Source organism: Zingiber officinale, chromosome 8B (assembly GCF_018446385.1).
Source record: "Zingiber officinale cultivar Zhangliang chromosome 8B, Zo_v1.1, whole genome shotgun sequence".
In the NCBI taxonomy this organism is placed as follows: domain Eukaryota; kingdom Viridiplantae; phylum Streptophyta; class Magnoliopsida; order Zingiberales; family Zingiberaceae; genus Zingiber; species Zingiber officinale.
The window spans coordinates 25,554,459-25,626,547 of record NC_056001.1 but is presented as its reverse complement, the minus strand read 5'-3'; the positions used below and the strand labels follow the sequence as shown (position 1 = coordinate 25,626,547).

At 37.2% G+C, this 72,089-nt stretch overlaps 2 protein-coding genes across 6 annotated transcripts; both read right to left on the bottom strand.

Annotated features, from left to right (window-relative positions):
- Nucleotides 1–14,309: 14,309 nt before the first annotated feature.
- Nucleotides 14,310–19,635, bottom strand: LOC122015389 (heat stress transcription factor A-2e-like). Its single transcript, XM_042572257.1, has 2 exons — nt 19,203–19,635; nt 14,310–15,564 (listed from the first exon to the last, which is right to left on the bottom strand). The coding sequence occupies exons 1-2, from the start codon at nt 19,560–19,562 to the stop codon at nt 14,476–14,478; spliced, it is 1,449 nt and encodes a 482-aa protein (XP_042428191.1). The 5' UTR covers nt 19,563–19,635; the 3' UTR covers nt 14,310–14,475.
- A 727-nt stretch (nt 19,636–20,362) lies between these two features.
- On the bottom strand, nt 20,363–42,848 carry LOC122017532 (1,4-alpha-glucan-branching enzyme 1, chloroplastic/amyloplastic). Of its 5 annotated transcripts, none has more exons than XM_042575176.1 (23): nt 42,612–42,848; nt 42,324–42,526; nt 40,792–40,868; nt 40,011–40,228; nt 39,603–39,701; nt 37,417–37,459; nt 34,682–34,741; nt 34,080–34,160; nt 31,038–31,154; nt 30,747–30,830; nt 29,304–29,425; nt 27,096–27,215; nt 26,277–26,406; nt 26,088–26,198; nt 25,632–25,760; nt 25,282–25,385; nt 24,763–24,907; nt 23,887–24,034; nt 23,666–23,766; nt 21,885–21,962; nt 21,046–21,201; nt 20,865–20,939; nt 20,363–20,787 (listed from the first exon to the last, which is right to left on the bottom strand). In XM_042575176.1, exons 2-23 carry the CDS (start codon nt 42,469–42,471, stop codon nt 20,704–20,706), a joined length of 2,430 nt encoding a protein of 809 aa, XP_042431110.1. In that variant the 5' UTR covers nt 42,472–42,526; nt 42,612–42,848; the 3' UTR covers nt 20,363–20,703. The 5 variants fall into 5 exon arrangements, with proteins under 5 accessions (XP_042431110.1, XP_042431111.1, XP_042431108.1 ...); XM_042575177.1 differs by having other exon boundaries at nt 40,792–40,862; XM_042575174.1 differs by having other exon boundaries at nt 40,792–40,928; nt 42,612–42,847.
- Nucleotides 42,849–72,089: the final 29,241 nt, after the last annotated feature.

Below are 72,089 nucleotides of genomic sequence, written 5' to 3'. Positions count from 1 at the left end.
AAGGGAACCCCATTTTTTATGTGATCAAAGGGGGAGAAGAATGTTAAGTATGTTAAGTCTAGGGGGAGGTACATTTTAAAAATCTTTAGACTTATTTGCAAATTAATTGTAAATTAAATGTTTTTATTGCATTTGTTTACCCTATCTTAACTTGGGTTGCTCACATCAAAAAGGGGGAGATTGTTGGAATCCCAAGGTGTTTTGATGTGATCAAACAAGTTAAGTTAGGTCCTGTTTTGTCTAGCCCTTGTGTCTAAGTGTGCAGGAGCTTAGGAACACAGGAAGTCGAGCGGAAGACGCGACTAGCGAGAAGGATGACACGGGGAGAGAGCCGACGGGCTCGGTGCGTCCGAGGGACGAGGTGACCGCGGAAGAGTACACCGGTGGACGAGAAGAATGTGTGTGGCGTTCAAGGGATGAGAAATCGGGAAGGAAGGCTGCTCGAGGAGAAGGCCGGAACCTGAATTCGGGTGAGCCCTATTCCGGATGGCCGAGATCATCCAAGCTAGCGGAGCCGGAACAGAAGACCCGGACCGAGATGAGCTAAATCAGAGCAGTGGAACCGGACCACAAAAAGTCAACAAGGTTAACTTAAGTGGTTCGGGCACCCGGAATGAAGTCGTCCGGGCGCCCGGAATCATTCCGGGCGCCCTGGGCAGCTTTTGAGGGTCCGGGCGCCCGGAACCCAAAATTCATCCACGATGATGTGGACGTTGACTGAACGTTGGGAGATAAAATTTTATCTCCCCCAGGGCGCTCGGAACCCTTCGGGGCGCCCCGAACCCTTCGGGGCGCCCCGAACAGTGCTATAAATATAGCATTGATCTGCTTAGATTATTTTAACCAACTTGTAATTCATTTTCTCTGTGCTTTCTATTCTTTTGTACTGTCAACGCTGTAAGAGGCTACTCCGCCCAAAGGAGAATCAGATAGTGCGCCATCTTTGTCTTGGATTAGCAATCCTCTGATTGCAAACCAAGTAAACCCTCTGTATCTGAATTTATTTCTAATTAGTCTCTTTCATTTATTATTACAAGTTCTTTTAAATTAGTTGAATATCCGAGAAAGGTTTGTGGCTAATTTTTTGTAGGGCAATTCGCCCCTCCCCTCTTGCCGGCCTCCAAAGGGACCATCACCAAGAGTTATCTCTGGGTCCGTCTTAGCCTTGCCCGACTGAGTGTTCAAAGAGAACCTTATGTCCGTTCAGCTTTTATCTGGCCGAATGCATACCAAGAGCTATATATAAGATTAAGTATCTCTGGATCTGTTATGGCCTTTCCTGGCTGGGTGTTTATAGAGAACTTTATATCCGTTCAGCCTTTACCAGGCTGAATGCATACCAAGGGCTATATATAAGATTAAGTATCTCTGGATCCGTCCTGGCCTTTCCTGGCCGGGTGTTTGCAGAGAACCTTATATCCGTTCAGCTTTTACCAGGCTGAATACGTACCAAGAGCTATATATAAGATTAAGTATCTTTGGATTCGTCCTGGCCTTGCCCGACCAGGTGTTCACAGAGAACCTTATGTTCGTTTAGCATTTATCCGGTCGAATGCATATCGAGAGCTATATATAGGATTAAGTATCTCTAGGTCCATCCAGACCTTGCTCGATCGGGTGTTTACAGAGAACTTTATATTTGTTAAGCCTTTGTCTGGTCGAACGCGTATCGAGAGCTATATATAGGATTAAATATCTCTGGGTTCGTCCGGGCCTTACCTGGCCGAGTGTTCCCAAAGAACCTTAATATTCATTCAGGTTGACCCCATCCAAGTATTTCACACTAGAGTCATCTGAGCAAGACCCAATAGTTAGGTGATCAACTGACCCAGATGGGGATTGCTTTCTTATCTCAACTTTAACCCCCACACCATCTTAACCAAAATCTTCCTGTCATCTCCAAAACCTGCTCAATACAACTCGTACCAATCACGAACTTCTTCTCCCAATTGATTATCTAATCGATTGAGTGGATTTAAATAATCACTTGATCAATTCAGAAGTAACTATTTGTCATGAGGAACCTCCCAATCGATTAGATTGACCTTTAATTGATTATCCAATCAATTAACGCACCTTTTGTACTGTGCTTCATGAACCAATCGATTATCTAATTGATTGACCCCTAATCAATTACTTAATTGATTGGTAAGTAGTAAAAAGTGCAGAGCTCTAAATCAGCTTCATTTCACATCTGAGATCACCTCATTCTGATATCCAAGTCAAAAGTTATTACCTTTGGAAGTTTGCTGTGTCGGAACTTCCTCGTTTCATGCCAACTCTTTGTTTGATTTACAACCGCCAAGTGTTCGGTCAACTTTTGACCCACTTGGATTTTCACTTTGCTAACTTCCTGTTGGACTTATGATCACCAAGTACGGTTCTCCTTGACCCAATTAGATTTTCTTCTTGCCTAACCGCAGTTTGCCAACATGCAGTCCTTTTTTATTCACTTTAACTTTATTTTGTTTAACCATAATTAGGACTTCCATTTATCAATGTGTAATTCTTGTTGACTCACTTGGACTTTCCTTTGTCTAACCGTATTTATGGACTTTCTTTGCCTAACCCTCAAATTAAGATTTTGCCTTGCCTAACCTCCAGTTAGGATTTTACTGCCATGTGAGTAGAATATTGACTTTGAACAAAGGAAGTGGGAACTCCCATGTCCGAATCAAGAGAACCAAACACCAGACAAGAAGTCTTAGTTGCAGCTAGGCAAAGAAGTCCTAGTAGGTTTGGTGGACCTAGGGGCAGGAAGACCTGGTGGGTCAAGAATCAGACATGGAAAGCTTGTGGTTCTTCGTTTGAGGGGAGATTGTTGGGTTGCAAGATTGCAAACAAAGTCCCAAATTGAAAACATATGGGAAAGATCATGGGTTTATAAGGGAAAAATATCTCCATTGGTATGAGGGCATTTAGGTAGAACTCAAAAATAAAAACCATGAGGGTTAGGCACAAAGTGGAGAACATCATGTCAATATAGAGATATATAAATTCCTTTTGGTCCTAACATTTACCATTGCCTAACCTCATGTTAGGACTTTGCCTTGTCTAACTTCCAGTTCGGACTTTTTCAGTCAAGTATCCGATCCTTCATCACCTACTTGACTTTCCTCTCACATATCATCAAATATTCGATCAACTTTGACCTACTTAACCTCTTCTCACATATTGTCTAAATATTGAATATCAAGCTCAAATCCACTTGAGCTTAGTTAAATTGGTCAACTTTAACCTAAGGATGATTGCACCAACAATCTCCCAGCAATCTTCCCTAACCTCAAGTTAGGACTTTCTCAGTCAAGTATCTGATCCTTCATGACCTACTTGACTTTCCTCTAACATATCATCAAGTATCCGGTCAACCTTGACCTACTTGACCTCTTCTCACATATTATCCAAACATCGAAACTCGAGCTTGAATTCACTCGAGCTTAGTCAAACTGATCAACCTTGATCTAAGGAAGATTGCACCAACAATATCCCAACAGAATCTAGGCAATGAAAGTCCTAGCGGGGCTACGTAATGGAAAACCTAGTTGAGAACTAGGCAATGAAAGTCTTAGCAAGGCTAGGTAGTAGAAGATATAGTTGGGAACTAGGTAACGGAAGTTGGCAAGGGAAAGTCTAAATGAGTCAAAGGTTGGTCGGATACTTGGTCATTGGAAATCCAAGTAGATCATGGATGATCAAACATTTGACATGAGATGATAAGTCCAAGTGGATCAAAGGTTGACTGGACACTTGGTGAAGAAGCTATGGCAGGTCAAGGATGACCAAATATTGGGCAATAGAAAGTCCAAATGAGTCACATATGACTTTAGGATTGAGAAAAGGAACCCTAAACTCAAATTTAAAGTTTTGGGTTAGACAATCGATTAGCTCATGGTTAACAGATTAGGATAATCGATTGAGTGCTTTTCGTGAAGCACGATGATATGGTGAATAGGGGGGGGGGGGCAGAAGGCAGGTCAAAGTCAAGGGAGATGGGTGACATGGTGATCAAAGTCAAGGAGAAGTTAACACTCGGGGATAGCAGGGTTAAATGATCTTGGCCAAGTGTCCTAGCCAATTGGACCAGAGGTCCGATCGGATCTTGAGTTCCTCAGGAACAATAAAACCCTAAGCTGCATTAGCACCATTCAGAGTCGAGTCCTTTAGGTCACTCAGAGATTGCTCGACCAATTACCTCAACCTAGTGGTCTATTCGCTAGGACCTACAATCCGATTGAATGTGCGGGACAGATGGCCTGATTGGACTCTATATCCAAGTGAAGAGGCCAAGCAAAGATTGAGTCCTTGGGAGGGTATCATTTTGTAACCGACCCGACATGACCCCATTAGCAAATGAGGTTTGATTGGACAACAGAGGGGGCTCGGTCGGCCTACCAACAAAGCATATCAGGGGCCCCATAAATCCAATGACCTAAGATTTCTTTTTGGCATATTGTGTAACAGTTGTTAGAGAAACAAAAGAATATTCCCTATGTATTCTTTATGAGGGAAGCTTTCATTTTGCAAATTACAAAAGTAATGGGTCCATTTTTGAAAAGTGTGAAGAATAGTCGGTCCCTTTTTGAAAATACCTCGAGATTCATGCATAGAGGAAAAGTAATACTATAAAAGGAAGTCTCCATCAATAGACACAGGTAAATTACATTACGTGAGGTTACTCATTCAGAGTCCATTGTTCTTCACTATTCTTTTTTCGGAGATCATCTGTCTGACTTGAGCGTCAGAGTGTCTGAAACGGGAACCCCTCCCTAGCCCAGTTGGTGACATTTTTTCCTCTACTTTTTGTTTTTGACACGCAGGAGTGCTCGATGTCACTTTATTCCAGCTCATAGTCTTCTAGCGGTCAACATCGAAGTCACTTTCCCAGTGCACCATCTTCCTTAATTTCAGATAGAATCACACGGTAAGGCTTGAAATCAATTGCTCAATTGATTGAGCCTTATGTTAATCGATTAAGGTTGTTTTTGCAAAAACACAGAATGTGCTAAAAATGATTCATTAGAGTTAATCGATTAGGGAAATCGATTGAATATGTTTTCTCGAGCGAATAGAAAGGTGAGGAATCAATTAAGGCAATTGATTAGCTCATCATGATAATCGATTGGGGTAATTGATTAATTATGTTTTCTTGAAAGAACATAAAGGTTTTGAATTTGGGCAATCAATTAGAAGTTGCCGAATCGATTTGTATGACTCACCAATCAATTAGATAGGCGAAAAGAGCTATTCTATAGGTTTTCAGCGGCCAAGTTGACATGACAATCGATTAGGAATAATCTAATCGATTAGAAGACATCAAAGTAACCATAGAAAAGGGGTTTTCATGAAGATTTGAATAAGACTTGTTTCAACTAGTTCTTGAGTGTTTGGAGAAGAAATGTAGCTGTATTTTTCACCACCAAGAGGCAATTTAAAGCAAGAAAAGAGCAAACAATGCAAGGTTCCTCATTATACACTCTATAAATCATTCTCAATTATATTTTGTGTTTGCATTCTTGTTATCTTTTTGTATTCTCGTGCTTAAGCTTATACGAAGTTTCTCTACCTCCCAAAATAAGGTTTTCATAGTACATCGATGAGAGTGAAGAATGAACCCTTGGATTAGTCACTTCAGGAAGGTGAATACCAAGTAAAATAGATGTGTTAACATTGTTTTAAGTTTCCACTATAAATCAAGTTCAAAGAAGTGATCGAAACTATTCACCCCTTCTATCTCTATACATGTCTAAACAAGTGATATCAAAGTGAGATCGTTGTTCATTTGACTAATCGCTGGAAGAAGCAATGAACTAGAGGAAGAAGAAGAAGAAGTTGAAAGTTGAAGCTCTAAATTTCAAAAGTCAAAGGACTCATCATTAAGAGAGCTGAAGTTCAAAAAAGGATTTCTGTGAAGAATTCAGATATGACATCCGAGCACCTCTACCATTCAGATTGGGAGAATTCGACCAAGGGAAGGCTAGGGTTGATAATTTCTTCATGAGTAACATTGAAGAATGATTCATCTTAATAGAGGGATTTGAAGCCCCAATTGATGGTCAAGGAAGACTCCTCAAGAAAAAGAAATGAACCGAGGAGCAACTTAAAAAATCTGAGACAAACGATGAGGTAACCAAAATTTTGGTTAATTTATCGCTTAACAATATCTTGTGTAAGATAAGAAATTATAAGGATGCAAGTGAGTTATAGAGCAAATTGAACAAGCTCCATGAACATCCAACCTCAATATAAAGTGAATAAAAATTCAAAGAGGAAGACTAATTGAATCAAGAATAAGAGGTTTTGAAAGTTGAGAGATTCTCAACATTTGAAGATGAAGTTGAAGAGGCATCTACCTCAAGAATTGAGGGGGAGTGTAGTTCATTAACACCAGAATGAGAAGAAGCCTCGACATTTAGATCAAATGAAGAATCATATGTCACCCCTATAAATAAAGAAGGTATAAAAATTTTAAGTTATATAAAAAAAATCATTACAAGAGAGTGTCCAAGATTAGTCAAGAAGAATACTAAAGTGACACCTAAGATGAAGGAGAAGTCAAATGAGGTCGACCCCATGATACAAAAGGGAAAGGAGCGCATTATGTGCTTCTCTTACAATCAAAAGGGATATTATCAGAACCAATGTCTAAGGAGGAGGATTCCGATCAAGAACAAAGGAGGAAGCTCAAGTTATGGGGAAGCTTCCAAGAGCAAATCTAAGGTATCATTAGTTAATGATATTCCTTCATATCATGATAAAAAGCATGTTAAAAATATATCTTATGATTTTGATGCTATTTATTATGAAAATAGGAATAATGATAATTCTAGAAAAAATTACAGAGCATATCATACTAGAACAACTTTATCTAAGGATAAGAAGGTAGAAAAGAATTTAGACAAGAATTCTAAATAAATTAGATATTCCTAAAAGGAAAATGCTCTAGGAAATCATGGAAAATTCAAATTTGAGGAATTAAGGATCGAGAATAAAGTCTTGAGATCAAGACTTGATAAATTAGAAAAGACCCTTAAGAAAATAATAAATAAAGTCAAGGGGGTCTAAGAAGAAAAACCTAGGCTTAGATAGGCAAAAACCATCTAAGGGCAAGAAAGGTTTGGGGTACAAACCTAAAACCAAGGAGGATGTGCCATCATATCAAGTGTTCCATATAGATATGGAATTAACCCTAGATCTAGAAGTCAAGTCAAGATTACAAGGGAAGCTATCCTTAGAGTTGACTTTGAGGAGATTAGTATGACTAAGGTTTCTAAGAAATTTAGGAAAGTTATTAGGAAGGTTTTTAGGGAAGTTATCTCTAGTGAGTATCTAGAATATAGAAGGAGCACCAACAAATTTTTGATTCCTAAGAATGTATTCTCTACATAGTAAATGAGTTTAGAGTGTGTCAACTCTAATTGCAAGGGTAGTTAACCCACCCATAGTGAAGTTGACACTTTAGAGCATTTTCAAGGTATTATAAAATCTTGAAAATAAGAAGTTGGCATTTACTCTTGAAGAGTTTAAAGTGTGCCAAATGAAATACGAAGGAGCTTAATCAAATTAACACAAATATGATAGAATACAAAGGAATGCCAAGTTGAGATTTTTTGGCAATTTTTTTTGAAAATGGGGACAACTTATGCATATTTTGGATTAGCGATTAGTTAATAATATTTTGATAGAAAATCTAGATGGTTTACTTATAAGCCATAAATGTCATGTTTGTTAGGGTCTTGATTACTGGTTAGAGGGGGTGAATAGACGATCACCCACTTTGTTCACTTTTCTATACTTGTTAGTGCAGCTAGCAAAAATACACAACCAAATATGAAAGCTAATCCTAGAGACAAGAAGAAAGAATGCAAACCTTAACACATTTATTTATGTGGTTTTGAGATGATGCTCCTACTTAGCTGTTCGTAAGGTGGACGATCCCTCAATCCGTCGATGGATTAGTCCTAGAACTCCGACTGGCTCAATCCTCTTTGTTGGAGGAGAAACCTCACCACAAACTCGATCAAGAACTCCTGGATTGCTCTGAGCTTTAGAAACTCTATTAGGGGTTAACCACATCTAATTTCATCATTAAAGTCAGCTAATCTGAGTTTCATTATATAGACTTGGAGGAAACACCTAAGCTGTATTTCCTCACCAATAGATTGCCATACTTGTTGGGTCACTCCAGGAGATAGAGGGAGAGGGTGAATAGCTCGTCTCGCTTCGTCGATAATAATTTACAGCGAAAAACACATAGCAAAGCTCCACCAATGCTAACACTAGGATTTACTTGGTATTCACCTCAAGATGAGATGACTAATCCAAGGATCCATACTCGAGCACACTCTCCACTATGAAAATAACTCCTTCTCAGAATAATTCGGAGGTGAAGAAACCTCGTACAAGCCTTGTATTTTATGTTTACATTCATATTTTCTTGTTGTATTCTTGTATTTGAGCTTGTATAAGCCTTTTCTACCTCTAGGAAAAAAGTTTTCATAATGCATCTATGAAAGTGAGGAGTGAACCCTTGGATTAATCACCTCAATAAGATGAATACTAAGTAAAATAAAGGTGTTAGTATTGTTTTAAGTTTTCCGCTGCAAATCATCTTCAAAGAAGCGAACAAAGTTATTTACCCCCTCTAGCTCTCTACATGACCTAACAGTCTAACGTGGAGTTGGTAAGAGGAAAAGTCCACGTGGCTCACGGTTGACTAGATACTTGTCGGTCGAGAGTCTACCGGGAGTTGTCATGAGACATGAAGTCTAAATAGATCAAGGTTGACAAACACTTGGCGGTGAAGGAAGTTTCGGCAGGTCAAGGGTGTTTGGATGTTAGGCAAAGAAAATCTTAATAGGTTAAGGGTTACTTGATGCCAGATAATGGGAAGACCTAATAAGTCAAGATTGACTAGATGTTGAATTAAAAAAGTCTTAGTAGGTCGGAGCCAATCGAATAATAGATAAGGATGAAGCCCTAACAAGTCGGGGTTGATCTGTATTAACCATATGGGGAAATTCTGGAGACATGAAGATCCCTTGGCATAAAGGTATTTGATGTGAATAGTATTTTTAGTATTATAAACAATGTTTAAGGTATGTTACAGTGTTTGTGTTTTTTTCTACAGTACGTATGAGTGTGTTTAGTTGAGGGTTATTCTGGATAACCTTGGTTATCCATCCAAGATTATCAACGAAAATCTTGTTTGGTTTAGGTAATCGGTGATTCCCGAGTAATGATCCATATCCGATATGTCAGCAAAAGGGGCATGCAACTCGAAATCGAAAAACTTGAGAAAATTAAAATTTTTCTTGATTCTGGGGTTAATATATTTTTTTTACCAAAAATATCCTCCGATATTTATACGATAGGATGAAAAATATCCCTAAAATTTTTATAACAAAAATTTTATTTTAAATTATAAATGCAAAATAAAAAATAAAAAATATCTATTATTTTATTTAAAAAATAAATTTATATTTTTAAAAATATAGTAAAGTTAAAATAACATAAAATACTTTTAAAAAATGTAAAAAATGTAAACTAAAAAAAAGTAAAGTTTAATAATAATAATAATAATAATAATAATAATAATATATTAGTTTAGCAACATAGGTAATACAGTAAAATATTAAACTACATTATATATTAAAACCTTCAAACAAATAAGTTTTTATTATATTGTCTACATTGAACCAAATAATATTATGTTATATTTTATTCCTCATAACCTTGGTTACATGATTACCTAATAATTATAATCAAAGTCATACATGATAACTTGAACCAAACAAACTCTTAGTAATTAAAACCTTCTACTATATTTTTTCTTCCGTGGCAGTTGATCGATGAATAGTAATGGTAGACTATTATTGTAACAAATAGAAAATTAGGAAATAGATTGCTTAACTTGATTGATCAATCGAGTTGGGTAGTTGACTATTGTTACTGTGGCAAACAGAAAGTTAAGAAATCGATCAATCAACTTGATTGATGTTGATTAGCATAGTTGGATAGCCTACTAATATTGCTATAATAGAAAGTTAGAAAATCAATTTATTAGTTGAGTTGGGTAGTCGACACATGACTGTTGGCACTATTACAGTGAACAGAAATTTTCTCAATCAACTATAAGACTATTTGAGTATCAATCGATTGATAAATAATAACAATTGACTATTCATGATCAAACCAGAGTTGGTGAGAGCCGTTTTGTAAGTGCAATGGTCTTTTTAATGGAGCAATCGACTATTAATTGATAGATAAAAAAATAATCCCGACTTGAAGACTATAAAAGAAGACTTTTAAGGAGATTTTTGGAGATAGTTTTTTAGGATTTTAGAGATAGGTATTGCTGCATTTCTAAATCTCAGGAGGCAATCCAAGAGCTACAAACAGCCATTAAAGCAAAGTTTTTTTAGTGTAAATTATTCATTTTAATTTCTTTTGATATCATGTGTATACCTATTTTTGTTTTGTATATGTTTATAAAGAACAAGTATTGTAAGAGATTTTTCTATCTCCGAAAGGTATCCGATAAATAAAAAATATAATGAGTATCGCTAACACTAGACCATGGAATAAGGAATGGGGGTTCCGAATTACGTAAAATCAATTTGTTGTACATGTGTTCTCTTCGTGTTTGCTTCTTTTATTTTTCACTGCATGTTAATACTTTATTGACGAGCACAACAAATGATGATCAACAAATAGAGGGATTCATTATTCACGCTCCTCTATCAACATGAATGACTATATACGTAGAGAGACTTTGTGCCTCCATCGCACGACTAAGAGTCAGGATGCCTAGAAGTGATTCGAGCTCCCCGACTCTGACTCCATTGGGGCACTCGGATCACTTTTGGGTGTCCCGACTCACTCAGTCGTGCAACGCAATCATGAAAATTAGGTGTGCAACATATTAAAATTATATATATATATATATACATACGATTTTGATATACTGTGTGATGCCACAGTGCACGACTGTGCGCGTCGCGCAGTATATCATATTCCTTTATTTTTTTTTTTAATTTTGAATTAAAAAAATAATTAAAATATATTTTTTAAAATTTTATTTATAGGGTTCAGACTTCCCAATTGGGTTATAATTTTTAAGTTATTTTTTTTAAAAATTTTATCTCTAGGGTTTAGGTTTCCCAATTGGATTATAGTATTTAGCTAAAAGAAAAATTAAAAATGAAATAAATTTAAGTATTTACGGCGTATTGCAATGTGTTGAGGGGATATATTAATGTATTAGGGATTTATATAAGGAAATATTGATTTTTTTATTTCAAAATTTCTTTGTTTTTTAAATTTTTTTTTAAATTTAAAATTTAAAAAATAATTAAAATATTTTTTTAAGATTTTATTTCTAGTAATTATGGAGTATTGTAATGTGTTTAGGAGATATACCTCTCTATTAAGATTTTATATTAGGAAATGTTTGAATTTTTTTAAATTTAAAATTTTAAAAAGTTTAATTTAAAAAAAAGAAGGAAGGTGATATGCTGCGCGACGTGTTGCACACCTAACACTCAAAAAATTATTATAAAAATCAGATAAATTGGTATTTATACTTTGTCTAAAACTATATGTATATACCAATTTATCTATAAATTATTATAAGTTTTAGACAAAGTATAAATATCAATTTATCTAATTTTTATAATAATTTTTTGAATGTTATATATATATATATATATATATATATATCATATGCTGCACACCTAACATTCAAAAAATTATTATAAAAATTAGATAAATTGGTATTTATACTTTGTCTAAAACCTCTTAACTCTTTTAGACTACCCTTTCAAAAATAAAGGGAAAAAAATCTCCCTCACTTTTAGAAGAAATCATTACACCACTGGCAATATAATTTCTCATAATTTTGAAATGCACTTTACACAGCAATATTACACAATTGCCATAAGATTTCAATACTTACCAAACAAATATAATTTATCTATCAGCCCACTCTAAGTCAACTTTAAATTCTTTTATCAGCACTCTTTTTATTCATATCATTAAAAAAAAAACTAACCACTTTTAAAAATTATTAAAATAACATATTTTTTTCTATGTATTTATTTTCTTTTCTTTTCCTTCCTTTTGTAATTGTCTATAAAACAAAAAAAATCTTTTTATTAAGGTATTCTATGTAAATAAAAAATTAAAATAATAAAAAAAAAATTGGAGTACTTGGAATTGCTTGGGACAAAATAGCTCCAAGATAAATCACTATGGGATATGGATAAAAAGAGTGTCTTTTGATGATATAGATAAAGAAGACGCTCATTTAATTTTTCGACTATTTTTTTTAAAAAAAATATTAATTTAATGATATAAATGATTTCAAAGTAATTAATAGTTCTAGTTTTGTCAGAGCATGCAATCTAGTCTTTAAAACATTAATCAATCAATCTATAAACAATCTTGACTTCAGTCGAGTGATGACGAAGACCCTTTGGCATAGATCGAGCACGTAATACTTAGCACATGGACACACTACCACTTCAACAAACAGGACAATAAGTAGAAGAAATAAATGCCTGCCTCAATATATATAAAAGTAAAACCACCTAACAAATCACATTAATCTCATTCCGGATCTCCACCGCGATTAACGTCCGAAGAAATCAAGCTTAGAAAATCCGCATTTTTCGGAGTTGAAAACCCCCGTCCCATGCAATGCATCGTCACTCATTAAATTGACGTGTTGCAGTCAATTTCGCTGTCTGATACTCCTGTTGTATTATTTATCTGTATTCTGTTTATTATTATTATTTCACTTGTAAGTGCTGTTCTGTAGTGGTGGCCACTGAGCTACTGATAATATTCAAATGGAGACTATGGCTTTGTTTGTTAGCTAGGGAAGTTAACCTAATGGGAGCAACTCCTCCTTAATTAATGGCGAGCAGCGAGATTCGTGTGCGTGGATCGTGCATCCAACAACGCAATTAAATTGGACAGCCACTATTTCTCGGTATCAATTTTCTATACAGATTCTTTTTTTTTTTTTTAAAAACATCTTTTGTATTTATATGGTTATTAGGAAATGGATCGAGCTTCTAATTCAACCCAAAAACGGTAACAGTTTCAATAATCAATTATTACTATTTATCAATGGACTTATTCCAAATCAATCAAGTGTAATACTAAAGTTTTAAATTTTTTATTTGTCATTATTTGATCAAACTCATCCGCCTACTGGTCTACAATAAATTCCCTTAAATCTCAAATTTAGAATTTAGAGTCATAGTATTTATCAAATTTGATCAAACACATAGTTGATTGAAACTATTTATCAATTGCATAGATGGCTCCCATTAAAATATTGTTCACACGGAATTTAATTTGTACTAAGGGATTTTTAATGTCTAACTCCCTCGTACAATTAGTAGTAGTTAATCCTAGCATATTAGAATCTTATCCTTGCCCAGTATCCAATTAACTTCAACTGCTTAATATCCATTTAACTTTGATCTATCAGGACTTCTCATCTTTTACTTAATATCCTATCAATTTTGACTTATTAGGATTTTATTATTTCCAAACATCCTGCCCTTCTTGACATATTAAAATTTTATCATTTGACATACTAAAACTTTATCATTGTCAAATATTCAATCCTTAATTTATTTGAACTTCTCTTCTCATATCTAACATCTAATCCTTTATGACTTTGTCAAAATTTTCACCATGTCAAATGTCAGATTAACTTTAACCCCTTGGACTTCATCCTTGTAAGTGTTCAGTCTTCCATGACGTACTTAGACCTCATTTTTACCAACTTTTTAATGGGCTTTTAACCACCAAGTATCCGGTGAACCGTAATCTACCTACCAACTTTTTCTATTGGACTTCCTTAAATATTTGATTAATTATGATCCACTTATTTAATTTTTCACTCAAATATCCACATCCATATTAATTTTAGATTTTTCACTCAAATATCCACATCCATATTAATTTTAATCAACCAAATTCAGAATTAATTGTGATGATGATCTCCCCCTCTAACCAACTCTCTTTCTATTTATAGTCTTACTTTCGTCACTAAACATCTTGATCAAATATAAAAATTAATGAAACTCAATTTGAGCCAACTTAAATTTAGTCAAACGAACTCGATGAAAGTCAATCTTGACTAGAGATAGATTGCCCCAACACTTTTGGTTCTCTAATTTTAAATTAACAAGCCAAACAATGATACCACAATCAATTCCAAACAAACACCACCAAAATTGTAAAAGCAAGTCAAGAATCATCCATTCTCAACATTCAAATCACGTTCCGATCCGTCAGCAAATCTTTCTCCCTATATATAATAAAGAATCAATCAATTACACAAAAAAAAAGAAAAATGTAGAAAAAATAATCAAATTTTCAATAAACAATGGAAATTACATGACCATCCGTCATGGTAATCATATAGTGAAACAATAAGGGTCAGCAAGTGTCGTATTCCTAGGGCTCTATCTTTTCTGGATCATCTTCTGAAAATGTAGGTGAGGCTAAACAGACAACGTTTCTCTCATCAAACACCTGATCTGAAATCTGTAAATCAAGATCCCAGGGAGCATCAAATCTAGCATCTGTTCCAAGAATGTTGGAATCATAAGCAGTGTCATACCACGTAACTGATTTCCACACTTCTTCCTGGTCAAAACTTGCATCCATCAATGCAACCTCTGCAGCCATTTTGTCCTCCAGAGGATCTTCTGAAGGAAATGATATCAGATAATCAGAAGCACCTGAGGCGGTATCGGGACTTGAACTGGCGACACTCTTTCCCTTGAAGGCGAGACATTTTGCATCTGGCATTCTACTTTCACTTGAAAGGCCTTGACTATCAGGATTCTTTTCCACCAATGATACTGTGTTGGCATCAAGAAAAAGTGGGGACAGTGTGTTGCATTGGATTTGATCCAAGCCTTCAGTAAGAGTTTTTTCATTTACTTGAAGTCCAAGTTTCTCGATCAAATCAGACAAAATATTATCGGGAATTTCTTTGTTCCCCGCTTGCTCAGTACCTTCCAATGTACGAGATGAAGAAGCATCGGCAGCGCTCTGTCTGTTGCTCACACCTGAATCTATCGATCCAATTGAATCTGTGCTGATGGAGAGAGTGTGCTTAAGGAACTTTCTTCTCACCCTTGAAGAAGTTTTACTGTTCTGTTCCTTTTTCTGTCTGAGATGATCCAAGAATTCTGGGTTTCGAAATACCTTTGCCAAGAAAGAAACCATCTGCTTCTGCCTCATATCTGCGGACTGCATTCTCTGATTCAGTGAATCCATCAGTTGAAGTGTGGTTTGGTTTTCCTGCTGCAAACTCACAATCTCTTGTAGCAATTCTGTCTTATCACTCCTAAGCATGTCGATTTCATCTACCAATCCAGATTTCACCATTTCACTTGATGAACCTACTTGAATGCCTAATTGGTGTGCCTGATATGATGACCTACGCCTGTTTATGCTTCTTAATAAATATTTGTTTCCTTTTAAGAAGGATTCATTTGCAAACTCCCATCTATCTGTGTCAATCTTGTGGAAACCCTGAAGAAAAACATTAAACAAAAAAGCTACAGCCTTTTGGTTGCTTTCTGGAGTAAATAATAAATTGGAAATAAAAGAACGAATTAACATTAGGTTCATGATACAAGCATTAACCCTCTTCGACTTGAGGGATGAGTCCTTCACAAAACAAAGGAGCCGAGTTGAGAAGCAGAATTGTGAGATGTGTGCGAACAGCAAATGCACACCTTAATCACATACGAGAACAAAACTTTTTGAGGAAACAACCAGGCCAGAAAACAGCCTACCCTAGAGTGGCATAGCCTAAGTAATTCAAACTCTTTCGATTACTCATCAAAATTAGGTTTTCCAATCCATTTCAAGCAAACAAAAAGTATCAGATTTTGATAGTAGTTCTTTTTTCTTTTTTTTTGAAATACAGGTTAGCAAAACCAATGCTGTCAGGTATTTAGTAATATGTAAAGGAGTCGTTGGTTTGTAGAACATTCCAATTAAGAAAAGAAAATGCAAAGCTTGAAATACTCAAAGATGAAGAACATGGAAACAGTGTGCAAGTACTCGTAGTTCTCAAAAAAAACTGACTGATGTCACATTGTAGGTTTATAGGAATAAGGAAGTTTTGTCAAACACTATATCTATAATACCTCTCCACTGTTCGACATGAACTTCAGATTGTAAGTGGTCAAATAGTTTAGCCATGTTTTTTAGACTAATCTCAATAAAAGATCCATCATGCACCATTCTCCAAACATCAACAACAAAATCCATCATTTACTCAATAATTCTCCCTCCCTTCTCACAAGAACAATGCTATTTACTTTCACAGGTTTATGGTTGGATGCATTACTTAGACTTATGTTTTTGGTACATTCATATAGATTTTGACATCCGTGTCTTCATCTACCCCATCCATGTCACACTGACATTAACACTGTGTACTAAGCCACACCCTCATTGATCACATGTGAAAAAATTTCCAAGTAGTTGTATCAGACACTTAAATCCATATACTAGTCAAAACTTGTCCCTAATCTAAGTTGCATACCAATAGAATCTTAGACTTTATGTTTTCCATAACCAATGATTAGGAATATACATATATGTAAGCATTGTTAGAGAATGTTGTCTTGTCACAAGACTATGAAGAGTTTACTCATAATTTTTTCTAGAACTAATATACACTGTGCATGCACATTCATGTGGTTGTGTGTGAGAAAAGAGAGTGAAAATTGTTCAACGATGGAAAGGAGGAGCTTGCAGATAGTCAAGATTTCAAGGTGGAGTATATGAGTTGTAGAAACAACATGCTTTGACCATTGAGCAAATAATTCTCTGTACAACTTCCAGAAGTATTAAATTCTAATTCATTAGAATCAAGTACATACCAGAATTATTAAAGTTGTATTAATATAATTTAAGAGACCTGCCTCTTCACTTTTTAGAACTTACACTTAGAAGTAAGAACATCCCTTTTTCATTATTTATATCTACCCTTAATCATATAATTCTTGGAAACTGCATATGGAACTGCCGCAACAACTGAAGAAATAAGAACTGGGACTTATGTAAAGATCTTGAAACCAGTATCCAACTAAGATGATTAATTCATATCCTCAGAGTCTATTCTTTAGCTCGTATTGCATACAGATCTGAATTTCAACCACCAACAGCAGTCCCTAGCAATTACATCGCAGTGCCATCATGAACAACATTTCCAATTGATATATCAAAACACTATGCCTAGTGTCATTTTAGAGAATTAAATCTTCAGATTCTCACCACACATTTCTTTTATACTCTCATTCATTTTTTTTAATCTCCTCCAACATAGCAAGCTAGATTTTTTGATTTCTATGTCTATAGAGAATACTAAGAAATTTAAAAATCAATGTTCTCATATATGCCGTGCAATGCTTTCTTAGGTATGGCTATTGCCAACCATTCCAAAAAAAAAAAAAAAAATCTAAATGCAATTTGCTTAGTTTTCAATATTTCCAGGTACATTTGTAGGGGTGTCAATCAGACAGAGCACTTGCAAAAGAATACGATGGCATAGTATGGGTCGTGGTCCATATGCCAAGGTAAATCTTTGAGTTGGGCTAGGTGATAGACTCAAGTCAAGCCCGACATGGCCTTTTTCTCTCTTTTTTTTTTCAAAATTTTATTTTATTTTTCTAATTTTTTTGTGTATTTTTATTTTCCCCTTTTTCTGTTTTTTTTTATTTTTATTTTTTTCCTTTTACAAAATTCATTACTATTTTTTTATAAAAAAATAATTAAATATTAACACAACCCACAAGCTTTGGTCGGGGTCAGCATGGGCATCAATGATCCAGTCCCAAGCCATGCAAGAAGGTAGGGCTCTCATGGGTCACGCCTAACATGATGTGTTTGGAGTCATGCCTAACCCAGTACAACACAACAATCTTGAGGATCCAATGGGCCCATGCCATGTTGGTTTTTAGTAATCATATATCTTCAAATTATTCCCAAACCTAAATTGAAGAATATGGTAGAATTTCTTTTCAAAGAGATCATCATGTCTCAGCGCAATCATGACAGTTGACAGGTATTTTTTTCAGAAGAAAACCTATAACATCTATGAAAAACTTCTATTTCTCTTGTGTTGTTCTATGATAAAGCACTTCCAAATGAACCACCATCTGTTTCAACTCACAGTCACTTCCTAGATATATCAAGTAACTTGTTTACTTTCTCTCCGGACAAGTTTTCATACTACGGGATGGTCATAAATCCTATTACAGTATCACATTAATTAAATTCTTCCTTATTTTTTGTCTAATTCCATCCATACAAAAGATGTGCCAATAACAGCAACTTATACATGAAGACTAAATCAAAGAGACAAGATCTTTCATAGACTAGGTGACGAGAACCTGAAGAAGCTGAGTTCTAAATGCCTATGGAGGTAACTAGAGAAGTGTTAGATTAATAATCTCGGTTTTAAAGAACCCACATTGAATGATGAAAAATTTGCAGAATCATGCCCCATGTCTGTAAGAAGAATGGATTTTTTTCCTCGAAAACATAGAAGAATACTAAGATAATAGCACCAACTACAAATAAACAGTTCAACGAATCATCTATTGCAAATTTTGAAGCTTACCTCATGAGAAGATAAGCCACACTCCAAAATTCATTGCATTTCTACCACATCTCTTCGGCACCATGACAGATGTCATTTCTGATTGTTTGTCTTGTTAAGTACAAAATAAGACTTACAGGAAGCGGAGAACACGCTCTTTGTTTATTGACATTTTGCACAATATAATCCAATTCAAAACTTCACTAAAGTTCCCACTAACCGGGTGCTAAAAGAACCAAGTTTGTTGTGGTGATTCAATCAAACATTATTTAGAAAGAAAAAAAACTGCAAAGAATAATTGTTGTATGATACACAATGAATCAGCAACGCATGCCAAACTGCTAATGAAGGATACAATGTCATCTTATTACCCTCTATCAAATTATCCCTCGGAAATAAGCAATCTACACCGCAACAATCATCCTTCAAAACTCAGCACCAATAAACATCAAAATGAATACAAAGGAAGAACATTTGCGGGAGAATTACAACAGTATAGGAGGAGCAAAGGAGAAGGAAATACTCAAAAAAGAAAAAAAAAACCGATACGCACATAAGTGTTGAGCTGGCGGACGAAGCTAGAGAAGTTGTTGTGCTTGAAGTGCCGGGGGAGGACTGTGCGGGAGAACTCCAGGGGATCCCACACCACGAAGCTCCGGCCGGTGGGGGCCCAGGAAAGAATGGAGTCGAGGACGGGGTCATCGACGAGTTCATAAGTCTTGGATAGGAACGGAGGAATAGGGGCAACCCGAAGAGCCTCCAGTGGCTGAGGGATTTTTTCCCCATCGTCGCCGCCTCCGCCCGATTGGAAGGAGGAAGCAGCCAAGGGCAAAGGGGATAGCGGATCCTCTCCAGGAGGCTCCTTCTTTGGCAGAGGGCGTGGTGACTGGGAAGAGGAGCCCCTGGAATCCATCGGAGGGAGAAGAGGGCGGGCGATTGAAATGGGAAGTGGGAAATGGTAAATGGGAAGTGGGAATGGAGTGAGCCCCGTGCCACTCTGCTCGCCCCCTTCTATATATACTCCTCGTCAGAAGAAATCGTCGCCTATGCCACTCAGCGCACAGCACGTCATAAGGACCAATGGAGAAAAGACACGTAGGCGAAATCACAGTGGGACCCAGTGGATTAGCCGATGTGATCGGCAGATATTTATCTGTGTCTTGGTAGCGAAGGAAGGGAGCGCTCGCCAGACAACGACGGGAGATGGCGGTGGAGGGTGGACCGTGGAAAACCGGTTTATAACGGACGTTACCTGATGACTTTATTGACTTCTTTCGACACTGGCTGATATCAGTAACCGTTATGACGGTGAATTTAACGCGGTTATTTCATATGTCTGGGCTGATCTCTTTTTCAGTGTGTACTTTTCAGCAGTAATCCAATACAATTTAATTGCCGTCGCTTTATGTAGCTGGAGTGCGCGATATCATAATAATTGTAAATGTGTCATCATTTCCTATCGCATTAAATATTAAAAAAAATTAAAAAAAATATATTTTCTATAAAATAAAAGGAGCTTGTATTGGTGTAAAATGCCTCGCTTTCTCTTTTTTTTTTTTTTTTTGTTGATAACTACGATTTCCAAATATCACAACAAAATTGGCATCGTAAATGGAAATATGGTGACTTGTGAATAATATTTGAAAGTCTTAATGCCTGTAATTTGTAAAAGCACTGGATTTAAAAAGGGGGAAAAAGAAGTGGAGTGGTATGTAGTTAAAGGGGATATGGCAAGTATTCATACTAATGATAATCGCTAAAATCTTGTACTCGTTTTAGTTTAGTGGTTCTTTTTTACATGCAATAAAGGAGAAAAGTCTAAAATGAATGCCAATACAAGCAACTAGCTATGATGACCATTGAGAACACAGAGGATATGCATGGATACGGATGGATTCTATATCATCAAACATAGCATGCCCTTTTAGCTGTAAAAGGAGATGCAAATAACGAAGGATAGGTTGCACTGCCTTTTCCCCATTGCCAGTATGGTCTTTATAACTGAAGCAAATTTTAGTCTTAGGGAAGTAATAGCATTTCATGGCACTCTTCCATCAGTCGGCAAGAGCATAAACAACTGCAGTTCTACTTGGTGCATATACTGAGAGCGAGCAACGCCTGTTGTCATAAGTACCTTCCTGAATATTCACAAAGATAGTGAAGGTTATTTCTAAGATATTAGAATCTAAAAGATATCAGATAGGTGAAGTCTTACATTAGTAAAGTATTCTGCTGTATGATCAATTCTGTTGAATCCACCAAATAGCTTATCATCAGAATCCAAAACTACCTGAAAAGAACGTATATCAACAGTCATGTCACATTGAATGGAAGGAAGAAAACACTTGCACCAGTCTCGATATGAGCAAAAGTTCAAGACTTCCAAGTATAGTTACCTTGTATTTTCCAGGTTTTAAGCAACCAATGCGGTAGTCAAAATAGCTATTGGCCCAATGAAAATTGAAAACAAATACCAAGTCTCCTCGTTCAAAGATAAGCATCTTATCTCCCTCATTTTTTCGCGAAATATATTGGTGCTCTGATGTCATGAACTGCAAAATACATCCAAATCAACCAACATCCCCATGTAAAAGACCTTGCAACACAATGAAGAGAAAGATCCTATGCAACAATTTGCTGGTTAAACAATGCTTAATCATGGAACATTTGGTCCATGTAAATTTTCTATTTCAGTTTTATTTTCCATAAAAAATCATCTGCAAACTGAAAAGAAAAATATCTATCATAACTTTTTGACACCATTCATCCCTAATAAATTCAAAGGCACCAAAAAAGCTAATGATAAATTTCTTTTTATTATTTCTTTTCAATTTTCAAATTTTATATTCTTGAAAAAAAAACAGAAAACAGAAACTTTTCACAAAGTTCGAGACAAGAAAGAAACACAATAATTGAGAATGTAGTCACTGCCAGCAGTGCATAAGTTTTTTATAATGTTTTTCGATTTTATATACCAAAGAAATATGTATCTAGAATTATTGCTCCCTTATTTTGCCAATCACCTTCTGGAAATATACACTGCTTTATCTTGATAAGATCTTAGTAGCCTGAGTCCTTGTGCTATTTGCAACATTTTTGCATTTTAAGTAGCACAAACTTAGAAAGGTTGTGTCCTTGATTATTTAAAAAAGAAAATAAGTAGACATGATTTTATGTAATTGTTACCCAAACAATATCTTAAACTTGCTATGCTGCTGAGCAGAATAGTACGTACCTCATATTCCTCCTCAAGATGTTGCATTGCTTGATCAAATTCTTGCATTCCACGATACCTGAGATAATCTGCATCACCCTGACATCATGAAAAGATGGTTGCTAAGTATTTGTACGAAAATGACAGGATAACCTGAATGAGTAGTTTGACAGTAAAGTGAAATTAGATATAAGTAAGCACCATCTACACATCCTTGACCACACACAAGAAACCAACCCTAAGAATCCATATCTATAAAATCTTCATTAATGGTAACAAGTTATTGGTGTATACATAGATATTGTTAGAGATCTTAGATTTAATTGAGTTATTGGTGTAGTCAGTTTTGCTGCATATCAGTAGTTCTAGATTTAGGGTATCATGCAATATGCTATTTTCCCCTAGACTCTTCATGATATCTAAAACCCCTTTTCTAAGGTTAGGGTTTTCCAAATGAGGTTTTCCACTCAGGAGGACAAGAAGCCGCCTCCTATTTTTTAAATTCTCCTCCTCCTCTGTCTTTCCTTTATGACAGAAATTAATCTTTGCAGAAGCCCCCCTTCTGCATGCTGCTCTCCTGCACATTGGTATAAAAAAACTATCCTGTAAGTCACACAAAGGCAACATCTAACAAGAAGTCACATAATACCATCGTTCATCACATGAATCCTAGATGAGAAGTCACACAATAGCCTTGAGTTGATGAACACAAGGGATTGCCCATGTCAACACCCGTTGGGCACAAGCACCCTATATGAGCTGCCTCTCTGTGCTTCCCAAGCTCTCCACTTAGGCTTCTTTGCTCAATCTCACCACCTTCAATCAAGGTGGGAACAACTGAAGCAAGTATTACAAATCAAGAGGTGACACTGCCCATCTTCCGCAATAATAAACCACAACGTTCAGCTACCATCTTCTTCAGCAGATCCGCTCCTTTGCTCACAGGTAATGAAGCCTCTCTTCCAGGTGTCCTCTTCGATCATTTTGTTCATGAATGTTTCTAGATCTTTGCTTATATGAGCTCAATGGGAATGTTGGTTGCAAGCTCCATTAACTCCTAAGTTATGCGAACCTGTATGTGAGTATTATGCTTTCCTTTCTGTATTCTCATATCTAGTTTATCTTTTTCTTATGAGAGGTTCCTAGTTATGTTGAACAAATATTATTTATATTCCTTGAGAGAAGTTCTTATAAGGTTATTGATCTAATTAGGTTAGTCACAAATTGGTAGTCAGATTTTATCAGGAGTCCATATAAACTTATGTATTGTATAGTAGCAATACAATAATGTCTCTTCTCCAACTTTCACAGGATTAAGGAAAACTTCTTTACATCAAGGAGTAACATGCATAGTTCACTTGGCATGTTCTTTTGATTTCCTTGAACACACTAGATTATTATTAGCCTCTCACATAAGCTACAAAATTATCAGAAAAAGAAGAATTTGGCCTAGAAATGCAAAAGTTGACACTTCCAGCACATACTTGGACCTAATCAATGACAGTGGAAAGACATATTTAATAGATGTGGAAAGATGCTGATTTTGTGTATGAATGAAATTTCATAGGGAAAAAAGTGAATGATTTAGCAAATGGAGCATTTCCAATTCTGAGCAAACCAACCTGATATTAATTATCCCTTTATGAAGATGAGCTCTGCTTTTATTTTTACTTCACTTTTTTTTAGTCAATTTTAGTACACTTTCAGGTGTCATCTCATAGTAAAATGCAATACTATCACACCATGTATATTTCAGGAAAAGTACAATCATCAAAAAATAGAATTTACTTATACAAACTTACTAGATCAAACATACGACGACATTTGTCAAAACTATTATTGTTCCCTGGCACTATCACCCCATTTGGAAGATGTTGATCACCTCTAGGAAAATCAATCCATTCTGCAAATGGAAGGATTAAAATAAAGGATTCTATCAATAAGTGTTCTGAAGTCTATGATTAATGCAAAATGAATTTCCAACAATTCAAGCTTAGAATACTTAGAGTAAAGTAGCATATACCAGGATGCCCAAACTCATTTCCCATGAAGTTCAGATATCCTTCACCACCTAAACTCATTGTGAGTAGTCTAATCATTTTGTGTAGAGCTATTCCACGATCAATCCTTGGCGTTGATGGCCTATCCAGTGCCATAAAGTCATACATATCCTACATCAAGTGGCAAGAAAATTAGTGTAAAATCAAGAATCATATACTTCTTTTTTCCACCCAACAAAGATAAATCCACTGTAGAACATCCTAGTCAATGCCAGAGCAGCATCAGAATGAGGATTCCTTTGACACAAACAAAAATCAAAACATGGATGTCTTTGTAGTCACAAAACATCAAAATCAAGATGAGAATCTCTATTTTTATTTTAATATGCGATAATATGAAGCCATGCATTACTCACTGTCATATTTCTTAACAAATGTGTTGAAATGTGCACTGCAACTAGGATTCGACTCTTAGATGCCTGGTTAACCACTTGAAGGGCCTAACTACTACAGTCAGATTACTTTTATTTTAATATGCGATAATATGAAGTCATGCATTACTTGCTGTCATAATTCTTACGCAACCCCTAGCCAACTTGGAAGTTAGCTATAAGCCGACCTCGTGATTTACCTACTTTCACATAACCTAGGGACAGACCATGAGAGATGAGCGTAATAACCTTTTGCTACAATAAATTATTAAAGTGTTTTATACTTGAACCTCTATCATTAATTCTTATAAATCAGGTGTAGTAGCCCAATGCCGGTAAATTTATAGACAAATTAGATTCACTTAAGCAAACAACTACACAAAACATGACAAACCTCAAAGTTTATATAATAAATTAATTTAATATTAGACAAGGGAAAAAAAACCCTGATGAGAGATTCATAAGAACCTTGTCCATTAGCCAGAATGCAAGTGTCTTATCACCAACAAGAGCTTGGTCGTGGCTTTCAGCATAAGCCACACATTTCTCTAGCCACCTCCTGTTAGTGAGAGTGTCAACAATGTTCCCTATCTTCCAGTCTTCATCCTTTAACCTGATGAATCAAAAGCATGTAAGGACTACATTTAAAATCTTTGTAATTATAAAATAAATCATCATGGGCGCTTAAATTTCCTAGATCAGTCATCAGGAAACATGTTCCATACCAAGTATGTGTTTCCTTTGAAAGATACATTTGTGGAAGGAAACAAGTAGGGATGCGAATCATCTTAACTTTTAAGCTACTTTCTACTATAAAATAAGCTACTTTCGAAGACTTGTAACATGATGATGCCAAATAACTTATCAATAGAATAGAGCAAGACATGAAATAATGAAGACAAAGAAAACATATTCATCAAAAGAATGAAAGGTAGTATCTGAAATCAAAACTTGTAGAGAAAATATCACAAGTTTCAAAAAGCTTACTTCATAAATTCAATCCATTTATCTGGAATAGCCATATGAAGACGATAATCAAATCCTACACCACCATCTTGTACAGGTATGCAGAAAGTAGGCATTCCACTAACCTATTTGAGTTAATTAAAACACTTGATCAAAAACTATCAAAAATGAAAGAAATCAGTAATAGCTACTACCAAAACACTTAAAAATGTAACTGCTTTAATATCAGATTGCATATGATTTGTAAAATCTACAAGACAACTCAAGTAAAATCCTTTGCTGATTTCAAAATATCTGTTTTACAATAATATAGCTAATAAGTTTCATACTGTTTCCTGATTAAATTCATTCATACCAAACCATACACTTACATCTTCTCCAATAGTAACAGCCTTTGGGAAAAGTCCATGGATCATATCATTTACCAACATCAGGTAGACCATTGCATTCACATCAGTAGCATATCCAAAGTATTCATTTAAGTTTCCAGTAAATCCCACCTGTTATTGAGCAGAAATACAAGGGAATAGCAAAAATCAATACAATAGATTTGTTGACATGTCAAAATAATTCAAAATTTTTATTTATAAAATATACATTCAATATCATAAAATATCAGAGAACACCAAAATAGAGCTTTTCCTCAGATGAGTGTACAAAATATTACATTCTTATAATAAATTCAGTAGCTTGAACATGTGGCTACCACTACCTCTGAAGCAGGGACATGTGAAATTCTAACCATAATGACAATACATAAGAAAGAAGTTGCATTTCAAATGGAAAACCCTGAACTATTATTGATAGTAAGCAGAGTATCATCTAACCGCAAGTCCATGGTGAGTGTACATCATTGAGGTTACACCATCAAATCTAAACCCATCAAACTTGTATTCCTCCAACCACCATCTTGCATTGGATAAGAGAAATCTTAAAACCTAGAAAACGAAGATAAGAAGATGAAATGTTTTAATTCAATGATAAAGAAGTATGGAAAAGAAAAAAAGTTTCCTCACTTCCCAATTTCCATAGTTGAAAAGACGGGAATCCCAAATCCAATGATAGCCCAGTGAGCCAGAATGGAAATAATGTGAATCAGTACCATCGAACTGATTAAGCCCATCAAGTACATTGTTGGATGCATGGCTGGATATGAGATCGAAGATGCTTAGAAGAAAATAGTATAGTATATTTCATAAACTATCTGGCAAAATACCTAAGAATATTATTAACATTCAAACATTTATTTTTTGAGAAAAAAAGAAAAATGCGCATACATTCAGATTTATGTATGTATGTGTGTGCACTAGTACCAAAATCATCCTTTCCGTTTAGATAGATGATGTCATAGTCACAAGGATGTATGTTACATCTTGGCACAAAATAACAAATAGAAAAGTAAAACGATAACAAAAATAGATGAACAGGGCGAAGTTCATTCTCATCCTATGATCAAAGAGCTAGGATCAGATGAAACTAAAAAAACATCAATTTGTAGTATACAAAAAGCTACTTCAAGGGACCAAATGAACAACTAATATTTTTCACCATATATTAAATTGACTAACACACTACAAGGTATTCTAGAAGTTCAAATGACAATTTCTGTAAACAAGTAAAGAAGAAAGTAAGAACTTAATGGATGGAAAACAAAATAAATGAATGTAACAGCACATGAATGTTGCCTATGATGCAGAGTGTGCATATTTAAGTTACAGATTATGCAGGCTGTGAATATCAACCAACAACTATACTGAATGTGCCAAAAAGAATGATTTTTCATAAAACATTTTGTTATATCACAATTCATCCTTCCAAGAGAAAACAAGAGTCACCTGTGAACAATATCCATAAGAACAATAAGACCTAGCTCATGAGCTCTATCAATCAAAGACTTCAACTCATCTGGGGTTCCAAATCGGCTACTAGGTGCAAAAAAGTTAGTAACATGATACCTGCAATCCAATGACTGGTTGTTAAAAGGAAAGGAAAAAAAACAGTCAGCACAGTATATCCTTCCACAGCATACTTTTTGTGAATCAAACAAAAACTATGCAATGAATAATTCAAGAATTCAGCATTATGCAGGATGACATCTGAAGAAACCAGAGTATTTCTATTAATATTATTGCTTTTAATGAAGACAGTTTCAATATACACCAACTTATGGCTATTTCAAAATTTGTTTATTCAAGAAAACCTTTACCAAGAGTCGAGCAGACAAACTTCTTTATTTCTAAATTAAAAAAACCCATATCAAGATGAAGCTTCATGAATGTAGTATAAAGTGCATCAAAGTCAACTAAGAGAGAAAATTACAGCACTCCTCACTCAATAAAGGCTTTATGCTACGGACTTTATAAAGAGGCTGATTCATAGGGTAGTAGACATGGATATAATGAAATATCTTCATCAAACATGTCAAAAAAAATTCAATGTAAACATGAATGTGAGTTCAGACTTCACTGAATGCCTGAGGACCTGAAAAGAGGAAAACTAAGTAACTATAAACTACTTCCAATTTTTCATCTTAAATTCCAATTTGCTAGTGTTTGTATTCAGAAGGGGAGCAAACCTGGCGCAAAGTTCAAGTTGTTGCCATGTGACCTTAAGGTCATGGGTTTGAGTCGTGAAAACGACCTCTTGCAAAATGTAGGGTAAAGTTGCGTACAATTGACCCAATGTGGTCCGACCGTTCCCCGGGACCCCGCATTAACGGGAGCTTCGTGCACCGAATGCCCTTTTAGTATTTCTATTCCTTTGTTTAGGATTATCAGAAAAAATATATCAAATACATAATGTCAGCCTCTCAAATTCCTTTGGAATATGAAATGATACATATGCATACACAAATATCAATGCCATAGTTTAATATTTTTGCTGACACACTGGTCACCAGAAGCAACAATCAGTAAGAATAATGGTGACACTTTGGCATGCTAATGATGCAGCACAACAAAGCAAATAAGGATATTATCCTCACATAGAGGAAAGTTACCAATTCTGACCTCAGAGAAAAGGAAATTGCAAATTGTATCAAGTCAGAACTTATCTATTACATGGGATCCTAACCCCTTTTATAGTTTGATGACACGACCTATTCTTTATAAATTAACAAACTTTCCTAACAAAATCCTAATTTTTCTAATAAAACCTAACTGACTTTTCTAGAAAAACTAAATAACTTTTTTTAAAAAACAAACTAATTATAAAAATTAACTTAGACAACTATAAATAAAATTAAATTATTAACTACGATATTTTCTTCGACCAAGAGAATGTCAAGTGGGAAGGTGGAATAATTATAAAGCAGAGGCACCTTTTTAGTAGAATCAAACATTATCTTTTTAATGTTGATGTGTTTGCTTATTTTGTTGAGTGGGAAAGTAGAATAGTTGTTAAGTGGAGGTACCTTTTGAGCCGAATCTGACAGTTGTTGGTTTATTTCTTTAATCATTGCCTTTTTGATGCCAATATGGTTCCCTGGTTGCATTAGCTAAACTCTAGCGAGTTCTACCTTGTAATGCATTTATACCAACATAACTACAAAATAATTCATGACTTACAACTTGAGATTAGAATGTCCATGAGATACGGTAATGATAAAGCAAGGCAGATAGTGTGCTTATACCATCTAGCAAGCTGGAAAGCTAAAATCATCTTGAATATGTGTGTTTTTTTTCAAACTTGACAATAAATCACCAATGACTACATTTTTACTAAAATGCTAGCACTGGAAATCTTATGTCTGTTACTAATTCTCATAGAAGAAAAGCATGGACGTCCTTAAATATCTACATCAAGATAATCCTCATTCAACACTAAGGTATCTCCCTGTCCCTAAGCCTCATACAAGAAAAATTGATAATCGTCGCCAAACAACTCAAACTTAGACAAAAATCAAAATGGTAAATGCATTCACATAATCTAATGGAAATCAATGTAATTCACAAAGCATTCGGCATTTCTCAACCATGATACATAATAGAATAACAACATAAAGGAAAAGTGCAACAATAAGCATCAATGTACAAAAATATTACCCAAAGCTTGCATAATATGAGTGCTCTTGAATGGCCATTATCTGAACAGCATTATAACCAAGCCTTTTGATTCGTGGCAACACATTGTCCCTAAAGTTAACATATGTGTTAATCTTGGGCTCCTGCACATGCCTACATATTAGTGACAATAGCACCAATTTCTTGATATATAAATCAAAGCAACAACAATTGATAGCTGGAATTTCACATTACAGATACAATTCTTACTTAAGAAAGAATGCCACTTGATAATCCAAATAAAACAAAAAAAAAAACATCACTATGCGCACAAGCTTTGATGCTCCATCTAATTAAATTTCTCAGTTTGTATTGGCACAAGGATCTCAATTATGCACCATGAAGGTCAATGATTTAAATTACTTGTCGTGTCGGTCAGCATGGGCAGAATGGTATATTTTGCGCATGACCGGCACCAACACCGTGATCATGAGGTCGTTGCGACCTCTTGGTGGCCTCCGCAAGGGTGCACAGGGTGCCGCAAGGCCCGCAACCACCGCGACTGCCTTCGCAAGATCACTACACTCGTGGCAGATGTCACAATATATATATATATATATATATATATATATATATATATATAATTTTAGGGTTTGATTTTTTTATTTTTTAATAAGGTTTTTTTCCCTATTAAATTTTCCCTTCTTAATTTTTTTCTCCTTTATCCATTTTTTTTCTTTTTCATTCATTATGTTTTTTCCTCCATCAAAATAAACAAAGAAAAAAAACCTTTTAAGGTAAATTGAGGGAAAACAAAACCTCTTAACCTCTTTGAAGATGATTATCCTTTCCCCTTTTTTATCCATCCATGAGAAAGCATAAAGGGAAAAAGCTTTTTAAGGAAACAAATTATTAAGAAAGATAAAAATAAATAAATAAAATATAATTTCTAAATTTATAAAATATATTACTACTAATAAATTAAATTTTTTTTATATAAAATTAGATTTAATTTTAAATTGATCAAAATAAATGTGAATTAAATATAGCTTAAGTCTATTTGATGAACTTCAGTTAATCTAAATGGACTTTTACTCAATAAGAATCAAACATTTCATGACTTAAACTCAACATTCAACATCTCTAACTCGATAATAAACATCTACAACGATCAAATATTAATAAAAATATTTTAATTAATATATTTTATATTTAAAAAGTATTGAAATCGTATCGCCATTACATGATATGGTACTAAAATCATATCATTCTAGTCATAAACCGAAACTCCGACACAACTCAAAATTTTAAACCTTAATGAAGGTATATAATCATCCTGCAAATATCAAATACGAGTTATGGCATTGTAGTAGTTGAATAACACTTGACAATTTATACAATTAAGAGGAACTATAGAATAAGGATTACACAAAAATATAAAGTAAAATAAATTATGAAACAAAACATTAGCAAGATTATTCATACCGGACTACTCATTCCAACATGTGATTCATAAATACGCAAGGACTTTGGGGCATTTGGTTGAGGATGCTCGAATACATATTTTTCCTGCACACATATCGAAGGTTATGGAAAAATAAATAGATCTCTTAATGAACTTTTGAAATAATTCAAGCAATGTTCACAAGAGCCTTTATGCATTTTTTTGAGATAGAAACAAGGGAGACAAAACAATAATGTGAATAAGCGTAAAAAAGGAATAAGCATGCCTGTAACTTGCCAATTGCCACAAAAGTGGAAAATAGTAGTCCATACCTCATCAGGTGGATCATAGTATATTCCATTATAAGGAATTTCATTTGGGGCCTGTACAGAAAACTTGATCCAAGCAGGAATCGAATCCTTGATGCCCGAGGGCGTATCCATGCGTATCTATCATGAATGTTAACATTTAATTAGCAAAAAAGTCATTATATTAATTAAGTGCCACATAATATGGAAACTATTTTCATAATGTTCAAGTGTCTTTAACATATTTCAGAGTACATATCTTCATTAAAGAATTTAAAATATGTGTGTGTCGGCAAACATCTAAAAGCAAGAGTGGTATGTTAAGCACTTTCACACCAATACTAAAACTGTCGTTAATATTATGTACTCTCTCAGATCACACGGTCTCATTCCAGGGCGTCCTTTCAATAATGTCTGTATTGTGCTTTTAGTTTTACTAGTGAAGTCCAAGCAGTATAAGAAGCATGATTCTCCAAACCATGGCATCTTAATTTTTTATTAAAACAAAAGTGATGGTTTAAATCAAGGATTATAATTTTTTTAAGTCATTGAGTTTCAATCTCTAGATAGAACAACAGACTCAGTACCATATTGTGACAACATTCAGCATGCATTGATATGCTTCAAAGTGTGTAGAAATCAACTGAAATGAAATGAGTTTTCATCCTATAATGTGCTTCTTGACCAGTTAAAAATTCAACGGAATAAATTTTTTAAAACAAGTTAAACAATCAAACAAACAAACAAACATAATTGATTATACCTTACTAATACCAAAATGAGTGTTGTCCATTCAATGAGAGCATTTTCTTTTCTTGTAGCTTTTTGTTGAGATTAACACCATTATATTTGAAGACCCAAATTAAATGATGCCCTACTGTTTTTTGTTATCAGTGTTGCAATTACTTCCCCGTCCCTCTCTTTTTACATTGTTTCATCTTAGATGGTCATAATTTGTCTCGCTCCAATATAACTCCTCTTTGTTATTATTAGTATTTCAATTGGTAGTTCCCCTCCCTTTTTACAATGTTTCATCTCCTTTATATGAAGGACAAATGGAATTAGACAAACAGAATTAAAGGATGTGAAATAGGAAAAAACCCTTGGTGTCTTGTACCCTTGGTTTAAAGTGTCATGCTGAGACGGTCGAAACGGGCGAAACATCTCGTTCCGCTTGGCAACCGGCACCGGCACAACCTAGACCCGCAACGACTGCGACGTGTTACGCGACCCCATGGCCACAGCGGAGGGGTCTCTCAACCCTGCAACAGCAGCGGAGGGGTCGCATAGCCCTTCTGCTGCGGCCGCAGAGGCGTTGTGCGACCCTGCGGCCGCTACAAAAGGGTCGCATGACCACCGCAGTCGTGCCGAAGGAGTCACACGATCCTTGTGGTCATGGCTTAGAGGTCGCGCAACCCCGCGACAACGTCGAAATCCTGTGAGCTCGCGAGTGGTGTTGGATTTCGGATTTTTTTAATTAAACTTAGATTAATTATTTTAATCAACTCCTAGTTATGATGGAGATAATCTAAAGAGGTTTTATTAAACCCTAATAAAATTATCTAATTAATTTTATATTTCATTTATTTTAATTTAAAAATTATAATAAAATTTTTATTTATTTATTTATCTATTTTCATGTCTTTTCCTTTTTTTAAGGTTACTTTTATATTGTTTATTTTTTAATATTTATGTTAAATATTTTATTTTTTAATTAATATATTTTATATTTAAAGAATACCGAAATTATATCGGCATGGCACGATATGGTACCGAAATCGTATCGTTCCGGTCCAGGACCGAAACCTCGGTACGAGTTGAAATTTTAAACCTTACTTGTACCATTAGAAAGGCAAGTCCTTTCTCGACCAATACCATTGGAAATTGTGTTAGAAAGTGAAACAAAGTGAAATTTACCCACATCGACACTATATTGACATCGATCAGTGGATGGAATAATACACTTCGCCATACCAATCAATGTCAACCAATGCTTACAACCATGGTTTAAAGTGACGAGCCGAGACGGTCGAAACAGGCGAAACATCTCGTTCCGCCCGACGACCGGCACCAGCACAACCCCGGCACCGAACCCACAACAACTGCGACATGTTGCGTGACCCCGTGACCGTAGCAGAGGGGTTGCTCGACCCCACAACAGTAACGGAGAGGTCGCATAACCCTTCTGCTGTCGTTGGGGAGGCGTCGTGCGACCCTGCGGCCGCTGTATAGGGGTCACACGACCACCGTGGTCGCACCAGAGGAGTCACGTGATCCTCACTGCCATGGCTTGCGCAACCCGCGACAGCGCCGAAGTCGAGCTAGCACGCAAGTAGAGTCGAATTTCGGATTTTTTTTAATTAAACTTAGGTTAATTATTTTAATTAACTCGATGGAGATAATCTAAAGAGGTTTTATTAAACCCTAATAAAATTATCTAATTAATTTTATATTACATTTATTTTAATTTAAAAATTATAATAAAATTTGTATTTATTTATTTATCTATTTTCATATCTTTTCCTTTTTTAAAAAATTATTTTTTATATTGTTTATTTTTTAAATGTTTATGTTAAATATTTTATTTTTTAATTAATATATTTTATATTTAAAAAATACCGAAACTATATCGGCACAGTACGATACGGTACCGAAATCGTATCGTTCCGGTCCAGGACTGAAACCTCGGCACGAGTCGAATTTTAAACCTTGCTTACAACCATAGTTTAGATCAACATTTAAATATCATTTCAGGCTAAAATTTTGATTTTCAATAGGAAGGTACAATTTTAATATCACATAGATCAATTTCAAATAAATTTTAATCCCCTAATCCAATTTCACATAGATCCATCAAAATGTAAACCAATAGCAATGTGAATGTCAATTAAATTAAATTTTAAGAGCAAAAATTTGCAAAAATACCACAAGCATCTTAACTAGTTATCATACCTTAGTAATATACCAAAAAAATATGGTCATGCATAGACCATTGATTCTCATAGCAATCTAATGTGTCGACCCTATATTAATGAAAAAATCAATGAAGTTATCAAAAGAGCATACCTTTACCCGTGAGGCATGTGGAATAGGTGGAGAGCCATCTGCATTGTTAGGTAGAAAGACCTCCCAAACGCCAAATTCATTCTGAGCATAATTATTCAGTAAAAGTTAGCAGAAGAAACAATTACAAACTTCACATATGCGAGGAAAATCCTAAAGTGTATTATACTATTCTGCAGGAAAGTCCAACAGAAACCAGATTATATAGACTATATATGTAATTGCTAATAAATAATTATTTAAATAATCAAAAGCATGGGAAAGACTCTCAAAGTGTTTGTTCTCAAGGCTTCAACAGAGTGGGATGCTAAAGACACTAACACAACAACCTATTGCCAGTTTTATAGAGGTTTGACTAACCTCAGTATTTCAAGAATATGTATAACGAGTTCACACTATAGGTTACATTATGTTGTCAATGATTTAAAAACCACATAACAGTTCAAACAATGCATCATCATATGTAAACAGAAGAAAAGATTGCATGGTATCAAAACAAAAGTTTTAGGACATTCAAGGAAAGAGCATTTAATTTTAAAAAAACAAAATACGATAAAAAAGTTAAAAAAAAAAAACTAAAAAAATCTCTGGAAACATGACCTCACCTTGGTCATGACATCTGCTTGGGGGTTCCAATTATTGAAGTCACCTATGAGTGTTGCCCACTGAAACCAAAACCAAAAATTTACTTTTCTAAAAGAACAAGATACACACAATAACAACAATCAAGCCTTTATCCCACTAAGTGGGGCCGGCTATATGGATCTTCCTACGCTATCAACCTCAATCTCCTACTATATTATTATCTACCAAAAAAGATAAATAGAACAAGATATGTAGAAGTTACGAAAATGTAGGCAAAGCATCAATCACTCTTAATACATACCTTTCCATATCCAAGTCCTTATTTAACAGGTATGTTAAACAAGCAATATATTGGGGCACAACAACCAAACAGCACACCAAGATGACTTTATTTAAGAAATACACGTTTAAAAGGAAAAAAGTAATATAGATAATTAAGGGATACATGGTAACATATCACATAGGAAATCTACACTTGCACATTTAATAAATTTAATTTTGACATGCAAGTCGTTTTGTTCAAATCTAGCAACAGAAATTCATTAATCTACACAGCAGCAGAGTCAATTTCAAGAATCAAAGAAAATTATATTACACAACAACAGCAATATCACATATCTCCCAACTATTCTGCCATTTAAGAACTTCCTGTCAACTGGCTACATATTGTGCTCTAAATCTGTAAAAAATAAGGACAAAAGTCAAAAGGACGCCCCTTTTTTTTGGAATCATCAAGATGGCGCCCTATTTTTGATTTTTTTTATCAAAAGGACACCCAACCCCATGTACAATTACCCAACTACCCTCCACCAACTTATTCTCATTATTATCTCTCCTATTTTTTCCCGCCTAAATCGGCATATTGTAGCAACTACAATTTCATAGCTACTACAACTAAGCTGTCTTGCCACACAATTGTAGCAATAACTATTTCTTTGTAGCTACTATAACGTGGAAAAAAATTAAGACTAAAATTATTCGGAGCCTCCTAAAAGGATTTAAACTACGTTTTTTTGAGTTTGAAATATGGCCGTTATGGGTCCCGCCTCATAATTAGTTGTAGATAACGAGCTTCGATTTAATATATTATGTGTCTGTGGTTCAACCCGAGTTAAAAGTTATGACCTTTCAAAATTTAGGGTTTAACATTTACATTGTACCAACTACAAAACCGTAACTGCTATAGTGCCACAGCTACAATTTATAGCTTGTAGCAGCTACAAAATCGTAGTTGCTATAACATGAATGTTAAACCCTTTGAGAAGTCATAACAAGGGACGCATAATATCAAATCGAAGCTTGTTGAAAGATCTACAACCGGTTACGAAGTGGAACTTGTAACAACCCAATTTCAGGCTAAAAAACATTGTTTAAATCCTTTTTGGAGGCTCCGAACAATTTTAGTCAAAAAAAAAAATCCATGTTGTGGTGTAGCAACTACTAGCTGCTACAATTCTGTGGAAGTTTCGGTTTCGTAGCTACTATAATGCGCTCGATATAGAGGGGAGACACGATAATAATGAGAGGACAGTTGTGTCATTTTACAGGGGTGGAGCACCTTTTTGATAAAAAATCAACATAGGACGCCCCTTTAATGATTCAATCAAAAAGGGGCGCCTTTTTGACTTTTGCCCCCACAAAATACTGCCAAATCTGGTAAACCCTAAAAATCAAATCCATTAGAATATACATAGGTCATTTTATCATTATGCATATCTAATCTTAATTCAGATTTTATGTCATGGAGCATGAATTAGTCCTATCACTTCTAAATTACAAGGATAGTTCCTCTATTAGAAAGAAATAAACTTGAGCAATAGTCACTAAGTGAATCATTTACCTTCTTTGTTCAATGTATCAACTTTCTTAATTTAACTTCTTATAATAATTAACAATCAGTAGTTATTATAATCAAGCAAAAGATCTTTTGGCCATGAAGTAAGATGCACAGCAAGTCGCATATCAGTTATTCAAACTTTTAACTCTCATGTTAATGTTATATGAGCTTGAACAATGGTCAAAAGGACCCAAAAATGAATAAAAATGCATAAACAAAACTGGCACAATAATTTAGATGATATGATGAAAATAATTTAAGAACTAAAATAAAAATGAAAAGTTAGAATATGCATGCCAGAAATAGATCCAACCAGTTGGAAGTATCCAAGAAATAGTAATTAATTAGACATTTAGAATTCAAAATGCCTGAGAAACTTAAGCCGATCAGCGAAACTTCAAGTTTTAGTCGAAAGTCCTTGAGGTTTAAAACCTACAGAGGTTGTAGGTACTAGCTTACTTTCGAAAAAAAAAATATTTAGTCAGGCTCAAGTAAGGTCTCAAATGTTCACATCAGCTAAGCCACCAATGGGTTCTCCAATAATTTCATAATAAGGGCATGTTTTCATTTTGATGCTCAATTTTAATTTTTTTTGAAGAATTATGTTCTGTAGAATGTAGATAATCCAAAAAATAACACAACATCTAACACAAAGTTCTATATAGAAAAATCATTGTCATTCCATCAAATCAGAATACCAGTAACTTTCAGTTCACTTAGACAAAAAAAGACATACACATACAAATTTGATTTTCCATTCAACCACACACCAATCATTAAATAGACAGAGTTCAAAACAGAATTATAACAAGAACTGGAAAATGAAAGTATGGTTTAGCTAACATGTTCAAAAAATTTGTCAATAGACTCTTACAAGACTGCAAAAGTTTAAAGACATTGCCAAAACAAAAGATCAACCTTTGCTCCAGGAGCCCATTCCCGGTAAGTGATGCCATTAGCACTGCAAATTACAGAAAAAAAAAACAGGCAGGTACAAGAATCATAAGTAAGTATTTAACTAGTTCTGACCAACACAACAAGCACAGAATATTAAAGGACAATCATTTTTAGTAAGCAATACATATGATAGTATGTAATAATATGTAATTACTTTATTTTTTATTTTTTTTGGAGTAATCCAGGATCTAGCTCTTTGAACCGATTAATCCTAGAGGTGACGGCCCGGCTCCACGAAAGTTTCTCACCAGTCACCAGGGTAAATCGGGAAGTAGTCATGGAGGCATATCCAAATGGCCAGCATTCTTAGACCAGCTTCAGTGCACCATAGCTAAGACTCAAACTTTAGATCCCTTGGTTATCCATTGGAGGGCCTAACCATTGCGCCATTGCCTAGAGCTGCAATTACTTTATATTGATACATATGATAGTATCTATTAAAATATTTTATTAATAAAATAAGATTTATTATCTATGAAAATTTAAAATATATCCATTTAGTTTAATAATATAATATTATTTCATATTTCTAGAATATTATTATATTGAATAATAATGATAACAATATGATTTATTAAACTAATAATGAAGTTGATATTAAATCATTAATCTAATCAATTAATCCTTATATTTGTTATTTATATTGCATTTGATAAGAGAAGATATATACCCTTATTAGGATTTTAAATCATTTGTCATCTTCTTATCTCAAATTATTTAATTTTTCTCTTCTTTTATTATCCCCAATTATTTTAAATTCATATGTCGTTCTAATCCTCAATGCTAGGATGTTCCCCGAAAGGAACGCGTTGAAGGATCCGACTGTAATGTCTTGGCAAAGACCGCTATATCTCCAGAACTCAAGTTCTTTTAAAGCCAACCCCACCTAGTGGGATAAGGCTTGGTTGTTGTCGTCATCATTCTAATTCAATACGCTTGAGAAGACAAAATTTCTATTGATTATATAAATTAAACTTTGATACAAATCATGCATCCCTTCAAGGATTAGATAATGCCAACCAAAGCTAGGAGGCCACTTTAGCACTATAATAGATAGGCAATACTCCCAAATGTAGTTTTTGTGCATAAGAGTCATTTTGTTGCAGCTCTAGAAGATAATTCTAGATCTGTATCCACGCCATTTAGGGTGGCATATTACGCCATTTAGGGTGGCATATTACCCCATTTAGGATGGCATGTTGCTTATTGGGCATGTTAATATGCATTTTGGGTTGATAGGTAGAACAAAACATTGAGTCCATGTGTACAGTCAACTTTGTACTCCAACTATGGGAAATTCAACAACAACAACAATCAAGTCTTTATCCTACTAAATGAGTCAGCTACATGAATAATTCTATGTCATTGGGTTCGATCCTCTACTATATCTTCAAATATATTTAAATAAATTTTAATCTATTTTATTGTTGTTAAATTATAGGAAATTCAAGGGTAGAAAAACATTCAGGGTTCTTGTGGTTATGTTGCAACGTAATTTGCACATACATATGTTTAAGAAGATTTTAATTGGTTCCTTCTAAGCCTAAGGAATTATGATGAAAACCTATGAAAAACAATAAGGATACTCAATTGAAACTTATAAGAAAAACTTAGAGTCACTAAAGCATCTAATTGACAAGAAAGGTCAATTATACGTGAGTGGGTCATCCCAAACCCAGTATCAACATAGCATTCTGAATTGAAGTTACATTTTACTTTATTTGTTTAGTACAAAAAGGACCCCCTATGTTAGTACTTGGTTAGAGATCAGAGTTGTGCCTTAGTAGGGTCAAGCTTGTTCAAAAAACCCATTAAACAGGTCAGGGTTCAGTAATGATAATTATTTTAACCTCCATATAAAACTCAAAGCAACCAACCTGACCATTTTCAATTTGTTGAGAAGTCTTACTGTAATGTGAATGATATACAATATCTATGTCCTACGACTTGGCTTAACCTCATAAGGTGATACAGCACACAAAGCTTATCACATTCTCAATTAGAATAAGGTAGTGAAACAATTAGTTCATCATAAAATGAGAAGAACATCTCACAGTCAACATGGGAAGTCAAAATTAAGAACCACAGAATAATAGTCAAGATGAGGAATGATGACCCATGGCTTTCATCAGGTGCCAAGATAATACCTGCGTTGAAAGCCAAATTTTTCATAGCCACGGGAAAACTTATCGAGACCACCTTCATGTTGGTCAATAATCTCGCGCATTTTCTTGTACTCGCTATATCTGCAATAAGAGAAAAAAAATAGCACATCACTCCCTATAATTAATTTCTTGATATAAACAACAACATAGATAGAAAAGAGAAAAAGGAAGAATAACAATTTCTTCAAGCACTAAACAATTTTGCGAAGAACACCATGTATGGCAGTTTGACTGGGATGAATAAGAAGCATCTGAAGTGTTGCATCCTTCAAATCATTTATTCTAACATGGTAAAAAAACTAAAAACATAATAGTAATTATCAGAATGTTGTCTTCATCTATTATTCTAATGCCCAAAGATCAATAAGAAGACAAGGGATATATGGCTACCGGTGATCAAGATGTCCTCTGAAACCTTTTAATTTTGGATCAATTTCATAGATCCTTTGACCAGAACCAGGTGGAAGAATGGATCTTGGCTTTCCTTCAACCTCAACATTTCCTTCCTCTTTAGTCTTTTCACTAATGATTTGAGAAGCAACTGTTGTCTGCTCTGCTTCAGGGTCAACCTTCTCCTCACTTATAAGATCAGCTGTTTCAGGTAAAAACTGAAAAGGAAAGATATATGTCAAGTTAACAATCACACAAAATGCCTTAGAATGATGATTGCCAATTCCAACTCTAAAATGATGATTTGGTAAATCAGATAATCATGTAATGTATGTCCTCAAGAGTTCAAAGTCAAGCAAACAATCATATTGAACTAATAATTCTGAAAAAGGAATCAGCCAACACTTTCCAGAGCAACCATCAGCTAAATTGCCCAGACTTGGTTATGTGTATCAACATGAGTGTAGATTGACCGACATGGCTCTTTCTAAAATCTTTGACACATGAACACCGCAGGTATCTGCTATCCACTCAAAGTGTCTCTATTTGAGTGATGGTATCCAACAAGGGGGGTATAGAGATGATAAATGAAAACACCGTGTGTGGGCCAGTGGGAAACTGATGAATAAGCTTGATGAAATATTTTGATGTTAATTAACTGAAGATTTTGAGTGTAACATAAGATTACATTACCAATGCCATGAGTAATACTTATGCCATGTGAAACAATCATTGCAATGCTACATACAAGTGAAAATAAGCCATAGCTATGTTTAATCACCTGTAGACCACTAGATATAGTCTCTATGTTTGAAGATGTGTCAGTGGAAGACAAATCATCATTTTCAGCACCTGGAACTAGCACATTGCCCGTTGCAACAACAGTTGAAGATACAAGGTCAATATCATGAGAGCTACCTGTAATTCTTTTTTGTTTAAGTATATTTAATATCCATAGTCAAAGAAAATATCATCTTCCCATCAGATTAACAGTAAAGAATTATTGTTTCAACACAAAGGAACCTTTCATGACATAGAAAGTGGGATAAAGAAAGATTGAATGACATTCGAGGTAAGAAAAGAGTTTAACTTATTGTACAGCTAACAATTTAAACCATTATAGTTGTATACTACCCTATATTTCTCAAGCATAATTCTGCAAGTAATCAAAGAAAGTAAAAGTGGAGTTTTTTAACTTTCACATAACTGTTCTTATAAACTCAAGGTGCCCCCTATATAATCTATTTTAGCAGCTCACATTAACTATCAAGAAATATGGCCATTGCATTATATCACAGCTCCATCTAATATACACAACTTATTGCAAAAGATAAAAGTTCTTTGGGAATTGAATTCACATTATTCATTAATCCCATTTTCAGCTCATAGTGGACAACATTTCATCCATTTTAAAAAAAATGACAGCTAATTCCAACATTTCATCAAATATTAGACACAGTGTCCATAAATCTCATGTTCAGATTGTAATGAACAGCATAAAGAATGACCAATTGGAAAGGACTACTCAATTTGATACGCAACTCATCTCATACTTGTGTCATATCAGTCATCAAGAAACTGAAAATTTGTAAGACAGTATATTATTTCCACAAAACCAATTAGAGAATATTTGTAATTTTTATCATGTCAATATCATCGCCAAACACTACATCCTGCCTAAAAAGAATGATCCTGAACTAACTTAATATGCAATCTCTCTCCCGAAGACCCCAATGAAACTTCTGCAGTTTAACATCTTGACTGTTCAAGCTGGGAAAAAGAAATATATGCATCGTATGGTATTAAATGCAGTATCCCAGAGAGCCAGAACAATTTTATTATTCTTCACTTTTGCAAGAGCTAAAAGTAACTCTGACATCATGAATTCGCAAATTATCCTTTGAATCGTCCATCCACACACAAACCTCAATTAAAGGGGAGAGAAGCGGATTGCAAACCCATAGCATTCTCAAAGAAATGACGGCGACCCAAGTCACATCTCACCCAATTAAAACGCCAAAACTCGTCACAGACGTAGCCTGATTACGTCGTCAATATAAGAATAAATTAACTTAAAAATCTCGCCTCTCCTCCATAGTTCTTTCGCGATCATCTATTGGTAACAGTTACTAGCGAAATGCGATCAAGCGACAGTCCAATAAGTAAATAAACAACCAGGAAAAAAGACAGGAAAAACGCATAAGGAGAGAAGAGAAACCGAGTCATGAGAGCCAGAATAACTGAATCAAACAAAAGGAACTCTACAATCACACCAAGATACGAATCGATCGACAAGGCAAACAAATATCTCACCAGATGCCCGCGCCTTCATGGTCGGTTTCCTACAGACGCAATCGAGGCGGACACTGCTGCCCCTCCGCTGGCCCCCCAATCCGGATCCCGCAGACAGCCGCGAGATGCGGAGTGTGGGGAAACGCGTCCCGGCCAGAACGAACGCCATCCCGAACAAAAAGAAACGAAAACGAAAACGAAGCCGCAGCCGCCTCTTCACTGAACTAAGGTTTCGTCGGAGAAAGATGAGCTCGCGCTACGAGAGCAACCGAATACGAAAGCAATGGAGTGAGGAGGAATGATACATACAGCGCAGTAGACCTGAGAGCCCTCGTTCGATCGATCGACGACGCGAGCGGGGCGGAGAGAAGCGAAGAAGTCCGACGTCGTCTTCCTCCTCTCGAATGAATCTCGACGCACTGCCGGCAGACGCGAGTGAAGTTGGCCGGATCGGTCGGAGAGGCGAGAAGCCAAGAGAGCGAGTCCAGAGATAGAAACGAGTGGGCCCACCGCGCGCGTCGTAAGGCACGAGGACAACAGAACGCAGAGCCGGGGATGGGAATCCGCCACCCACGTCATCGAGTGCGAGAAGAGAAAAGGAGATGAGTAATGAACGGCTTCCTTTCCTTCTGGGCACGTCACCAGGGAACAGTGCAAAAGGCCGTTGCCTTTCTTTGTCATTTTATTTATTTTTAGACACCTTTTACTTATTTATCCTCTGAAACGTAAAAGAACTTCTTTAATATGAAACTAACTTGTCCATTCATAAGGCCAGTAATTGGATAAATTTGTGCTGAAATAAATTTAGGAAAAGTAAGCTTAACAAAGAAAGTGGCATCGGGATATTTTAGGATAAAAAGAGCACACTTAATTATCATTTTAATATATTTTTTTTAAAAAAATAAAATAATATTTTATTATTTTTATTATTTTTATCCCACACAACAATGATAATAATAAACAATAATTATAACATGTTAAAATAAATTATATATTTTAATTTAATTTATCAAAAATAATATTTTTGTATAAAAAATCTTTACTGATTTATTAAAAATATTTAAATTTAATCAAAAGCATTTCAATATAATTAAAATCATTTTAAAACTGTTATATAATTAATATCATCGAATTTAGTCTCTTTCATCCTCTAAGAGATAGCATGCTAATACTAATATTCATATATTATCTATAGATTTGATTCTCGCTAATGATTGTGTAACTCAAATAAAAATTTTCGATTCTTTGTCACAACTTCAAGAGCATCGTAGCTGTCACCATAATATCAGAATAATTTTTTAATAAATAATATATTAGGATACTTTTAAAAAAATAATAATAATAAAAGAGGTATTGATTTTGATAATTTAATAATCAAATAATTTGGGATGTTCTTTTAAGAAAAAAAATCAAAGTGCACTTTGTTTTAACAAATCGTCGAAGAGTTGTCCTATATTGATTTATTATTAAAAAGACGCTTCATCCTCTTATACATTTAGTCTTCTATTCCCAATCTACTATTTGACCAACTTTGATTAGTTTATAGACTAGTTCATGTTAAATCCTAAATCAGTTGGCTGGTCAGGATGGGTGGGAAAAAAATCCCATACATTTAGCATTTTGTGCTTCTCGAAAAAAATCTAAATATTTCTTACCCTCCTTCGAATTCTCTCGTTCGTCCTTCACCGTCTTCACCAATCAACTCCACCGCTGACGCCTCCTAAACTTCCTTTCTAAGCTTGTTTAAAGCTATTTGACATATAAGAAAAAAAAATTCAATACATTTCGGATTTTATGTTTCTTGAAAAATTCTAAATAATTCAAACTCTTCTCCTTCAAAATCCCTCATTCATCTGTAATGTGTTCCCCCCATATATATAATAATCTTCTATTGTTTATCTTTTAATTGTTTGTTGCTGCCTCATGTTATTATTTAGGGTTTAGATTTTAGTCTTAATTCAATTCCCATTTGAGTGCCTGAACATCTTCCTCCTCTGTGGTCTTAGCACGTTGTAACAGTTACAATATTCTAGTGTATAGTCTTAGCACATTATAGCAAGTATGATTTTGTAGGTGCTACAACATAGTTACCAGAATATTATAACAACTACTATTTGGTAGCTGCTATAATATTATAGCAACTACGATTTCATAGCTGTTATAACATACTTAGATCAAAATGTTGTAGCAGCTACGATTTGGTAGTTGCTACAATATTATAGCTAGTAATGCTAAATTATAAATTATTCGTTGTTCATAAATAATTTTATATTATCTCACTTTATTTGTTTTTAGGAATTCATCAATTTCTACTAATTTACTATCTTATATTGATAGTATCGAGCAATAGTGGATTTCTTCCTCATCCATTAGGCAATCCAACCAAGAACATCATTGTAAGTCAAAAGCACAAAATGTACAAGAAGTTGCATTGTATTCTAATACAACACAACTTGACATCAATATTACAATGGAGGAAGAAGATGGATCATCGCATCAACTAGATGAGGATACATGATTTAGAAGAAGATGAAGATTATTTTAACTTTGTGTCCCTAGAAGATGAAGACCAGTTTGTATTTGAGTAGTAAGAAAATGATTAATCTATGCATGTGATGTTGAGACTAAAAACTTTAGTGTCAGTGTGAATGAGTCAAACCAAATTGAGATGATAATCCAACCTAATGTAGTCGAGGACACTCACAATTGATTTAGCTGATGCATATGAGGAGAGCAATGAGAAATCACCAAAAGTTGGCCAAGTGTTCTTTGATGGAAAATGGTTTAGAAAAGCTTTAGGGGATTATGTGATATATAAAGGCTTTGAGATTAAACACACGGAGATAAGAGGTTATAAAATGAAATCTATTTGTAAGGTTTAGCCTTATGCTTGGAGAATTGTTTCTAGAAAGCCTAGAAATTTTTAGATCATTGTGTTTGACAAATTGCACACATGCTGATTATCAATGAGGAAAGGTAGAGGCCATAAAATTGCACTAGTTCTTGGGTTGTTGGTGAGATTCAAGAACAAGTCATGACTAATAAGAAGTACACTTCAAAGATGATTATAACAGACATTTTTTTAAAAAAATGGAGTGACAATATCATATCATAAAGCATTGAGAGCTAAACTCCAAACAATAATTAATGTACATGAGATTATGTTGAATCATACAATAATATGTAGAGAATTAAAGATTGGAGATAATCAGACGATAGTGCACGCAAGGTCTATGCTTGATGATCATTTTCAACGTGTCTTCTAGTCTATTGGGGCTTGTATGTGTGCATTTGTTGGATATCTACGTCCAGTTATTGATATTGATGTATGCCACCTTACAATGAAGTATCCTGAAGTTCTTATAATGACAATTGGTGTGGATGAGTCTAATAGATTATTCCCAATAGCTTTTGCAGTTGCAGAAATTAAGAGCAAGCTTGCTTAGTCTCTTGGGAATGATTTTTGTCCGAACTTCGAAATAAGCTAATAAGGGATAAGTGTATATCAATTATAAGTGATAGAAATCCTGACATACGACATGTTGTTAAGGAAGTATTCTAGGGTCACACTACGATTACTGTCGTATGCACCTATCCAAAAATTTGGTATCAAATTGTAAAGATAGAGAGGTTACAAAGTTGATATGGGATGTAGCACGAGCATGCACTGAGCTCACTTATAATGTGTGCATGGATAAGATGAGGATGTACCACAAAGAGAGCTATGAATGGATTGCAAACTAATGCCTATTTTCCTTAATGCATGTGTAAAATTGTGTACACGTGGGAGGGGGTAAATCATGTGTATTTTAAAATGCTTTCTTTTTCTTTGACCCTTTTTAAAAATGACTACGCAACGGAAGAATAGATGAAGTGAGCAAAAGAAAATATGAGAAAGTCGAACACAAACGTTTTATTTGGTTCGGAGCCTTAGATGACTCCTACTCTAAGACTCAGGCCCTTTAGACCTTTCCGACGGCTAATCCACTAAGATCAATCCAATAAATACAAGGATATAGAAAGTTAAAGTGCAAGTAACTTAAATACAAGTATACCGACAACTTTGTGTTGAAGCTCTAGCATAATCGTTGAAGGAGCGTTGGACATCGTAAAGCAGTTTTTGGAGCAATACGGGAGTATAAGAGTTGTAGTAATTGATTGTTTGATGTTGTTAGTCGAAGCTTCTTTTATAGGTCTTTCCAGGTGCTTGGACTGTTGGTTGCTACTCGGAAAACCTAATGGTTCCACTGTACAAAAATTTTGTACAAAGGTTTGAACCTTTTCCTAGCTACCATGTGTTCTTTTAAATTAAACTTGGATCGCCTGCGGAACTTAACACGTTTGATCCAAAGTTTAATCTATTTGTTCTTTTAGGTTTAGACTTGGATCTCCTGCGGAACTTAACACGTTCGATCCAAATCACCTAGGTTATTAATTTCATTAAATATTAATTTTCAAAATTAGCTTCTAGGACTGCATGGCGAGGCACATGGCCTTCTTGGATATGGGAACAACCACCACCGCCTAGACAAAGCCTTTTAAGGAAAGCTAATATTTAATTTCCTTAAATAACTTTAGGTCAACTAAAAAGAACAATCAAATCACAAGAAAAAGAAAAACAAAGAACACAACATCGAAAACAAATTCGAAATACTAGAATCACATGCCTCTTGTATTTGATATTTTTACATGAAGATAAAACTAGTATGATGCGGAAATTAAATACTAGTATACCTTTTCTATTGCAAGCAAAAACCTCTAGGTCTTCTACTGTAACGCCCGAAAATTCTCAAACTTGCATTATAAATATTCTATGATTTTTCTGGAATTTTTAGATATTTTTCCGGAATTTTCCGAGTAGCGGAAGTGGAAAAAAATAAGTATAAACGAAAACGGCCTAGGCGGGAATCGTACCCGAGACCTATGGTTTAAGGGATAATGTTAGTAACCAGTTGAACCCAGCAGGGCCATGCTGAAAGAGAAGGGAAACATTTATATTTATATTTGAGTTGGGCCTAGTATCCACTTAATATAAATTAAATAACTTAAGTTGGGTTGGTTTAAGTTTTGGTTCGGCACCTCCTCACCTCACGCCACTTTTCTCTTCCAAAACCTCACCGCCGCCTCTCCCTCCTTCTCCTCTTCCTCACGCACGGCACACCAAGGCAAGGGTCCATAGGTTCATCTTCCGGCGACGACTCCAACACGAAAGAGGTTCTTCTCCGCGAGAGAAACGCGAAGACGTGATCGGATCGTCGAGAGGATCATCTCCACCGGAACTCAAGCGAATAGAATCGTAAGAAATTACGATCAAGAGGTAAGAAACCCCTCACTTGCGGTATAATAGCTTCGTTTGGTTTCCTACGCATTAGTTTTAGCTATATGCAGTTTTTTTTCGGCACATAGGGTGTGTTTAAACCCTCCTCGAGGATTAGGGATCTAGTTGAGCACCTCTAGATGGGCCGGACACGTTGTTCTCCTTTAGTTGGAGATTCTAAACGTTGTCGGGTGCCTAGAGGTGATCTCCCTATTAGAGGAGAGAGTTGGAGCACACCAAGTGCTCGGTAAAATGTTAGTGTAGCTAAATACCACCTCAGTTATGTATAAAAGCTCAGTTAAATGCATTTGAAGCATTTAAAACAGCACATTAGTTTAGTTCAGTTTCATGGGACTACGGTCCAATGGGTGGGCTCCCACAGTCGCCTCTAGGTTCAGATAACCTAGCTCTAGGTTCAGATAACCTAGAAACAGCAAGTTAAAACAGTTAGCTATATTCAGTATTTTATTTTTAGTGGCACTGTACTGGATCATATATCCATTGGGTTGGACTCCCACAGTCGTCCCTAGGTTTAGATAACCTAGTTAACCCTACTAAATTCGGGACTTGCAAACCCGGGTCTAGTTAGGGATGCGCGCACAACAAGGCCCAAACAACATGATTATGTATTTTCACTTACTATGTATTAGTTTTCAAAACTCATAAAAATCAGTTATGTTAGTTGAGTTTGAATTAAGTACCAGTTAGCTTTAGTTTAGCTCTTCCTTGCTTACACATTATGATAGCTCATGTTCAGTTCTTGATTGCTATGCTTGTATGATCATATGCCATGTTTATATGTTTAGCCTAGTCAGTTTATTTCAAATAGCATGCTTTAAAAATCATATTGCATCGTCGCATGTTTTTGTGAGGTAGATGGTTTCTTACTAAGCTTGTTAGCTTACAGATACTACTTTTCTTATACTGCAGATAAAGGTAAAGGAAAAGTGGACTAGCAGTGGAGGCTGGAGGTCAATGCAGATGAGGAAGTGTGTGTATGGAACTGGAATCAAAGGTCCTTAGGGGACGTAGCAAATTGAGCATTAGACTCTTTAGCATTTACTTTAGCATTTTATTTATTGGTTTTGGTTTTCATGTTCTAGGCACTTTTAGTTGTGTGTTGCCATGAATTCCTAAACTATGCCCTATGTTAAGTTAGATTACTAGTTTATGTCGTTAAAATGTTATTACATGTTGTTAGAATAGTTTATGATGCATTAGTTAGATGTTATGTGGGGTTTTGGCACGCCAAAGTGTTGGAAATCAGAGTTCCCCGGGTGAAATCAGACTCTGATCGGTCTCCCGACCGATCAGGGCCTGGCTGTGTCACTGGATCGAGCCACCAGGAGATTTCTAGGTGCCTGGATCGGTCAGCCGACCGATCCAGACATACCTGGATCGGTCGTGCCGACCGATCAGGACACTCCTGGATCGGTCGGTAGACCGATCCAGCTGGGGACAGAAGCGATGTAGCTTCGGGATCGGACAGCCGACCGACCCAGGGTCTTGTGACCGTACCAGTATCAGCAGATCGGTCTGTGGATCGATCCGGAGGGTGTTACCAGTTGTAAATACCTCCCCTAGCATGTGTACAACTCCAAGGTACACCCGGAATGTTAGTGTCAGAGTTAACATTAATCAGATAATTAGCAAAAACTCAAATTAGATCAGTTTTCCGCGCAGCTTAGCACAGCAAAACCGTAGCGATTCGCCTTACAGCCTAGTAGTAGAAGGTGGGTCGTTACAGAGTGGTATCAGAGCAGTGTTCCATACTTCCTACACACACATCAGCATTGTACCTGCAGCTTCCAAGTAAGAATACCTCTACTCTCCTTATTGTTATTGCTTTCTAGTTACAGTTCATGTTTATATGCCTACTTCCTGCTAGTATGAGATAGTCTTTGAACATGATATCAGTGATTATAGAACTGTGATAGTATTAGTTATACATATCTTCTCTATGTCTTTAGAAATGGCACGAGGACGCCCAGCTAGAAGGGCACTAGCTACTGAGCCCCAGCAAGAGGCAGGTAGTTCAGTGCCTCCTCCAGACCTTACAGCATTAGTGGCTCAGTTACAGCAGCAACTAGCTGAACAGCAACAGGAAATAGCCACCTTAAAGGCTAATTAGCAGAATACCCCCACAGTCACCCCGGAACTGAATTTGACGACTCCGGTAGTCTTAGAGGTTCCACCAGCTCAGCCTACAGCACCAGCACCAGCACCAGTAGCCCTAGCAGCTGAGCCAAGAAAGGAAGCCTATCTGATCCAGTGGCAGCGAGTCAAGCCAGAGAACTTCTCAGGCGCTAGTGAACCATGGGATGCACAAGCCTGGTTCAAAACACTGGAGAGCACGATGGAGCTTCTGGACTGGCCAGAACACGAGAAGGTGAAGTGTGCCTCCTTCTGCCTGACAGGAGACGCACACATGTGGTGGGAAAGAATCAGAACGAAGCGCCCAGTGAACCAGATGACATGGGCTGACTTTGAGAAGGAATTCTTTGAGGAGTTCTTTCATATGCGGGTTACAAACCACCACTATGACGAGTTCACTGAGTTTCGTCAGGGCAACCTATCAGTTGAGGAAGCCGTGAAGAAATTCAACAGGTTGGCTCGTCTGTGCCCAGAGCTAGTCAGCACAGAAAAGGAACGGATCAGGTTGATGCTCAAGATGCTGAGGCCAGAGATAGCAGTGAACGTGGCTGGTGGCATACATAGGCCACAAACCACAGAGGAGTTAGTGAGCAGTGCCTTGATCACAGAGCATTACCAGAACAGCATGAGGCAGCAGAAGCAAGTCTCCTCAGAGTCCAAGGGTCAAGGAAACTCTCACACTCAAAAACAGCAAGGCCACAGCTCTAACTGGAAAGGGAACTCCAACAGCAAGCGCAAATCAGGGAGTGACTCAAAAGGAGGACCATCTAGCAAGCGACCCAGTTATCCAAAGTGTGCCACTTGTGGGAAATTCCACCCAGGGGTTTGTCGCAAGGGCACACGAGGATGCTTTGAATGTGGACAAGAAGGGCACATGGCCAAACAGTGCCCGAACAAGACCGGTCTTCCTCAGCCACAGCAGATTCAGTATGCAGGCCAGCCAGCTCAGGCCGCTCTAGAAGGTCCACTTATCAGCCAGGGCCGATTAGAAGCCCCTCCAGCTATGGCGAATGCGAGGATCTACTCACTCACCAGAGAGGACGTAGCAAATGCCTCGACAGTCGTCACAGGTCAGATTAGCATTTTTCAGTATAGTGCTACTGTTCTATTTGACACTGGGGCAACCCATTCATATATAGCCAGGATGTTCTCCGAGAAATTAGAAATACCCCCAGAAGTACTCAGTGGTCAGTTTCTGACGGCACTACCTTCAGGAGAGGTCATGGCATCAACGCACTGGCTCAGAGCAGTGCCAGTCATTATAGCAGACCGGGAATTCTTTTGTGATCTGATCCTGCTGGAAATGACTGACTACGACGTCATCCTTGGGATGGACTTTCTGATCAAATACGGTGCTTCCATAGAGTGCCGTAAACAGAAAGTCGTATTCCAACCCGAAGCAGAAGCACAGTTCGAGTACATCGGAGAACCAAAGAGAAAAGCCAGAAAATTTCTCTCAGCTATGAAGGCACAGAAGTTGATGGATTCGGGATGTACGGGGTACCTAGCACATGTAGTCACTACCAGCCAGGACGAGGACCAACAGCTAGCAGAGGTCCGAGTTGTATGTGACTACCCAGCAGTCTTCCCTGAAGAGTTACCAGGCCTAGCACCAGTCAGGGAGATTGAATTTGAGATAGAACTCTTCCCCGGCACCAATCCTATTTCCAAAGCGCCCTACCGCATGGCTCCAGCAGAACTGAAGGAACTTCATGAGCAACTACAGGAGCTTCATATGCCTCCAGCCCAGCCTTAAGCGAAGACAGCTCGGTAGCTTGCTCATAAAGTATGCTCTTTTGCTCCCCAAGCTGGATCTCACTTGCTGCCTACTCAGTAATAGACTGACCTGCTCGACCGCTAAAGATTCCTCTACCTCAGATTGAGCTAGGACTCAAGTCGAGTCAAGGAGGGTGATATACCGAAGACAGCATTCAGGACCAGATACGGACATTACGAGTTCGTAGTCATGCCTTTTGGCGTGACAAATGCTCCAGCTACATTCATGGATCTCATGAACAGAGTATTCAGGGAGTATTTAGATCAGTTTGTTATTGTGTTTATCGATGACATTCTTATCTACTCAGGAACTCAGGAAGAACACTCAGAGCACCTGAAACTAGTATTGCAGACCCTTCAGCAGAACCAAGTTCACGAAATGTGAATTTTGGCTAGATCAGGTGTCCTTCCTGGGCCACATCATCTCAAAGGATGGTATTATGGTAGATCCCAGCAAGATAGAAGCAGTAAGTAACTGGAAGAGACCTAAGAACGCCAGCGAGATCAGGAGCTTTCTGGGATTAGCAGGATATTACAGAAAGTTTGTAGAGGACTTCTCCAGGATAGCCTCCCCACTGACAGCTCTTACCAGAAAGAACAGGAAATTTCAGTGGACAGAGGACTGTGAGAACAGCTTCAGCGAGCTAAAAAGGAGATTGACCAGTGCTCCCATTTTGGCTCTACCGGACGACACCAGCAGCTTTGACATCTATAGTGATGCCTCTAAGTTGGGACTAGGAGCAGTACTGATGCAAAATGGCAAGGTGATCGCCTATGCCTCCAGACAACTCAAGGATTATGAGAAGAATTACCCTACTCATGACCTTGAGCTTGCAGCAGTAGTGTTCGCTCTCAAAATTTGGAGACATTACTTATATGGAGCTCAGTGCAGAGTGTATACAGATCATCAGAGTCTGAAGTATTTCTTTACTCAGAAGGATCTGAACATGCGACAGCGCAGGTGGCTTGAGCTGGTCAAGGACTACGATGTAGACATCCTCTACCATCCAGGGAAAGCCAATAAGGTAGCAGATGCCCTTAGCAGAAAATCCAGTGCTACCTTATTATCTCTTACAGCCATGTCACCGCCCCTACAGAAGGAGATCGTAGATTTCGGTCTCGAGCTCATCGTGGGACAGCTCTCTACTATGACCTTAGAGTCCACCTTGTTTGGTGATATTCAGTCAGCTCAGGAGCAGGACCCTGAAATTCAGAAAATCAAGCAAGGGCTAGCAGAATCAGAAAGTAGAGAATTCAGAGTGTCCGATAGCGGGGTGTTGTACTTTGGTGACAGACTCTGTGTTCCAGATCAGGAGGAGCTACGGAGACAGATTTTAGATGAGGCTCACAGGACTCCCTATGCGATGCATCCAGGTTCCACCAAAATGTATCAAGACCTGAAGAAACATTTTTGGTGGCCCGGGATGAAGCGAGACATCGCCAGATATGTTAGCATCTGCCTCACCTGTCAGAGGGTCAAGGCAGAACATCAGCGACCAGGAGGAGTTCTGCAGCCTATACAGATTCCAGAATGGAAGTGGGAGGATATCTCTATGGATTTCATAGTGGGACTGCCCAGAACCACGAATGGTTTTGACGCCATCTGGGTAATAGTCGACAGGTTGACTAAATCAGCCCACTTCTTAGCTATCAAGATATCCTACTCCATGGAAAAGCTAGCTCAGCTGTATCTCCAGGAGATCGTCAGATTACATGGAGTCCCACGGACCATCATTTCAGACAGAGATAGCAGATTCACATCACACTTCTGGGAGTGTGTACAGTCAGCGTTGGGCACGAAGTTAAACCCTCAGACAGATGGTCAGACTGAGCGAGTAAATCAGGTACTCGAAGACATGCTCCGAGCGTGTGCCCTAGACTTCAAGGGAAGTTGGTGCAAATACCTGAGCTTAGCAGAATTTGCATACAACAACAGCTATCAGGCCACTATCGGCATGGCACCTTACGAGGCTCTCTATGGGCGGAGGTGTATATCTCCAATCTGCTGGTATGAGAGTGGTGAACCGAAGGAACTAGAGCTTCAGACAGATCTAGTAGCAGATACCACAGCAGCTATACAGCAGATCCGCCAGAGGATAGAGACAGCTCAGAGTCGCCAGAAAAGCTATGCTGATACACGGCGCAGACCCTTAGAGTTCTCAGTCGGGGATACAGTGTTCCTCAGAGTAGCTCCCATGAAGGGAGTGATGCGTTTTGGGAAGAAGGGCAAGCTCAGTCCCAGATATGTGGGACCATACCTTATTAGCAGAAAAGTGGGCAAGGTAGCATATGAGCTAGAGCTACCCCAGGAAATGTCAGCTGTCCACAACGTATTTCATGTCTCTATGCTGAAGAAGCATACCCCAGATGCCACCCAGGTGATTGAGCCCCAGTCGGTACAGATCCGCGAAGACCTCAGCTATGATAGTCGGCCTATTCAGATAATAGACCGAGCAGTTAAGAAATTGCGGAACAAGGAAGTACCATTAGTCAAAGTCATTTGGCACAGTCACACAGCAGAAGAGGCAACTTGGGAGACAGAAGCCAGCATGAGACAGAAGTACCCAGAAGTTCGAGACTTAATAGATGTAACGCCCAAAAAATCTCAAACTTGCATTATAAATATTCTATGATTTTTATGGAATTTTTAGATATTTTTCCGGAATTTTCCGAGTAGCGGAAGTGGAAAAAATAAGTATAAACGAAGACGGCCTAGGCGGGAATCGAACCCGAGACCTATGGTTTAAGGGATAATATTAGTAACCAGTTGAACCCAGCAGGGCCGTGCTGAAAGAGAAGGGAAGCATTTATATTTATATTTGAGTTGGGCCTAGTATCCACTTAATATAAATTAAATAACTTAAGTTGGGTTGGTTTAAGTTTTGGTTCGGCACCTCCTCACCTCACGCCACTTTTCTCTTCCAAAACCTCACCGCCGCCTCTCCCTCCTTCTCCTCTTCCTCACGCACGGCACACCAAGGCAAGGGTCCATAGGTTCATCTTCCGGCGACGACTCCAACACGAAAGAGGTTCTTCTCCGCGAGAGGAACGCGAAGACGTGATCGGATCGTCGAGAGGATCATCTCCACCAGAACTCTAGCGAATAGAATCGTAAGAAATTACGATCAAGAGGTAAGAAACCCCTCACCTGCGGTATAATAGCTTCGTTTGGTTTCCTACGCATTAGTTTTAGCTATATGCAGTTTTTTTTCGGCACATAGGGTGTGTTTAAACCCTCCTCGAGGATTAGGGATCTAGTTGAGCACCTCTAGACGGGCCGGACACGTTGTTCTCCTTTAGTTGGAGATTCTAGACGTTGTTGGGTGCCTAGAGGTGATCTCCCTATTAGAGGAGAGAGTTGGAGCACACCAAGTGTTCGGTAAAATGTTAGTGTAGCTAAATACCACCTCAGTTATGTATAAAAGCTCAGTTAAATGCATTAGAAGCATTTAAAACAGCACATTAGTTTAGTTCAGTTTCATGGGACTACGGTCCAATGGGTGGGCTCCCACAGTCGCCTCTAGATTCAGATAACCTAGCTCTAGGTTCAGATAACCTAGAAACAACAAGTTAAAACAGTTAGCTATATTCAGTATTTTATTTTCAGTGGCACTGTACTGGATCAGATATCCATTGGGTTCAGATAACCTCCCACAGTCGTCCCTAGGTTTAGATAACCTAGTTAACCCTACTAAATTCGGGACTTGCAAACCCGGGTCTAGTTAGGGATGCGCGCACAGCAAGTACAGCTGCCGGGCCCAAACAGCATGATTATGTATTTTCACTTACTATGTATTAGTTTTCAAACTCATAAAAAATCAGTTATGTTAGTTGAGTTTGAATTAAGTACCAGTTTAGCTTCAGTTTAGCTCTTCCTTGCTTACACATTATGATAGCTCATGTTCAGTTCTTGATTGCTATGCTTGTATGATCATATGCCATGTTTATATGTTTAGCCTAGTCAGTTTATTTCAAATAGCATGCTTTAAAAATCATATTGCATCGTCGCATGTTTTTGTGAGGTAGATGGTTTCTTACTAAGCTTGTTAGCTTACAGATACTACTTTTCTTATACTGCAGATAAAGGTAAAGGAAAAGTGGACTAGCAGTGGAGGCTGGAGGTCAATGCAGATGAGGAAGTGTGTGTATGGAACTGGAATCAAAGGTCCTTAGGGGACGTAGCAAATTGAGCATTAGACTCTTTAGCATTTACTTTAGCATTTTATTTATTGGTTTTGGTTTTCATGTTCTAGGCACTTTTAGTTGTGTGTTGCCATGAATTCCTAAACTATGCCCTATGTTAAGTTAGATTACTAGTTTATGTCGTTAAAATGTTATTACATGTTGTTAGAATAGTTTATGATGCATTAGTTAGATGTTATGTGGGGTTTTGGCACGCCAAAGTGTTGGAAATCAGAGTTCCCCGGGTGAAATCAGACTCTGATCGGTCTCCCGACCGATCAGGGCCTGGCTGTGTCACTGGATCGGTCAGCCGACCGATCCAGCCAGATACAGTATGCTACTGTATCCTCCTGGGATCCAGTACAACACAGTAGCGAGTCCCCGATTTCCAGGTGCCTGGATCGGTCAGCCGACCGATCCAGACATACCTGGATCGGTCGGTAGACCGATCCAGCTGGGGACAGAAGCGATGTAGCTTCGGGATCGGACAGCCGACCGACCCAGGGTCTTGTGACCGTACCAGTATCAGCAGATCGGTCTCTGGATCGATCCGGAGGGTGTTACCAGTTATAAATACCTCCCCTAGCATGTGTACAACTCCAAGGTACACCCGGAATGTTAGTGTCAGAGTTAACATTAATCAGATAATTAGCAAAAACTCAAATTAGATCAGTTTTCCGCGCAGCTTAGCACAGCAAAACCGTAGCGATTCGCCTTACAGCCTAGTAGTAGAAGGTGGGTCGTTACATCTACCGTATTCCTCTTCTAACCTCGGACGTTGTGTGGGCAACGATCTTCCGAGATGAGAAACCACTAAAGAACCTTCTTCTCCTCCTTGTAAGGTTCGGCCAAATCAAGTGCACCTCTAAGGATGAAGAGAAACCACCAACCAAGCTCTAAGGGATGAAAGCTTTCTCTCCTTCTTCTCCAAGCTAGAATCCGGCCACCACTTGATCTCCAAGAAAGAAGAAAGGTCCGGCCACAAGATGGAGAGAAGAGAAAGTAAGGAGGTCGACCACACCAAGGAAGAAAAGAGGGAGAAAATAATAGAGGTTGTTCACCATCAAGGCTCCCAAAACCCCCTCTTTTATAATCCTTAGCTTTAGCAAATAAGGAAATTTAATTATAATAAAATTTTCTTAATTTTTCTTGACATGAATTAATTAAGAAAAATTAAACAAAATTTCCTAAACCTTCATGTCATGGCCGGCCACATCATTAAGAGCAAACAAGGCAATTTCAATCAACAATTAAAATTCCTTATTCGTCTTCGGAATTTTTTTTTAAAAAAAATTCCTTTTAAAATCCCTTCATGGTTGATAAAAAGAAATTTCTATAATTTTAATTTTTCAACATGTGAATAATTTACAAAGAAGAAAAATAAAATATCTTTCCAATCTACAAATAAGGAAAGAGATCTAATCTCTTTCTTTAATCTTTTGTAGATCCTTTTAAAAGAGATATTTTAATTTTTAATCTCTCCAATAAATTATATCTTTCACATAAGAAAAATTTAAAATTAAAATTCTTTTTAATTTAATGGGGGTCGGCCACTTAAGCTTGGGTTCTAGCTAGGGCCGGCCACCCATGAACCAAGGCTTGGCCGGCCCTAGCTTGTTCCACAAGCTAGCTTGGCCGACCCCTACATCATGGGTATGAAGGTGGGTATAGGTGGGTATAGTACTCTATAAATAAGAGGCTACGATAGGGACCGAGAGGAGGAATTGATTTTGGTCTCCCGATAAAATTAAGCATCCCGTGTTCGCCCCGAACACACAACTTTAATTTTATCAATAATAATTCATTCCACTAGAGAACTATTATTGAACTACCGCACCAATCCCAAATTACATTTTTTGGGCTCCTTCTTATTATGAGTGTGTTAGTCTCCCTGTGTTTAAGATGTCGAATGCTCACTAATTAAGTGAGTTACTTACAACTCATTTAATTAATATCTTAATCCAAGAATAGTACCACTCAACCTTATCGTCATGTCGGACTAGGTCCACCTGCAGGGTTTAACATGACAATCTTTATGAGCTCATCTTGGGGACATTATCAACCTAGATCACTAGGACACAATTTCCTTCTATAATCAACAACACACACTATAAGTGATATCATTTCCCAACTTATCGGGCTTATTGATTCATCAAACTAAATCTCACCCATTGATAAATTAAAGAAATAAATATCAAATATATGTGCTTGTTATTATATTAGGATTAAGAGCACACACTTCTATAATAACTGAGGTCTTTGTTCTTTTATAAAGTCAGTATAAAAGAAAATGACCTCTGATGGTCCTACTCAATACACTCTAAGTGTACTAGTGTAATTATATAGTTAAGATAAACTAGTACCTAATTACACTACGACATTCCAATGGTTTGTTCCTTTCCATTTTGGTCGTGAGCTACTGTTTATAATTTATAAGGTACTGATAACATCATCTTCTGTATATGACACCTCATACTATGTTATCTACAATATAAATTAATTGAACAACTACAAATAAATGTAGACAATTTGACCAAATGTGATTCTTTATTCAAAATAAATGTTTACAAAAGCTTAGGCTTTCAGTATATACTCTAATAATCTCCCACTTATACTAATGACTAAGCTGTCATATCTTCTGCCATACATCTGATTCCCATTCCCTCCACATGCCGATCGAAAGCTTTTGCCGGAAGGGCCTTAGTGAAAGGATCTGCCAGGTTATCTGCTGATGCAATCTTGGCGATGACAACTTCTCCTCGCTTCACGATATCTCGTATCAGGTGGTACTTGCGCTCTATATGTTTACTTGCCTTATGGGTCGTGGTTCCTTCGAGTTTGCAACTGCACTGCTATTATCACAATAAATTGTGATGATTTTGGGCAAACCAGGAATCACATCTAAGTCCATTAGAAAGTTCCTGAGCCATACTACTTCTTTAGCCGCCTCAGAGGCTGCTACATACTCAGCTTCCATGATTGAGTCCGAAACGCATTTATGCTTAACACTCCTCCATGCAATGGCTCCACCTCCTAAAGTAAATACATAGCCTGATGTAGACTTACTGTTATCCCTATCTGATTGGAAATCTGAATCCGTGTAACCCACAGGGAGCAAATCGTCTGCTTTGTAAACTAGCATATAATCTCTAGTCCTTCTCAGGTACTTTAATATATGCTTTACCGCAGTCCAATGTCCTTGTCCAGGGTTCCTCTGATATCTGCTGACCATGCCCACGGCAAAACAGATATCAGGTCTCGTACATAGCATTGCATACATAAGACTTCCTACAGCCGAAGCATAAGGAACTGCTTTCATGTCCTCTATCTCCTTTGATGTCTTCGGAGACATCTCTTTAGATAGAGCTACTCCATGCCTAAAAGGTAAGAAACCTTTCTTGGAATCCTACATGCTAAAACGAGCAAGGATTGTATCTATATATGAAGCTTGGGACAGACACAACATTCTTTTCTTGCGATCTCTTATAACTTTGATCCCAAGAATGTATGCACAATCTCCTAAGTCCTTCATATCAAATTGTTTGAACAACCATACCCTTACGTCCGATAATACCTTGACATTGTTGCCAATTAATAAAATATCATCTACGTATAGTACAAGAAATACCACCACGTTTCCGTTACACTTCTTGCCTTATTTTCCCTTATTTTCCTTGCCATTGGTTAATAAGGAAAATTTAATTAAAAATTCCTTTTAACCCTTCTCATGGCCGACCCCTACAAGTGCTCCAAATAAGGTAAGTTTTAAACACAAAATTAAAACTTTCTTATTTGTTTCCGGAAATTTTAAAATAAAATTTCTCTTTAAAAATTTCCTTCATGGTTGGTTATAAAAGGAAAATTTTATAAATTAAAATCTCTCTATTAAAACATGTGAATGATTACAAAAAGGAAAGTTTTCTCAAAATTAAAATCTTCCTTTCAATCTACAAATAAGGAAAGATATCAAATCTTTTCTCTTAATATTTTGTAGAAACTATAAAAGGAAATCTTTCTCTTAAACTTTTGTAGAAAACTATAAAAGGAAAGATTTAAATTTTAAACTCTCTTTTAAAATCATGGTTTCCACATAAGAAAATATTTTAAAAAATAAAATCCTTTTATTTTATATGGTCGGTCACACCAAGCTTGGGCTCTAAGCTATGGCCGACCACCCTACTTAGCTCTAGCCTTTGGCTTGGTCGGCCCAAGCTTGGGCTCCAAGCTTGCTTGGACGACCACCTAAGGGTGGGTAGGAAGTGGGTATTTGGTGGATATAATTCTCTATAAATAAGAGGCTACAATAGGAACCGAGAGGAGGAATTGGTTTTAGTCTCCCGATGAAATTAAGCTTCCTGTGTTCGCCCCGAACACCCAACTTAATTTCATCAATAATAATTCATACCACTAAAGAATTATTATTGAACTACCGCACCAATCCCAAATTATATTTTGGGCTCCTTCTTATCATGAGTGTATTAATCTCCCTGTGTTTAAGATGTCGAATGTCCACTAATTAAATGAGTTAATGACAACTCACTTTAATTAATATCTTAGTCCAAGAGTAGTACCACTCAACCTTATCGTCATGTCGGACTAAGTCCACCTTCAAGGTTTACATGACAATCCTTATGAGCTCCTCTTGGGGACATTATCAACCTAGATTACTATGACACAGTTTTCTTCTATAATCAACAACACACACTATAAATAATATCATTTCCCAACTTATCGGGCCTCTTGATTTATCGAACTAAATCTCACCCATTGATAAGTCAAAGAAATAAATACTAGATATATGTGCTTATTATTATATCAGGATTAAGAGCACACACTTTCACAATAACAAAGGTCTTGTTCTTTTATTCAGTCAGTATAAAAAGAACTTACCTTAAATGGTCCAACTCAACACACTCTGAGTGTACTAGTGTAATTGTATAGTCAAGATAAACTAATACCAAATTACACTATGACTATTTCAATGGTTTGTTCCCATCAATTTTAGTCATGAGCAACTGTTTGTAATTTATAAAGAACTGATAACATTATCTTCTGTGTGTGACACCACGCACCATGTTATCTACAATATAAATTAATTGAACAATTACACTTAGCATAAATGTAAACATTTGACCAATGTGATTCTTTATTTCAAACATATAATATCCTTTGTGGTAGAGACTTTGTCAAAAGATCCACTAGATTCCTTTCAGTATGAAATGTCTTGAGTTGTATTTCATTCCTACTAGCGATCTCCCTGACCAGATGATAACGGCGAAGCACATGTTTTGATCGGTGATAAGACCTCAGTTCCTTTACTTGCGCAATGGCTCCAGTGTTGTCGCAGTAAACAAATAATGCTTCAATAATGGATGGAACCACTCCAAGTTCAATAACGAACTTATTGATCCAAACTGCTTCCTTTGCTGCTTCCGAAGTTGCAATGTATTCTGCCTCACAGGTAGAATCTGCAACAATATCTTACTTGGAACTTTTCCAACTAGTCGCGCCTCTATTTAATATGAATATGAATCTAAACTGGGACTTGGAGTTATCCTTGTCCATCTAAAAGCAAGCATCTATATATCCACGTATGGTCATATCACTATCTCCATAAACTAAGAATATATCCTTAGTTCTTCTTAAGTACTTAAGGATCATCTTAACTACCACCCAATTATTGGTGCAAGGAGCACCAGACGATTAAACCTAAGTTTTGATTATGACAAAAGGTCCAAAGTTAAGTTGTCTTGTAATCTAAGAAGGTTGATTGAACTTACAAGAAAGTCTTAAATGTTGGGACCGAAAAGTAGCTAGAGGGGGTGAATAGCTCGTCGCGTGCTTCGTGGTTGGCGTTGCTTGTTTCTTCAAAGATGTGCAGCGAAAATGTACAAGAAACAAAATACAACGCTAACAAATAGATTTTACTTGGTATCCACCTCACAAGAGGTGACTAATCCAAGGATCCACACACTCACGCACCCTCCACTATGAAACACACTCCTCTATGGTAACTACCAAAGGCGGAGAAGCCTTTACAAACTCTCAATACAAGAAGAAAGGAAAGGATATGACAAATAGATTTTACTTGGTATCCACCTCACAAGAGGTGACTAATCCAAGGATCCACACACTCACACACCCTCCACTATGAAACACACTCCTCTACGGCAACTACCAAAGGCGGAGAAGCCTTTACAAACTCTCAATACAAGAAGAAAGGAAAGGATCATCTTAACTACCACCCAATTATTGGTGCAAGGAGCACCAGACGATCGAACCTAAGTTTTGATTATGACAAAGGGTCCAAAGTTAAGTTGTCTTGTAATCTAAGAAGGTTGATTGAACTTGCAAGAAAGTCTTAAATGTTGGGACCGAAAAGTAGCTAGAGGGGGTGAATAGCTCGTCGCGTGCTTCGTGGTTGGCGTTGCTTGTTTCTTCAAAGATGTGCAGCGAAAATGTACAAGAAACAAAATACAACGCTAACAAATAGATTTTACTTGGTATCCACCTCACAAGAGGTGACTAATCCAAGGATCCACACACTCACGCACCCTCCACTATGAAACACACTCCTCTACGGTAACTACCAAAGGCAGAGAAGCCTTTACAAACTCTCAATACAAGAAGAAAGGAAAGGATATGAAATACAAGCAAAAGCTTACAATAAACCCTAACCCTAACTTCTCTTCTTGCTTTTGATCCGCCTCTTGACTTGGAAGAACCTCCAAGAATCTTCAAGAATTGGCGATCTGAACTTGAGAGAGAGCTGTGGAGTTGCTGGTGAAGATCATAGATGAATCGTGTAAGCACTGCTGAGGAAAACGCTCGCTTGCAGCTAAATACGACGCCAACGGTCGGATCCCGATCGATTGGATTGCTCCCAATCGATCAGGGAGGCTTTGGATCGATCAACCGATCGATCCAGAGTGCCTTTGTGCTCTCTGGAATAGCCTGGATCGATCGGCTGATCGATCCAGGGCTTATCGCGCACAAACAGCAGCTCCCAATCGATCCACTGATCGATTGGGACCTTTGGATCGATCCACGGATCGATCCAAAGGGGTTCTGTTCGTGGAGACTCACCCGATCGATCAACTAATCGATTGGGCATAATCCAATCGATCGGCGATCGGCTGATCGATCCAGATCTGCTGGATCAATCGGCTAATCAATCCAGATCTTGGTTTTTGCCCAAAAGCAAGTCCAAAGCCCCCTAAACCAACATCCAGTCAACCATGACTTGTTGGTACATAAAACCTAGCATCCAGTCACCCTTGACCAGCTAGGACTCTCTCACCAAGTGTCTGGTCAATCCTTTTGACCCACTTGGACTTTTCTCCTCTTGCCAAGTATCTGGTCAATCCCTTTGACCTACTTGGACTTTCACCAGATGTCTGGTCAACCTTGACCCATCTGGATTTCCCCGTGCCTGGCTTCACTCACCAGGATTTCCCTTCTGCCTAGCTTCACTCACTAGGACTTTCACCTGGCTTCACTCACCAGGATTTCCCTTCTGCCTAGCTTCACTCACTAGGTCTTCTCATCTGCCTGGCTTCACTCACCAGGACTTTCACCTAGCCTCACTCACTAGGGTTTCCTTCTGCCTGGCTTCACTCACCAGGACTCTCACATAACTTCACTCACTAGGATTTTCAGTCAAGTGTCCAGTCAACCTTGACCTACTTGACTCTCCTTCACAATCTCCCCACATGAACAATTGCACCTGCAATGTTCATGTGTTGTCTACAAGTATTGTCAAATATCGAAACTAAATCATCAAGACTCGAGCTTGACTCACTTCAAGCCCAGTCAAACAGGTCAACCTTGACCTAGGGAATATTGCACCAACATTAAATTGTCTTAGGCAAAGGCCTAGTGGATTCTAAGCAAGTAGAAAATCCTAGGGGGAGGTAACCCTAGGTCCTAGGGGGCGATAATCCTAGGTAATGGAAAGTCCTAGCTGCTGTTAGGCAGGTGGAAAACCCTAGGGGGTGGCAACCCTAAGTTCTAGGGGTGATAATCCTAGGTGGAAAGTCTTGGCTGGTCGAGCTCTTTGGGCAAAATCCTAGAGTCGAGGACTCTAGGTGAAAACCCTGGTGGTCGCGGACCAGGTGGCAGTCTGGACGGGTCATGGAGCGGACATCCAGCATGAAGACCTCGGGTGCTGAGCAAAAGTCCATTCGGTCTGGAGGACCAGTCTAGTAACATGTAACTTCTCCTGAGAGGAGTAGGCGAGGATGCGTTCCCCGGTGAGGGAATAGTGGGGGTCGGTTTGACCTAGGATTTTCGAAGGAAATTTAAAGTCAGAATTAGACAATCCAAAGGCTATCAAGTTATTTATTTATATATTAATTTCTATTTTTATAACTCTATTTTGCAGGAAACTAACAAGTTTTGCAGGGTCAGACTTAGCCTCGATCGGTCGACCGAATGGCCAGATCGGTCGACCGAACCCTAGTACAGCAGGATCAGATTTCCAGAGATCAGACCGGGTTCGATTGAGGGATCGATCGACCGAATCGAGGATAGACAAAGACTCAGTCGAGCCGGGTTGATCATATCGGATGAGGCGAAGATCATCAACTGATTGGTGGATCGAACGATGGAATTGGTCGATCGAACGAAGGCACTATCTAGAGAGGTTGCATCTAGACGAAAGGCTGGGAGGATTCAGCAGGTTCAGTCGACCGACCCCCAAGTTCGGTCAAAACTTGATCTCGAGATTAGAGGATCTAGATCAGGTTTGAAGAGGCTATAAAAAGGGGTCTCTACCAGCACTTCAGGTACACCGAAAATCAGACTACTTGCGCTCATGTGTGCTGCTCCGAAATGCTTCAACAATGTTCAAGTGCTACACCGACAATCAATGAACCTTTCCATCATATTTGTATTGTCGGTAACTTAGTTTAATATTACAATTGTACTTGTTCTTCTGGTAAAGATTTCTCGAGCTTATAGTGATTGTCCAACGTAAGCAATCAACGATCCCAGGCCTTGGAGTAGGTGTCATCACATGCTCCGAACTAAGTAAAAGAAATTGTGTTAACGATTGCTTTTGTGTCTTTCTTTATTCCGATGTGTTCTTACTTTGTGTTTTTCGATAAATAAACGAATTAGCCACGCATCCTATTCACTAGAGACTTTGTCAAAGGATCCACTAGATTCCTTTCAGTAGGAAATGTCTCGAGTTGTATTTCTTTCCTACTAGCGATCTCCCTGACCAGATGATAACGGGGAAGCACATGTTTTGATCGCTGATAAGACCTCAGTTCCTTTGCTTGCGCAATGGCTCCAGTGTTGTCGCAGTAAACAAGTAATGCTTCAATAATAGATGGAATCACTCCAAGTTCAATAACGAACTTATTGATCCAAACTGCTTCCTTTGTTGCTTTCGAAGTTGCAATGTATTCCGCCTCACAGGTAGAATCTGTAACAGTATCTTGCTTGGAACTTTTCCAACTAGTCGCGCCTCCATTTAATATGAATCCAAACTGGGACTTGGAGTCATCCTTGTCCATCTAGAAACAAGCATCTGTATATCCACGTATGGTCATATCTGTTGGACCCCGTGGGTGTTTTGATGTGATCAACCAAGTTGGTTAGGTCATGCTTTGTGTTTGATCCCTGTGTTTGAGTGTGCAGGAGCTTAGGAGCACAGGAAGTCGAGTGGAAGACGCAGCTAGCGAGAAGGACGACACGGGAAGGGAGCCGACGGGCTCGGTGCGTCCGAAGGACGAGAGAGCTGCGGAAGAGTACACCGATGGGCGAGAAGAACGTGTGCGACGTTCGAGGGACGTTAAGCCGAGGAGGAAGGCTGCTCGAGGAAAAGGCCGGAAATTGGGTTCGGGTGTGCCCTATTTCGGTTGGCCGCAATCACCCAATCAATCGGATCTTCGGAAGGAGAAAGGAAGCCAAAATGAGCTGAAGAAGAGGCGCCTCAGACCAATGCTGAAGGCGCCTCAGCTGCCTCCACTATCTGAGGCGCCTCAGACAGCTTGGAGGCACCTCAGACCCAGTCCGAGGCGCCTCCAAGGTTGTTTAAGGCGCCTCGGACCCAGCCAAAAGTGTCGTTTGCAACCAGATAGAGTTTTATCCAGTCAAACCTTATGGAGGCGCCTTGAACCCTCTTGGAGGCACCTTCAACACTCGGGATAGAGTTTCCAGGAGCTATATAAAGGCTCATGAAGCTAGGAATTATTCATTCAACTCAGTATTAGATTTCCTAGTAACTGTTGAGCTTTCTAAGTGTGTAAAAGGCTTCTCCGCCTTCAGAGAAGGATTTTTTTATTGCACTTTTCATCGCCTTGGATTAACAACTATCTTGGTTGTAACCAAGTTAATTTCGGGTCTTCTCTATTTATTTTTTCTTAATTGTTTATTTTAGTGTTGTTATTTTTGAGTTGAAAGTTTGAGGAGGGTATAATTTTTATTTGCAGGCAATTCACACCCCTCTTGCCGGCCTCCGCTGCACCTACAGTTGGTATCAGAGCTAGACCGCCTCAGAAGGACTAACCGCCGACTGAAGCACAATGATCAAGACGATGGCCGGAGCAAATATTCATCCTCCAAAGTTCGACGGAAATTTTGCTACATGGAAGCGAAAAATGGAAGTATTTTTTAAAACTGAATTTGATATACTTTTAATAATGAAATATGGATATGCAGCGTCGAAAGATAAAGAAGAAAACACGTGGAGCAAGAAGGAGCAAGTCAATTTTGTCGCCAACGGAAAAGCTGAGTTCCAGCTGCTCAGTGTTCTGCCACCTCAGGAGGTAAATCGGATCGGAAGCTACGACTCCGAGAAAGATCTCTGGGAACAATTCCTGGAGCTTCACGAAGGTACCTCCGAAGCGAAGCTAGCGAGGCGCGACATCCTCCGGACCCAGTTGACGAACCTTCGGATGAACCAAGGCGAGAAGGTAGCGCAACTCCAAGCGAGGATTAAAGAGCTGATCACGCAATTAAGCAACCTTGGAGAAGAAGTAAAGAACTGGGACTTGATCCGGTATGCGCTCAACGCCTTCCCCAGAACTCCAGAGTGGGCCTCCTTAGTAGATGCGTACTACATCTCTAAGGACTTCGAGGTAAGTACTCTAGAACAATTGTTTTCTACTTTTGAACTTCACGAATCTCGAGTTACAGAGCCCAATGGAGTAGAGAAGACTAGTCAGAACATTGCCTTAAAAGCAAGAATAAACGGTTCTGACTCCGAAGCCTCGGTCGACGAATCCGAAGCAGCACTACTAGTAAGACACTTCAATAAATTTTTAAATCTAATAAATTTAGATCGCAGACAAAGAGGCATCAGCAAAGAAAAAGGATGGTTCGTTGCTACTGTTGGTTGCTACTCGGAAAACCTAATGGTTCCACTGTACAAAAATTTTGTACAAAGGTTTGAACCTTTTCCTAGCTACCATGTGTTCTTTTAAATTAAACTTGGATCGCCTGCGGAACTTAACACGTTTGATCCAAAGTTTAATCTATTTGTTCTTTTAGGTTTAGACTCGGATCTCCTGCGGAACTTAACACGTTCGATCCAAATCACCTAGGTTATTAATTTCATTAAATATTAATTTCCAAAATTGGCTTCCAGTGCTGACGTGGCGAGGCACATGACCTTCTTGGATATGGGAACAACCACCACCGACTAGACAAAGCCTTTTAAGGAAAGTTAATATTTAATTTCCTTAAATAACTTTAGGTCAACCGAAAAGAACAATCAAATCACAAGGAAAAGTAAAAAACAAAAGAATACAACATCGAAAACAAATTCAAAATACTAGAATCGCATACCTCTTGTATTTGGTATTATTTCCAAAAATAACTAGTATGATGCGGAAAGGAAAAATACTAGTTATACCTTTTAGAAAAACCTCTTGATCTTCTACCGTATTCCTCTTCTAACCTCGGACATTGTGTGGGCAACGATCTTCCGAGATGAGAAACCACCAAAGCACCTTCTTCTCCTTTCTTCAAGTTTCGGCCAAGCACAATGCTTCCAAAAGATGAAGATCTTTTTCCACCAACCAAGCTCCAAGGGATGCATGAAACAAGACTCCTTTCTCTCCTTTTCTCCAAGCTAGATCCGGCCACTTCTATGCCTCCAAGAGATGATGAAGTCTCGGCCACAAGAAGGAGAAGAGAGAAGGAGAAGGGGAACCTCTAGGGGCCGGCCACACCAAGGAAGAAAAGAGAGAAAGAAAAAGAATAGAGTCGATTTTTTTTATGAAGCCTCCTCTACCCCCTCTTTTATAATCCTTGGTCTTGGCAAATAAGTAAATTTAAATAAAAACTTCCTTAATTCTTTTGCCATGAAAAGGAAAATTTATTTAATTAAAAATAATTTTCTCTTCTCCCATTTATTTGGCCGGCCACCTCTTTCCCCAAAACAAGGAGAGTTTTAATTAAAACAAAAATTAAAACTTCCTAATTTGTTTCTAGAAATTTATAAAAATTTCTCCAATAATTTTAATCCCTTCATGATTGGTTAATAAAAAGAAATTTTATAAATTAAAATATTTCTTTTAAACATGTGGATAATTTTCAAAAAGGAAAGTTATCTATAAAAATTAAAATCTCCCTTCAATCTACAAATAAGGAAAGATATTAAATCTTTTCTTAATCTTTTGTAGAAACTAATAAAAGAGAATTTTTAATTTTTAAACTTTCTTTTAAATCATGAACATAATTTAAAGGAAAGTTTTTACCAAAATTAAAATCAACCTTTTAATCTACAAATAAGGAAAGAGATTTAGCTCTTCTCTTAATCTTTTGTAGAATCTTATAAAAGGAAAGATTTAAATTTTTAAATTCTCTTTTAAATCATGTTATCCACATAAGAAAAATTTTAAAAAATAAAAATCCTTTTATTTTAATTTGGGCCGGCCACACCAAGCTTGAACCCAAGCTAGGGCCGGCCACCTTGAAGCACCCATGAACCAAACTTTGGCCGGCCCTTGCTTGGTCTCCAAGCTAGCTTGGCCGGCCCCTATGGGATGGGTAAGAAGGTGGGTATAGGTGGGTATAGTACTCTATAATTAAGAGGCTACGATAGGGACCGAGAGGAGGAGTTGGTTTTGGTCTCCCGATAAAATTAAGCATCCCGTGTTCGCCCCGAACACACAACTTAATTTTATCAATAATAATTCATTCCACTAGAGAACTATTATTGAACTACCGCACCAATCCCAAATTACATTTTGGGCTCCTTATTATGAGTGTGTTAGTCTCCCTGTGTTTAAGATGTCGAATGTCCACTAATTAAGTAAGTTACTGACAACTCACTTAATTAATATCTAGCTCCAAGAGTAGTACCACTCAACTTCATCGTCATGTCAGACTAAGTCCACCTGCAGGGTTTAACATAACAATCCTTATGAGCTCCTCTTGGGGACATTCTCAACCTAGATCACTAGGACACAGTTTCCTTCTATAATCAACAACACACACTATAAGTGATATCATTTCCCAACTTATCGGGCTTATTGATTTATCGAACTAAATCTCACCCATTGATAAATTAAAGAAATAAATATCAAATATATGTGCTTGTTATTATATTAGGATTAAGAGCACACACTTCCATAATAACTGAGGTCTTTGTTCCTTTATAAAGTCAGTATAAAAGAAACGACCTCAAATGGTCCTACTCAATACACTCTAAGTGTACTAGTGTAATTATATAGTTAAGATAAACTAATACCTAATTACACTACGACCTTCCAATGGTTTGTTCCTTTCCATCTTGGTCGTGAGCTACTGTTTATAATTTATAAGGAACCGATAACATGATCTTCTGTGTGTGACACCACACACCATGTTATCTATAATATAAATTAATTGAACAATTACATTTATCATAAATGTAGACATTTGACCAATGTGATTCTTATTTCTAGATAAATGTTTATACCAAAAGCTAGGCTTTTAGTATACATTCTAATAGCTACAACTGCAACGAAGAAGGGCACATCAAAGATGACTGTCCAGACTTGAAGAAAAAGGGGAAGGAGAAGGAAAAGACAAAGTACAAGAAACCAGAATCATCCAAGCACAAGAACCTGAAGACCACTTGGTCAGATTCGTCTTCTTCCGAATCAGACGTCGAAGCCTTCTCCGGGTTAGCGATGATGGCTAACCATCTTCCGGAAGATGACTCAAGCTCCGAGATGAGCATAGATGAAGGGGGAGGAACATCAGAAGAAGAAAGCTGCAGTGAAGGGGGAGCATCACCAAGTCAGGTAAGTAAGGTGCGTAATCTAACCCCTACTCAGTCATTTTTATTTATCAAGTCTCTTTCTAAAGAGTTAGATCAATTAGAAAAAAGAAAATGAACATTTGAAATTAGAGAATGCAAAATTGAAAAATTGAAATCTGCTGCATGTTCAAATGTTTTTCAAAAATCTAAATTAAAAATTCTTGGTAAATTAAACTGGTATATTAGAAAGCATCAAGGTCAACTTAGAAAAATTCCTAAAACTTATGTACCCCCTAGATTTTTAATTAACCCAGTAGGAAGGAATCTATACTAGATTCCAAAGTCTTTGATAAATTAGAATTATTGAAGTTAGAGCTTACAGCGAGTAAATTAAATAATGAATTTCTTTATGAAGTTTTGTCTAAGGAAGTGGTTATTGCTCCAATAACCAAGAAGGCCTAGTGCCTCACCACGACTTGGAAGCCGAAATATCGAAATAAAATGTTTAATCAACTTTCTGGTAAAAGCATTAAAAGTTAGAAATTAAATAATGCTTTGAAAGTTTTTCAAATTTTTTCTTGAAAACTCTAAAAAAAATAATTATTTTTTATTACGAAAAATTTTAAATTCAGGTTACTTAGAATTTTTTTCATTTCTAAAAATTCATTTTTAATTAGAATTTTTACTTAGAAATTCTTTCTGAAAATTCTAAAAATTCATTTTTAACTTAGAAATTTTTTTGGAAAATTCAAAAACAATATATATATATATATATATATATATATATATATATATATATATATATATATATATATTCATTTTTACTAAGAAATTCTTTCTGTTTTAAACTTATAATTTTTTTTTTAAAAAAATTCAGTTTACTTGAAATTTTCAAAAAATTCAGTTTACCCCGTTTTTGCTGTGATCAAAGAGGGAGAAATAGGTACAAGTTTAGGGGGAGTTAGGAATATTTAAGAATATCAAAATTCTTTTAGTATTACAAATTTTTATTGCAATTTTTATACTTAAACTGTTAGTTAGTAATTTCTTTAAAATTACTATTTATTTTTCTACCCTAACTTGAACTTGGGTTGATGCACATCAAAAAGGGGGAGATTGTTGGACCCCGTGGGTGTTTTGATGTGATCAACCAAGTTGGTTAGGTCCTGCTTTGTGTTTGATCCATGTGTCTGAGTGTGCAGGAGCTTAGGAGCACAGGAAGTCGAGCAGAAGACGCAGCTAGCGAGAAGAACGACACGGGAAGGGAGTCGACGGGCTCAGTGCGTCCGAAGGACGAGAGAGCTGCGGAAGAGTACACCGGTGGGTGAGAAGAACGTGCACGACGTTCGAGGGACATTAAGCCGGGGAGGAAGGCTGCTCGAGGAAAATGTCAGAAATTGGGTTAGGGTGAGCCCTATTTCGGTTGGCAGCAATCACTCAATCAATCGGAGCTTCGGAAGGAGAAAGGAAGCCAAAATGAGCTGAAGAAGCTAGCTAGAGGCACCTCAGACCAATGCTGAAGGTGCCTCAGCTACCTCCACTGTCTGAGGCACCTCAGACAACTTGGAGGCACCTCAGACCCAGTCCGAGGCGCCTCCAAGGTTGTTTAAGGCGCCTCGGACCCAGCCAAAAGTGTCGTTTGCAACTGGATAGAGTTTTATCCGATCAAACCTTATGGAGGCGCCTTGAACCCTCTTGGAGGCGCTTTTAACACTCGGGATAGAGTTTTCAGAAGCTATATAAAGGCTTCTGAAGCTAGGAATTATTCATTCAAGTCAGTATTAGATTTCCTAGCAACTGTTGAGCTTTCTAAGTGTGTAAAAGACTTCTCCGCCTTCAGAGAAGGAGTTTTCCTATTGCGCTTTTCATCGCCTTGGATTAACAACCGTCTTGGTTGTAACCAAGTTAATTTCAGGTCTTCTCTATTTCTTTTTTCTTAATTATTTTATTTTAGTATTGTTATTTTTGAGTTGAAAGTTTAAGGAGGGTATAATTTTTATTTGCAGGTAATTCACCCCCTCTTGCCGGCCTCCGCTGCACCTACAATATCACATCTCTATAAATTAAGAATATATCCTTAGTTCATCTTAAGTACTTAAGGATCATCTTGACTGCCACCCAATTATTGGTGCAAGGAGCACCAGACGATCGAACCTAA

Bases quoted from the DNA above. Each gene is read 5' to 3' on its own strand.
- LOC122017532 (XM_042575174.1), bottom strand. From the start codon at position 42,471: ATGGCGTTCGTTCTGGCCGGGACGCGTTTCCCCACACTCCGCATCTCG. The intron at 30,831-31,037 runs GTATGGACTACT...ATATGTGTGCAG, and splicing joins ACTATGATCCACCTGATGAG to GAAAAATATGTATTCGAGCA. The intron at 26,407-27,095 runs GTGACTCTTGTT...TCTCATATCCAG, and splicing joins CTTATGGATATTGTTCACAG to CCATGCATCCAACAATGTAC.
- LOC122015389 (XM_042572257.1), bottom strand. From the start codon at position 19,562: ATGGATTCCAGGGGCTCCTCTTCCCAGTCACCACGCCCTCTGCCAAAG. The intron at 15,565-19,202 runs GTGCGTATCGGT...GTTTTTCTTCAG, and splicing joins TCCGCCAGCTCAACACTTAT to GGTTTCCACAAGATTGACAC.